The sequence below is a fragment of the Botryllus schlosseri genome, chromosome 14 (assembly GCF_051294905.1).
Source record: "Botryllus schlosseri isolate E-star chromosome 14, Bs_hap1, whole genome shotgun sequence".
NCBI classification, from domain to species: Eukaryota; Metazoa; Chordata; class Ascidiacea; order Stolidobranchia; family Styelidae; genus Botryllus; species Botryllus schlosseri.
The window spans coordinates 22,994,978-23,055,925 of record NC_137249.1 but is presented as its reverse complement, the minus strand read 5'-3'; the positions used below and the strand labels follow the sequence as shown (position 1 = coordinate 23,055,925).

Below are 60,948 nucleotides of genomic sequence, written 5' to 3'. Positions count from 1 at the left end.
TGACTTGACTAGTGACTTGACTTGAGTTTGACTCGAAATGACTCGAGTCCAATGTTCCCTCTAATTTTTCAAGAGTCTGCTCAAACACGCCAACTCACAGCGCAGGCCCTCGGACAACAGTGCGCAACCACCCTCCAATAGGGTGATAAAACTATCTACTGGGGGCTTCGCCGAGCAGACCCCCCTAGGGCTCTAGGCTTTTTTTTCGGTACTTATCATCTATATTGGGTGCCCAATTGGTAGTAGCGTCCCTAAACACGCGAAGCGCGAAAAAATTGTATAATTCATGATTGCATGTTGGCCAATATGATCGGGAATTGCCTATATATTGCTATCAATAATGCTCACATAATCAGATATACTGGTAGAGCTGATCCAGTGAGGTGTGTTGGAATAGATTGGCCCTCTAAATAATAATAAAACATCTTCGGGCGTACCCGTTAATATAATGACTTCGTTACATGATGCTATTTCCTGACCCCCTATCTGCTATGTCAAAAGATATTGAAATCGTCAAACTACTAAAGTAAAAGACGTACACGATTTCCAATTGGTATTTCTTAACTGAAAAATAATGTTCCCTCGATATGGCATTTGTCTTGTTGTGGGACTCGGATCGCCAGGACAGGAACATTCGGCACCAGCCATTTAGGCGCCTATGGACATGGACAACTACACAGACATTTGTATTAATTGTAGATATCGAAGTTTTTGGTCAGCACCGGGGCAGTCTTTTTCGCCCAAGGTTTTCTCGCTGCTGATCGTTCTGGCGCACTTCTTGGAGCCGCATGTTACATAGCCTTTAGCTTCATATGTCTTGGCGCGTCATGGTGCGGTAATGGCCGACGCCCAACTGCCCATTTCTATAAGTCATGCACAATTTTTGTTGGGAAATGGTACCGAATAATCAGATATCTGACAATAATAAATCGCGCGTAGCGCGAAGAAAAATTCCCGAAAAATTCCAAAAAAATACACCATGATTTATGATAATTCTCGAAATAATTTTGGACCCCATTCGAGCTCGGCCCCTCTAATTGGGTGGTTTGGGGTGCAAAAGTTACGGTCCTGAGTAAATCTTACGCAATGCTCATGCCACGCGGAGAATGCTATATTCGTTAGTTCCTCGCAAATTAACTTCGAGCTAGCCCATTGTTATTTATTACTTTGTTAAACCATGTTATTTCGCCATTCCAAGAAAATAATGCGCTATTGAAATGATATCAGTATCACTCACGCGTACGAGGCCACACTAAAAATATCTTCCGTGAGTCCCACCTGATTGTGAATTCTCATTTCCTCACGGAGCGCAATAGTTATCTTTGCGGGGCGCACTTGTACCTCGGTTCCAGACTTCAGTGATAACACTATTTGGCCCTGGCAATGTTCTATCTTTTCACGAATCTGCGCGCCTGCGTGGTCCCTCATCACTAATTTCTTGGGCGCAGCGTAGATTTTCTGTGCGCAGAGACCGTTTCAGCACTGCGCATTTGCGCACGTGCGCAGCTTAGAGGGAACATTGTCCGTAACGTATAGTTGCAACATGCTGCTGGGTGTTGTTTGTTCTCTCTTGTACGCTCCACATCTGTAACACCAATTTCATTTCAATGTGCTTTCTGATTTCAATATGGGTATATATGTATAGGCCCCACCATTAGAAATTGTGTTGAAAATGAACAGGGGCTACGAGAAATCTTATTGGAAGCACGGGGGATACCATCGCTAAAGTTAAGAAACAAGGCTATTACTATGGCTTAATAATGATTATGTTTAAGTTGTTATTGACATGTTCCAATAATAATCGAAGGAGAAATCTAATGCGGATTTAATTTGACTTTGGCAATGTCAGTAACAATAGCATACTTATCACGACTACATCAAAACCAGGATTAGGTTACACCGCTCAAATGCTCTGGTATCAGATCAATCTTCAGTAGATTTTAAAATATTCTACATAAAATTGTGGCACGTCAAAGGTCCACTAGCTGCAATATTATAACCCGACAGTTTGACAATGTCATGATGCATCCTCTCACATGATGTCTATAACTCATTATTTTAACAAATTATGCCCAGCACAAAGCAATTTTATTTAAATATTTGAAAAGGTGATTTTCCCGTGTCAAGCGTTAGTAGTACGATAGTAAATTACATTTTCATGATGTTTGTGGAATGCCTGTCCGCAAGCTTCCGTCAAATACGGCCTACTGGAAAATTATGCATTGAATATCCCTATTATTGATGCTGCGGCCCGCAGCGTCATCAAAAACTGTAAATTGGCCGGTGAGTACATTTGAGTTTGAGACCTCTGTTTTAAATAGTATATATTGTAATATTGTAGGGCCGCATTCTTCAAGGGCCGAGTTCCCTGGCAACCATAATATCAATATATTGATTGTACATTCATAATATAAAATCGGAACAAACCGAAAACTATTATTGCACTGATTGCTAAAATGCTAACATATATAACTTTTTACCGGGTCAGGTCGTTGAATCCACATCAATGATGAGAATCGGCATTGTACAAAACAATATTCAATCGGCAAAACAATGCACTGATAATCAAAATCACTCCATAGTTGGTATTGTTCACATCGACCTGGCGTGATCTGTCGTACTCCTCTCAATAGTTGAATCTTTCACACCGGGGTGTCCGAAAATAATATGTTCAAAATATACCTGGTAAACGTTTTGGCACTCCTTCGATATAAAGTGAAGTGTTCCCCATGAATAGCCTGTAAACCTTGAAAAGTAACAAGGAGTACTCGTTAAGATTGATAGCTGGAAGGATTGTACAAAATAGATGATTTATGCAATTGTGAGCAACATTCTATGGCATCTTATTCATTGAAAGGTTAGGAAATGATTTTGTAACCTTCATCATTGTATAGTGTGTACGTCTATGGTATTTTATGTAAAACCTTCATAACTTTTCGCTATTTGCATCACGCTTTATGACCTGAGCATTAGCATCAACTTGCATTTGTATGTACTGCTGCCTGAAATACCCAGGTTATTTCCTCAGCAAGTAAGTACTAATAAGTAGCCTACTAATCGCTATAGGATTTATTCCCCATTTACTATTGCATCAAGGCATCCACTGTGCATTTCGTCGTTGTTTTTCTATTTTCGTTTTTTTTTTACAAACCACCATAACTAGTAAGCATGAGTGTATGTATGTATCTATTCTATATACTTGATACTAATTTTTTAGTTTCCGTCTTGACATGAACATCGTAAGGACCATAAATCGCCGACACCCGTCTATACCGTTATAGAGCCAGTTACATGCTATTATTACTGTGTTTTTTGTTTTGTTATGAGTATTTTTTTCTTTGCATACTCATTCTGATTATTCCGGTTGACGAAGAAATAGATCTCTATTTCTCTCTCTCTCATCCCTCAGCATAGACTCCTATCGACACGTAAGCAATCAATCTCACATGCGATACTCAAGCGTTGATTGATTGCTTACGTGTTGATTGGAGTCGATGTGGAGAGATGTGCACATCTGGCCGGCAGATCTGATGGAAAGGTGGACAGTTAGGTCAACTTTTTGTTGTCGTGTTGCTGGTGTGCCCTCGCGGCAAGTTATGTTTTAATCTTAGTAATAAACTTCGCATAAGCTATCGCGGTCCATGATGGAAGCGAGTATGGTGGAGTGGTCGATATCACAACGTCGATCAAACAAGCGAAATTGGTAAAAGATTTGCTGAAACCTGGTAGTGAAAAGAGTGATGAATCGCGCATCGATGAAAACGACAACGACCGGGTATTGAAGTTGTCTTGGGGATACTGAAGCGTGCATATGGTCAGTAGGTCAGATAAGGACATCACCAAACGCGAAGAAGTTGAAATTGATCGAGATCTTATCGATAACACGGGCCCCTGTTAGCGATCATGGGTTGGATAGCACTGTGATGGGATTATTAGATGGAGCGCACTTGCGCCATCAAAGCTAATTATATTTCCAAATCAAACTCGTCCCGTTTAATGCTGGCAAATGGAGTACTTGACTGTCACGGTATTTTGAAAATGAGCAGTTGTATAGAAACTATATGGCAGATTCGACAAAATTACTTTAGGATGTTTTGTGCTGCTCACATTCCTCCTGAGTTTATAAGACCGTGTATTTTTGTTCTTCAGTTATTTTGTTATCATATTTTATACTAACCAACTGCTTCAAATGGCACTACAACAAAGTGGCACGGGGGAAGAAGTATACGATTACCGGCAGTTGGTGAAAGGCGCCAACATAAACTTCCGAAGGAGTGATGGTAATTAAATCGAACTCATCGTATAGCTGTACTCTTGGCAGTGCAGTAGTATCAATGAATTATTTGTACCTACAGGAAAAGTTCATAAAGCTGTCATCACGAAGCTAGATCCTCCCGGATATGTCACCGTGGAATGGTTTGAGAGGGGACAAACTACAAGAGAAGAGGTAAAATATTAGGTTACTTACGTGAAACCACACGCAAAATGTGTTTCCCTCTGGCCACGACCACCAGCCAGCGATACAAAACATGATGAAATTCGGTCGGTGTGTATCGGTGACTCGAGCTATTAAAGTTAGCGTTCAGGTTTATTGATTATTGAGACGTGGCCGCCTGGGGTGTGTCGTCGTCTTTGCTTCACACCCTAGACAGGTACCTTATTTATGTAATTTATCCCTTGCCTCAGAAATCGCAACCTCTCTCTCACTACCCTCAGACCTGTGTATGAAGTACAAAATGTTAGCAGGACCCATTCGGACTATACACTAATTGGTTATTCATTCAATCAAGGATCAATCTATGTAAATATTATAGTGTATTATTTAGTCTAGGTCAGTGGTTGTCAACCTTTTTGAGGTCGCGCGCGGGTAAAATTTGTATGCTATAGTCTATATATGATACGGACCGGCCAACCTTTGAAAATAAACATCGACATCAAACATGGTGACTAAGGCAAATGTATGCAACTCAAATGTAGTTTCGAAAACTTCATTTAATGTTCCCATTTGATATTATATATTTACGCGAGATTCTATAAAAGTTTTTCATACGCGAGATTCTATAAAAGTTTTTCATAAGCGAAACTCAAGAAGTCGTCTTGAAACCACTAGTTTGATTGTGACTGCTTGGTATCCTTTCAAAGAAATACGACTTTGCCGTTTGCTACTCTACTGCCAATGCCAATGGTCGCTTACTTGTACTGTCAGATGTTTCACAATGATGAGCTCAGGATTAGGCCTGAATGCTATTTAAATCCGTAGCTGCTACTGATGTAATATATGTTTATCATTTGATGTGATCAATATTAGAGTCATACTCGGGTCATTACGCATGACTCGACCAAGTCATATGATCCGAGACTAGGACGGCCAAAACCCACATTTCAAAAATGGGACCAGAAACTACTAAAGGTCAGGAACAGTAGTATATTATCAATGCAAACCATTTGATATCACCAAACAGAGTTATAACAGTGGTTTTAACAAGACTTCAATTGGAAACTGAGCAGTCAACACAATGACTTGGACTTGTACTCGAGTCATTATCCCATGACTCGGACTCGAACCTCTGGTCGATGACTTGGACTCGGACTCGAACCTCTAGTCGATGACTTGGACTCGGACTTGACTCGGTGACGAATTGAAAATGACTCGCCTTGACTCGAGTCAAAACTATAAAAGTGAGATTGACTTGTGACTCGGAGCCTTGTGACTTGGTTACAACCCTGATCAATATATATTTGATATTGTTGTAAAAGTTGGTCAGAAACAAAGTACTTCTACTTTTTGGCAGTAATCGAGTTGTTTCCTCTACTTCTGGTACTTACTCAAGTAGATCTGATTTCTTCTAGTTCTACTTCTACTTCGTAATATTTTGTGATCTACTTACTATCTTCTCGCTATATTTTCAGTTTGTCAAGTAGAATTAGTTTAAGAAAGATAGTCTGAGGAATTTCGGGGCTCTTTTCACGTAGTACCCACATTTAATATTCATAAGAGTCAAGTAAAAGCCCAGAAATTTTGTTGCGCTTCGCGCACAGTAGTTATGGCGTGAAGAATATGTTTTCACGAAAGTATCAGTGAATATAATTTAGGTACCAGATTGCTTGGTACCGCTCACACTGGATTATCGCTCATATCAATTATTTCATCACAGTAAATATGGCCCTCCATATCGGTTGAAACTACCGTTTCCCAATCTAGCAATTAATTATCCTTTCGTAATCTAGCAGCCCATGACGTGTCCTGCTAATCTGGAAAATACGGCTATTTGAACGTTACACCTGTTTTAACGAATCACCTTGGAAGCTTTATGGACAAAAGACATGAAATATATTATATATTTTCCGCTTTTTAAAAGTGGTATTTATATTTCACTTTCAATTCCGAGTACCGTATCATACTTTGAGTTCTAATTACTTTCAGTTCTTTTATCTGCACTAAATATAACTTTTACGATCCACAATATTTGCTATTAGCGTATACTAATCGCGTAAAGTGTTGAAACCAGAGTTGGATCAATTACATTATTTCAGTTCAATTACAATTACAATTACAATTACTTTCATGCATGTTTCAATTACATGACAATTATAATTACTCCATGCTAAAAATATCAAATTACCATTACAATTACAATTACTCCTTGCATGCTTCAATTACATTACAATTACAATTACAATTGCTGCTGTTGAACATGTAATTGAATAATCATAAATTCAACCGTGCTCCTTGACAACCGTAGCGTCGTATTTAACAACAATTCAAGTCTAGTTCAGATTGTGTAGTAATAAATGCGTTTATGTGCGTACATAGTAAGCTATGTAAGATGTCATTGTGACGTAATATAAGCGTGCTTTGTGCTCGGTAATTATGGCTCACGTAATTGGAAATGTAAAATGTTATTTACCTAATTTCCTATGGGTTAGGATTAAGGATAGGGTGCAGTATGTCGTTGAAAAAGTATTATAATTAGGGCAATTTTTTTTGACCTAAAAAACGGAAGATTTTGACCTAAAAAATCTAAATTTTGACCTTTTTTGACCTCACGTATGCAAATTAGGTGTTTTCCCATATGATGTTGAAATTGTACTACTTATCTTCATTTCTGGTTGGAACTGTCTGTCCTTACAAAGTAGATTGGCCTGAAAAAACGTTTTTGGCTCAAAAACTGACAGATTTTTACATGAAAAACTAGTATTTTAACGAAATCTTACACTATGAAGAATTCCAGTAGTTACATTACGTATTCTGGTGGAAATAATTAAAATTTGTTGTAGTACAACGAAAGATCCTTTCCTACATTCTCGAGTAGAAAGTGTCTGTCCTTACTACGTAGCTTGCCAAGAACGGAGAAAGAACGTTCAACAGCAGCGTTTGTTGGCTGACAACACTCAAGTTGTGTGCACTCTGCTGGTGACAAACCGTGTTGCTTCATTCTGACAATGTTGTCTGTATCACAATTTTTCAGCTTGCGCTTCTTGATATAAGAACCATGCAATGTCCAAGCAGTCTTGCTTCAGCTAGGATATTGCGGTACGTTGACCATAAAACCATGTCACTATTTGTTTCATTTGACCATTTATGATTCACAATGAGCAGACGATGGTCCGTTTACAACGGTAGGCGTATAAAGTAGGCTACAAGCTGTAAAATATCAAATGATAAGTCCACCGACAGCGCAAAATCTACGATACAAACGAAATGCAGAGGTCAAAAAATGTTTGACTTTGTAAACAATTTTGACAAACTTTTACCTAACGCTACAATTTTGACCTAATGTTGACTTTTTTTGACATGTCAAAAAAAATTGCCCTAATTATAATATATGCACGTGTTGGATTTGCGTATATAGTATATACTTAAAGAAATAATATCATTTTTATCGAGGGACGTAGGAATTAGGATGAGGAGTAAAAACAAAACCGTGCTTTGTCAGATAAGACGTTATATAATATCCAGTGGTCTGGTTAGTTAGCCAGACGAAGTAACGATGCAGCATCGTGATCTGAAATCGTATTGTAGATTGCCAACCCACGGATAGATGCGCAAGATGTGAGTCACGGATTAATGCACCGACAAACATACTGCAGAGCCGGCTAAAAGCAGCAAACTTTGTAGTCCTAGAGCTGGCGATCCATGCGTCCAAATTTGATGCATCTGGTCTCTATCGTAAGCTATTGAGGTACTAATTCCGAAAATACAAAATAAAATCTCGTCAGGGCAATGTAACTGCTCCAAAATAGCCGTTTAAGGCCGACTGTTCTGAAAAGTGAGAGCGGTGCAGCAGCATGACCCCGACAATTACCAATTACGCCCAGCGATTATTCAGAACAATGCCGATTCCCAGACTTTCACGACTAATTGGGATGGTACCATTGCCTGGAAATATACTTTTATTGCGGAATCAGTGCGACACTAGCTTTCGATTAGGACCATGCATATCAAATTTCGACGCTTGGATCGCCAGCTATGGGACTATCAATTCTGCTGCTTTTAGCCGGCTCATCAGTTCGCTTCTCGGCGTATTCAATCGTGAGTCACTTGTTGCGAATCCATCCGTTGGTTAGCAATCTAAAAATTGTATACAATGGCAGCCGAGGCCAGCATAGTGGTAAAAATAAAAAAAACTTCGCCCGCAAGGGCGCAGTCAAGGGCTTCCGCGAATGGATCCACCAAATTCCTTGTCGACATTTAAAGAGAATGCATTATAAGTCAATTATTTTATGTTGTGCTTGTCAGGTCTCAATAGCAATTTAATGTAATTGAAATTGTAATTGAGCAAAATTTTTGTCAAATTACAATTACAATTACACAAAATAAAAATGCTTCAATTACAATTACATTACAATTACATTGAAAAATGTAATAATTACATTCAATTACAATTACAAATTACAATTGATCCAACTCTGGTTGAAACCGTATCCGATACAACTTCTCCGTACTGCTCTTTGCCTAGACTTGAGGCCTTGTAATTAGGGCTGGGCAAAATCGAGTAACTGAGTGATTCGATTCTGAATCACGTAATATGCTTCGAGTCTAGTCGAGTAATCGAGTATCACTCATTATGACGTCATAGCGGAACGTGATATGTTAAAGTTCAAATATGTACCATTTATGCCACCACAGAGAATAAAATGCCTGTTATCCATCATAACAAAGGTACTTTGGTATTTTTTCGACCATACCGATTTTATTGGACTTGGTGACAATGTTGTGGGACGATCATGACTTCGAAAATGTGCTAGTTCCAGTAACGTTCGTAGCTTTGTACTCTATGTTTCGTATGCTACGATACGGCCAATCAAGGTTTCAAGGCTTCGATAGTGAAATTACTGTCGAAACTATTATTCTCGTTGAAAAATTAACTTCCAGTGCCGAGGAGCGTAAAATTTCAATACTCGAAAAAATCGTCTTTTACTACTCGACTCGAATCATTACAATTAATACTCGATTCAGATTCGAGTACTCGAATCATTGTGCCCAGCCCTACTTGTAATATAGGGTAGGGAGTCAGGCCATTATATTCTCTAAAACGGAGTCTTCCAGTAAACAAAGGGTTAGTATTGCATTTTCATATCAATACCATTATTTTCACCCCATGATGCGACAGAATGCTTTTTCTATCGTGTATTTAAAACTCCTGGAGCTGGAATGCATCCATACGAATCAAGCTCTCTACACCGTGCGCATAGCTCAATATGCAGCTTTTGTCGGTCCATGCGAACGAGTTGAAGACTGTTTTTGAAACTACTTACTTGAGTAGATTTAAAGTCGGTCCATTCAACTTCTACTTCAAGTAGTTATAGGTGGCTTATGGAGAGAAGTACTTCTACTCCCGTACTTGATTATATTTTTTCGTCGCTACATCTACTTCTACTTGAGCAGCTTTGTCGACTACTTTAACCACCTCTGGTTCTGACTAAATCCATATTAATTGCAGTAAATACAACATGGCATTCATTCGGTTTCTATAAATCTATGATACCCATATCTCACATTCATTGACAGTAGGGATGGTGTGAACGCGAGGTTCACGTTCGCGTTCTTTGTGTGAACCTCGTAAATTTAGAGGTTCGCGTTCACAACAGAACCTTGGTAGGCTCTGCACTGTGAACCTTTTGGTAAATTGTAATTTTCACTCCATTATAAGATTTTTGGCTCAAATTTATTGCATTTGAACTGCGGGCCACTCCATGCATGGTGCTGGCAGTGACAGCATAAAAAATCAACACTAAACGAGCATGCACCATGCACCTCGACATCCTTGAAATTTGTACTTGCTTTGTTGCAAAAATTTTCGCGGAATATCCAGCTTTCCGTTTGTGAATATTTAGTGACTCTCTGCTGTGAGCCTGACCCGCAATCGATATACGTAGTCAGCGAATGATGCTTATAGCCAACCAATCAATGACATTGATATTGTCTTCTGATGTAAAAAATCGAACGGTCGTACTGGGTCAATCTTGACTTCATATCTTTACTGTATCATAAAAACAACATCCGTGCGATTAAGGTGCGTGCTACTGCTGCATAACTTGTTGTTTGTGGTATCGGTAGCTAGTATAGAAACCCGTTGTACACTCTGCTCAATATCAATGTAGCAATACTCAGACTCCGAACACATTGTCCGGTCTGGCTAAGACCATTAAGGCGTAAGCTTGTGTTCCTTGGTAAGTCCTCGTCGAAATTGTTGGCAAAGCGACGGAATGTACTGATTTTATGCAATTATTATATCCTTCGATTACCGCGGTTGATACATTTAGCGACGTTAAAAACGCCGATATGTACTTCAGCATTGTGGCATTATGTGGGCCGAATCTACGCTAGGCTATCACTTCATTGAAAGAAAGGGTTGGAATTAGCAATATGGCGTCACGTGACGTCACGAGGTTCACGTTCGTGTTCACACAGAACCTTTCAAAAAGGTTCACGTTCACACGAACCTGAACCTTCCAGAGGTTCACACCATCCCTGACAGCGATATATTGTTGAAATGTCCGGTTACGGCCCAGTCAGGTCAATCCAATCGTATCCAGGCATCCCAGCGAGCCGTTCAGCATTCCATGTTTTCATGAACCGTCGGACAAACGGCGGAGTTGAATCCATAGCCTTGTGGTTCCTTTGCATTTCCATTGTCCAGGCACCTCGATAGTTCAGATTAAAACGAATTTTATTTCGATCTCGGTTTTTACGACATTTCCAACTTTACGTATACTTGAATAGGATGAAAACTTCATGCTAGGAAAAGTTTAAAACAATACTAGTTTTGATTGTAGTGAGATGTGACAACTGGCCTTCGCTATGTCACCAGTCACTGGAAAACCACTCAAATACACCCATATTTTAATGCGAATATATGCGGTTCTATCACTTATATTATTGTTATTGATATTATTGATATTATTGATGTTATTATATTATTGACATTATTGATATTATTGATATTATTGATATTATAGATATTACCAAATCCCGGATGATGACGAAAATACGTAACTCGAACTGATGTAGATCCTGCTCTAAGTCCCATACTTATGATTATAATGGCGTGGTGGCTAAAAACGGTTGGGCTCCATCTGTAGAATTTTATTGATCAGTGGTCCATCCTGATTTTTATGTTACTAGAGTGCTGAGATTATTTCCCCCAACCCTTAATTTTTCTCTTCAGAGGATCTGCTTGTTGCCGTGTTAAATATTAAGTCGAATTCATGGCATATTACACAGAATATAGAAACATTTTACGTCAGGCTGTTTCACGTTTTTCTATTTCGATATCCGAATTAGGCTGCTTTTGCTGGTTATATTTTTAACGTTTCTGACCCATCTCGGTTGTCCATTTCATGTGCCAAACCAGACCAGAGGGATTTAGACTACCGAGCATAATTATTCTTTATTTAACCCCCCACAAAATAATTCAAGTTGGCCAAGTTTTCGAAGTGCATTAAATGGAGGTTCATACCCTGTTGCTTCCATTATGTATCAACCATAGCCAGATAAGGTGCATGGATTGAATTATTAATGCGGCAAAAATGTTCATATCATTGAAATATTTCCACGGAATAATGAGACAATCGGTTGTTTGAATTCCGTATCATAACATATAGTACCTTTGGCTACATGAAGTTAAGTTCCGTAATTGTGTTCATATTCACTCTGGTGCAGGTCGAATTACAAATGGTGATGGAGTTGAACCGAGAATTTGCACCTCGTCAAGTTGATGCGTCTGAAAACAGAGCCAACCTAAAAGTAAGTGCAATTGTCCATATTCTACCACTGTTGTAGTCAGCACCAGTGTTGGGATCAAGTCACTACGGTCGAGTCACGAGTCATCTCGAGTCATTGCATATTTTGACTCGAGTCAAGTCAAGTCAATCGATTTTTGAAGGTGCTCGAGTCACGTCAAGTCAATCGATTTTCGAAGGTGACTCGAGTCAAGTCAAGTCACCCGTTTTTTTGGAGGTGACTCGAGTCAATTCGAGTCAAGTCAAGTCAAGTCACGAGTCAAGTAACAATTTAAGTCAAATTGAATTTCGACGTATGAGTGATGATTCAAAGTCATCATATTTTGCTAGGTATGTGAAAGACAGATTAATTGGCCATTTATCTTGAGAAAGTTAAATAAACATGCATAAAGACGTTGCATCGCTCACGCAGAGCTGCTATTAAAATACGTAAGCAGCTGCATGTACAGTTACATGGTACAGTCAGTTATTATCACCCAAAATATAGGACCGAATACGAAGCCCCGAGAAGTTGAAACAAATTGATTTGGTATAATAGCCTACAATACCCATCTACACATCCGTAAGAATATAAACGCAAGACTATATTTGTTAGATTTAAATCCTGCAGGAGGGTTGGCAAAACTGAGCACTGCGTAACGTAAGCATTGAGCCGTCTAAGAAACATGGACACATTGCTATTTAGTTTAATCTACTACTACTACGGCGACAGCATAAGCTGTGATCGCTTAGTTCAGTGGTTCCCAACCTGTGGTACGCGTACCACTAGTGGTACGCGAAGGTCTTCGAGGTGGTACGCGAGTAGATTCTGTCTTTTTCGATCGAAGGGAGTTATAAGTTCAGGTGAGGTTAATTTTGAGTTTTTTTGAAGCCGTCGTCTCTAGCTAATCCCCAGCTGCTAATTTTCCCTTATACGTGGGAATTAATTCGAGCAAGGATTTTCATCCCTAATGACTATCAAGTCGAAGAAACGAAACCGACTTGTTGCGCCCATACATGACTTTCGATGCGCTGTAAGCAAACGTATATGCCAAGCATCGACAGGCTAGTGGTAAATAAACAAATGGAGCCATCGCATTAAATAAATTGACTTTTGCTGTGTGTTGTTATTTCATTACGCTGTTCTTCCTGTGACTGGTGGTGAAAAAATACAATTCCATACATCCCATCAACCCTGGCTGATAATGCCTAGTTCTGGGGTGTCAAACTCAAATTGCATCGCGGGCCGGATCGAAGTCATGAAATCGCTCGCGGGCCGGACCAGTCAACGGAATCCAAAATTTGCCTCGTGCCATTGCTTCTCGCTGGAATGCTTTATTATCAACCATATATAGATAATACACGGATCGTAGGGGTTTCATTCTGGCTAGTCGCAACACCATTATTTGCGAGCAATGCGAAAATACGATGTTTGTCCGGTTGAATACAGTTAAGAACCGCTAAAACAATGGCATTACCGAAGATACAAGTAAACATATTTATGTGTTCCCTTTGCTTCAATCCAGGGGTGGCCAACCTGTAATCGTGAGAGGGAATTTGTGCGACCGTAGACACGCAATTCAATTAGTATGTTTTGGCGGCCGTCGACTTGCAATTCGAATTTACGAATTGACTCCCGATTTCTTGAACGATTTTAATTAATCTTGAAATCTTCTTCGCGCTGCGAACGATTCATTGCGATTACATTTTTCGATTTTAATATAGTAGCACCCTTTGCAATCAGAGCCCCACAATACAGATGCGAACATCAGTGGAAAATGATGCGACTCACATGAAATATCAGCTCGGAATCGTGTGCTCCTCACTCTACTAAAAATCCTGATGGGAGGTCAAGAAATAACAGCATGCTACAAAGTGACTAATACCAATTGGCCTACCCAAAGATGCATCATAATTTAAAACTTGCTTCAAATTTTCGAAAACACCCGTACATCAACTCTATACCAGTGAATCTGATCACGCGGGATGAGAAAGGATAAATGTTTGAGGTAATATGTAAAACTACTAATATCAATGACGAAATTCATTAGTGAGTCCGAATTTTTTCGCGCTGCGCGCGACTATGGGAACTTCCTTACTTAACATTACTAGTGACCACTCGCGATTTTGGTGCACATAGTAAGCCTATCATTAAATACAGTAGTCCGGAGTTCACCAGAAATGGACATAGACGCTTTAACCTGGGTATTTGGCGTCCAGCAACTCGTTCATTACGACTATGCCCTGGAATGCGGCCGTAGGCTATACGAGTAGTCGAAATGCGGCCGTGAATGGCAAAAAGTTTGACCATCCCTGCTTTAGTCATAATCTGGCGTTAGCCCTGCGTATGCGTTGTGATGAATACAAGATATTTAACTGTCAACGCGGACGTTGTAGTTTGTTTTATTACTGTGGATGTGATGTATACTATAATCTTTTCCCAATGTTCTCAGAATTGCTATGCGGGCCGGATAAAATCGTCTGGCGGGCCGGATCCCGCCCACGCGCCGTATATTTGACATCCCAGGTCTAGTTCAATAGACCTCGTATAGGTCAAATACGTGATTATGACGTCAGAAATGGTGGAAACGCGCGTAACTTTATAGGTGGTACGCGAACACTGCGTAAAACCTCAAAATGGTACGTGGGTGGAAAAAGGTTGGGAACCACTGGCTTAGTTTGTGGTCAATTTATTTGTGATCTAACAATGGAGGATCAGTGTAACTTACAATCAGTGAGTGACTGCTTTCACAAGTGACAAAGGCGTATCTTGAACAATCCGAACATACACAAGATACATTGATTTAATGGACACTGTTTACTTAATGACTTGAAATTGACTCGTAAATTTTGCTCCGAATCACGAGTCAATGCAGATTTCTGAAGCCCCGAGTCAAGTCAAGTCAAGTCATTTTTGCAAAGTGACTCGAGTCAAGTCAAGTCATACGAAAAAGTTGACTCGAGTCTGACTCGAGTCATCCCAACACTGGTCAGCACCTCCATGTATTCGGACAATGATATGATTCAATGCATTTCTCACCCATTAATGACTATTGGAGTATGAAGCAATCACTTATTCACTGTTCGCAACGTGTTTCGTCTACTAAGCCGACCAGCATACCAGCATATATTTTCTTTACTATACAGTACACAATGGTCTCGAACTTGGTGTGTGTAGACCTAGTGTGGAAATATACGAGGTGCTATAATATCCTACTCATATAGGCGCATGGCTCCGTAATTCATACTGGTCGCTAGGGATGGTGTGAACCTCTGAAAGGTTCAGGCTCGTGTGAACGCGAACCTTTTTGCAAGGTTCTGTGTGAACACGAATGTGAACCTCATGACGTCACGTGACGTCATATTGCTAATTCCAACCCTATCTTTCAATGAAGTGATAGCCTATATTAATGTACACGATACCTAGCGACGACTCGAGTCACACCATTCCACAATGCCGAAGTACATGTTGGCGTTTTAAGCGTCGCTAAATGTATCAACTGAGGGAATCAAAGGATATGATACTCCTATAAAATCAATACTCCTATAAAATCAATATCTTCAGTCGCTTTGCCAACAATTTCGATGAGGACTTATCAGAGAATATAAGCTCGTGCCTTAGCGGTCCAGGCCAGACCGGACAATGTATTCGGCGTCTGAGTATCGCTACATTGATATTAAGCTGAGTGTAAAACGGGTTTCTATGTTTGCTACCAATATTACCTCATTAACAACACCTCAATCGCAAGGATTTGGTTTTAATGATGCATTGAAGATATGAAGTCAAGATTGACCCCGTACGCCTGCTTGATTTTTTTGCATCAGAAAACGATATCAATCTAATCGATTGGTTGAATAAGCATCATTCGCTGACTTTGTATTTCGCTCGTGACGTTGTGTGATTGGGGGTTAAACTCACAGCAGAGAGTCACTTAATATTCATAAACGGAAAGCTGGATATTTCGAGCAAACTTTTGCAACATAGAAAGTAAAAAATTTGAGATTGTCAAGGTGCATGCTCGTTTAGTGTTGATATTTAATGCTGCCAGCGCCATGCATAGAGTGGCCCGCAGTTGAAATGCAATAATTTTCAACCAAATATGTTATAATGAAGTGAAAATTGTAATATATGAAAAAGATTCACAGTGCAGAACCTACCAAGGTTCTGTTGTGAACGCGAACCTCTAAATTTCCTAGGTTCACACACAGAACGCGAACGTGAACCTCACGTTCACACCATCCCTACTGGTCGCCCCGTGTCACCCACAGCAGCCACAAGTTCACGTGCGGGGATGCCCGTTTCATCTTGTAATGGTTTTAGTCTGTGGTGGTGTAAGAAATTCTGATTAATTCTAGGTTGAAATCTATTGTTCACTAGCTAAACATCATTTTTATCGTGCGAAATCCTTATGGTGTACCCTGCTTCTAGTGACTATTTTGGTGCTTCGGTAATGTGGTGGGAAATAGGCTACGTGTCTTAGAAACTAGGATTTATTTATCATCGGGACACTTGAATTGATTTTACCATTTTGTTTGATCAGTTTTGCCTTACCGTTGAATGCGAACCTAAACCTGCTAAATCCTTAAACTCGAAATGATAACATGCCTGCTGTGGGCATAAGGTCTGTCAACATATTTTTTATTCCGTGCCCGGTGCTTTTACCTGTACCCTAATTAGAGTTCGAAATGCAACGTTTGTTGCGATTCATAATAAATGCTCTCGTCAGTAAGACGTTTCGTAGGTGATGTGTTGTGAAATGAAATACGAATTTATACATTTTATACAAATTTGTATATTTATCAACACTTTCATATGATTTTTGATTTAAATCTCTGTGTATGTGAATGTGTGGTTTGCTCTTCATAAGGGGCTCACGAAAAGTCGTCGAGTTGAATAAATTATACTTCAACAAATGTAGTCCTGAAACTAATAATCAAGCCTAGTACCACCAGTCACATGTTCAGAAAATTTACCCTGCTGCATTTAGTTGCCTGGCCATCTGATGCAGGCCTACACGGAAATGTCATACAATTACTATAGGCTGGTCAATAGTAACTCGATCATGTCTGTAATTGGCACGGGGTTAGGCAGAAATTTATCCTATTAGAAAAAAACATTCGAAATTAGGGTTCGGCAACATCGCGTACTTGGGCCGGATGATTCGATTCTGAGTCGAGCATGAAGGCATTTGAAATATGCGCGAAGCTGCGGTCAACTGAACGCGCGATTTATCTTCAATTCGTAGTTATTGCTATGTGTATAGTCCTAATTTCATGTTTGATAATTCTCTCAGCAACACTCATAACCTTCTACGCCAGTAGTTCCCAAACTTTTTCGGTGTGAGGGCCAAATTTAGAATTTCAGTACAGTACACTGTTTACCACTACTTATCTGTTGCATTGGGTGTCCGTTGCGTGAATCAGCTTTTCCCGCCCAAAACGCGCGAAGCGCAAGAAATTTCTGTGGTTTCATGACTGAATCGTTCAATATGATCGAGAATTGCATGTATTGCTATCAATTTTCATCCTGTCTCTGTTAACGTAATGTGATTTACCGGTAGAGCTGAGTGAGGTGTGTTTGAAAAGATATATAGGGCCCCCTCAATAGTAATTAAACATATCCGGGGTTATACCCGTTCACAGTAACGTAACAGCACTTCATCAGGACCCCGGGCTACCATAGAGAAACGTAATCAGATTTAACGGTAGAGATGAGTGAGGTGTCTTTGATTGAAACTGCAGACCCCTTAAAATTAAACATCTTCGGCCGGGCGGACCCCTAGGTACGACTTCTTCACGTGATGCCCAAACCTACTAATATTGAAAGATCACACGATTTCAGATTGGCATTTCTTCACTGGCATATAATTTTCTTTCTACGGGATGGTATTTGTCTTGTTAATTTTCTTTCTACGGGATGGTATTTGTCTTGTGAGGTTCAGATTGCCAAGACAAGAACATTCGGCGCCAGTCATTTGGGCCCTTATATGGACAATTAAACCTATATGTAATTTGTTTATATAACGGAGTTGTTTGTATTTCGAAGTTTTTGGTCGGCATAAAAGCAGTCCTTTACGGCCAAGGCTTTGTCGCTGCCGATCGTTCTGACACACTTCTTGGATTCATATGTTACATGATCTAAAACTTTATATGTCTTGGTACGTTGTGTTGCGGTCATGGCCAACGCTGACACTGTATTTTCCGGGAGTTGAGCCTCTTTTTCTTCTTTGTGCAAGCGACCACGAAAAGGGAAAAATTTACCAATATTTCAGGATTTCCCTCCGGTTTGTGGGCCGCAAGAAAGACATCTGGGGGCTGCATGCGGCGCTCGGGGCCGCGCTTGGGAATCACTGTTCTATGCCATCGAACTATTTCTTCGGATTGCCAGCATTCTGGTTTCATTTTGTGATAAGACGGTAAGGGGTGCCTCTTAAAGGGGGATGTGTCTAAAAAGGTTTGAGAACCACTGATCTAGTCGCTTTTAGTAACTCGTCAATTCTTGAAACCCAAAGATCCGATTTTTTTCAATTCGAATAGGTAATCTATATTTTCGCACGTTTAGAATTCAGTGAACAGGCAAACGAAGGACCAGGCGGCGCCCGGCCCGAGCCAGGTGAAGGAAAAAAGTGGCATGTTTTACTCGGGAATCCAACCCACGAATAAACGTAAGATTGTTTCTGTCTTTCATGGATGGCTGAGATGAATTTTGAGTTGGCGGTGAGAGTTTGGCCATATGAAAGATCTGGATGAATATATGCTACAAATACCTTCTGAAAGTAGTACTACTTGAGACGTTGCCTGGATTATATTCATCACTACGACAACCTCCAGAAGTCCGAAAGGCATCTCTTGCTAGAGAATGCCTCTGGTCGAAGATGATGTTGAAACACCGATTAGTGCCGATATCAATCTAGCAATATGGCGTCCGGTACAATGTTCTAAACTAAACGCAATAAACTCGAAGGTATGGTGTCAAATGATGGGGTGAACCTCTGAAAGGTTCAGGTTCGTGTGAACGCGGACCTTTTTGAAAGGTTCTGTGCGAAAGCGAACGTGAACCTCATGACGTCACGTGACGTCATGTTGCCAATTCCAACCCTACATTTCCGTGAAGTGATAACCTGTTCAGGAGCGGGCAACTTCTCCAGCCGGCGGGCCGGATATAAGAAAATTAAGTACTTGGCGGGCCGGATTGCTGAATCGATACATTATTCGCTCATTTATCCACATACAAGGAAAAAATCGTACTTAACAAAGGTATTTTAACGACAGCAATGTCACTTCAAAGCCATTTCTCGCTGATAATGAGGAAGACAATATGGATTTGAGAATAGCATTACCATACAGTCACTACCACGTCTGCTTCTCTCTGATCAATTAACACGCGGTGCTATGTGCAATCCTTAAATTAAAATTTCAAGGCGTTCGGTAACCGCGGTACCCCAAATTTATCAAGATATCAATTCATTAGGGTTGAGTAGGTAAAGAGATAGCGTCGGTGCTCAACTGTGTGGACTGATTGATCTCGATATTGAATTTATGTGCCCCGCGTCCTCTACGAAATTTTAAAAGTGGTCTGCGACCCGTTTTGAGTTGGCGACCCCTGGCATGAGTGGTGTCTTGCAAAAGCCTAGAAGAGTGCCGTGCTACAAGTCGGCATATACTGAATCAAATAGAAAAAATATCAGCTTGGTGTAAATGACCATTGTAGTCGACAAACACCATGATTACCACAAACGACATTGGGGTCTCGCCTCGACGACGTTACGCATGAGCTCCACTCTCTCATGATGCGCAATTGCGCATACACGTATATAATAACATACAGACACTAAAATTTGACCTAGTAAGCAAGTAGTGGGAAATTTCGGCAGACTGGGGCCGCGGGCCACATTATCATATAAGACGAGAAACTGTCCGCGGGCCGGAAAAAATCCCTTCGCGGGCCGTATGTTGCCCGGCCCTGGCCTATATTAATGCACACGCAGCTGGAGTGCATATTGACGTTTTAAACGTCACCATATGTATCAACTGGGGCAATCAAATAATGTAATAATCCCATAAAATCAAAATCTTTCGTCGCTTTGCCAACAATTTCGACGAGGACTTACAAGGGAATATAAGCACGCCTTAACGGTCCAGGCCAGACCTAACAATGTATTCGGCATCCGAGTATTGCGGCATTGATTTCGAGCAGAGCGTAAAACCAGTTTTTATACTTGCCACCGACATTACCCCATTAACAAGTTATACAGCAGTAGCCAACAACACAATCGCACGGATCTTGTTTTATGATACAATAAACATATGAGGTCAAGATTGACCCCGTACACCTGCTAGATTTTTTTACAGCAGACAACGATATCAATTCCATAGATTGGTTGCATAAGCATAATTCTCTAACTGCATGTCGTGTATTTCGCTCTTGATGTTGTGTCATTGCGGGTCAAGCTCACAGCAGGGTCACTAAATATTCACAAACGGAAAGCTGCACTTTTGTAACAAAGCAAGTAAAATTTTTGAGATTGTCAAGGTGCATGCTGGTAAGCTGCCAGTGCCGTAAATAGAGTGGCCCGCTTTTGATATGCTATAAATTCCAACCAAAGGTGTTATTATGAAGGCAAAATTGTAATATATGAAAAAGGTTCACAGTGCAGTGAAAAAGGTTCACAGTGCAGAACCTAGCAAGATTCGTTTGTGAACGTGAACCTGTAAATTTCTGAGGTTCACACACAGAACGCGAACGTGAACCTCACGTTCACACCATCCCTACAACAAATAACGGGAGCGTTGATTGTTGTTCCTTTGCGGTTTATGGCTCGACTCGAAATCAGTAGTACTACCTTTTACGATAAAACATAAATTCTTGCTAGCAGGATCTAGAATATCGAACGTGCGAGAGGAAAACCAATGCAAGAAGATGAAGCGTGACTGCGATCGCAACACTAACATCGCTCCGTTGTGTGAGTTCGCGATTATGGTAAAGGAATTCAAGTACGTATTGGCACCTATTTTGGATTTAGAGGTCAACTTTAGTTTTGAGATCTGTTTACGTCGCTTTTATCAGTGCCAACGATTTGCTACAATAGCCCATACATCACAGTAACTCGCTATAAAATGTTACGCCTAAAGTGTACCAGTCCTTGAACTAATCAGCCTTTTGAAATTACTCACTGAAGCACTTTTCAGTCGCACACTTTTACTTCCACTGGAAGTAGTGTTCGACATATCTTTGAAAAGGTTGCTGTTACTAAATGTAATTGACATTTACAGCGTTACTTGTACAAGTCGAGACCAACTCTCAATTTGACCATCTCTGTTGGATTATCGCCATCGATAAAATGCGTCTTGTTTTTGACTAAATAGCAGAAATGTTACAAGTTTTGACTAAATAGCAGAAATCCGACAAGTTGGCTCTCTTTTTGGCAAGATATAACACCGTCTCGCTTAATCTTCCTGGTTATTTAGACAACTGGGCATATGATGTTCACAGGGAAAGCCAGGAAATGCATCCGCTGGTGCCGGGGGAGCCCGTGGTCGACCAGAGAATTTGTGTTTGCGTTCGTAAGTGACCTTTGAACCAGAAAGAAGCCGCTCGCAAAGAGATCGACATCATCACCATTCCGAGCAAAAATAATCTGCTGGTACTTCTTCTTTACTTTAAATTATGGAGAGCTTTGGTATCGTTACCTATGAATCGCTGCAGATATTTGAACGTTAACGGTCGCATTGACAATCCTTACAATATTAACTGATGAGGATTGTCTGGGGCTTCTCCAAATTCGATAGTTTGTGAGCCCTGTGTTACGTTTTTCCGATGGTGTTTTCAACTGCAGAAGCCGCAATTCAGCGGTTTCTGCTTAACCGGTGATTACAGTTTCGTCGGTTTCGTCTCATACTGAATTTGTACTTTTTCTTCAATGCCGATTCATAATGCTGCTATATTTTGTTGCCCGACATTCGAGCATGCGACAATGAAAAGCAACACTTGACCATTTCACAATTTAACGTGTGATTTAACAACCTCAAAACTCACCCTAACCCGTATTCTAACGCAGCTCTCGCGTCTCCGCTCTTAATTATAACATGTCGAGAAAAACATTTACCTTGTCAGGTTAGTGAACCTTAGACGAATGTAGATCTGACGAAGTATTTGGAGAGTCACAAGTTCCGTTTCGATTACTCGTTTGACGAAACCTTCTCCAATCAACTCGTGTACAGGTGATGGTTTCCGATTTGGAGTCCACTTTCAAAATGTATTCGCGTCTTCGCAGATTCACGGCAAGCCCACTCGTGCACTGCATATTCGGAGGTGGCATGGCCACGTGTTTTGCGTACGGTCAGACCGGTAGTGGAAAGTCGCATGTAAGCAGCACTAGTGTTGGTTGAGCCCAGCTTAGCTGTCTTTGAAAATGCTTGTAGTGTTGTTCTTACCAGCAATTCCATGAATTTAGCAGTTTGGATCGAGTCCCTTCCTTCGATTCACGAATCATCTCGATTCATTGCAGATTTTGACTCGAGTCAAGTCAGTCAATCGATTTTTGAATAGGACTCGACAAGTCACTCGATTTTTGGAGTTGAGTCGAGTCGAGTCAAGTCGAGTAGAGTCGAGTCAGTCAAGTCAAGTCAGGAGTCAAGTCACAATTCAACTCAAATTCAATCTTAGAAGTATGAGTTATGATTCAAAAGTCATAAGATTTTGCCAGCTGCGTGAAAGACGGATTAATTGGCCATTTAGCTTGAATTAAATAACGAATATAAAGTTGAATATACAAGCAAAAAGGCGATGTATCCAACACTTACACGTAGAACTGCTAATAAAATACGTGATTAAATAGTTATATGCTACAGTCTGTTATTATCAGCCCAAATAGAGGATCGAATACAAAGCTTTTAGAAGTTTGAACAAATTGATATGGTACACTACACTACACAACCCATTCTACACGTCCCTGAGAATATAAACACATAATCTCTACTTATTCGATTTGAATCATACAGGAGGGTTATTAAATGTGAACACTGCTCAATTTAAGCGCCGAGTCGAATAAGAAACAGAGACACCTTTCTATTAATCTACTACTACTACTACGACGACGACGACAACATAAGCCGTGATCATATCGTTTGCGGTCAATTTATATGTGATGTAACGATGGAGGACTATAGTGAAACGTACAATAAGTGAATGACACAAGATACAGTGAATTTGTCGACACCATTTACTGATTGGTGACTTGAAATAGACTCGTAAATTTTGCTCCGAGTCACGAGTCAATCTACATTTTTGCATTGCAAAGTGAATCGAGTCATGTCAAGTCACACGTAATGGTTGCCTCGAGTGTAACTCTAGTCAAGTCATGCCTCGAGTCATCCCAACACTCGAATTTGGGCCAGTAACTGGCTAGTAATGTGCGAGTTTCATTGTAAATGTAGCTGATTTTGAGTGTAAATGCTCCTACTGAAAACTGGAGCCCTGCCAAAATTTGCCGACCTCGAAATTTCGTCGGTTACAGTTTCAATCGCCGTAATAACGAAAGTATCTATCATTTAGTTGTATCAGCGGCATAATTGCAAAACTTTGGAATCGTTATGTTGACGTTGAATCAGTAGTGCTATCAATCTTTTGGTGCACAGCCAACAAACAGACCTATGATATGATATATTGATTTGAAGTTACACATGTATCTCGATCTTGACACGCAATTCGTCATATTTGAAATTTGTTCCCACGAGTTACCTAATCTGCTTCCTAATTGCTATTTAGACAATCGGTGGTGACATTATCTGTGGCAAAGTGCAAGATTTCAGTAGGGGATTATACGCTCTGGCAGGTAGGGTTATTTGACACGCGATCATCGCTTTTGACACGATTGAGTTTTGTTGCTTCGTGCTTACAGCTCAGGACGTCTTTCATCTTTTAAAATCTCCAACTTATCAACATCTGAATCTCACTGTGTATTGTGCCTTCTTCGAGATACATTCCGGAAAGGTAAAATTTTCACCGTGCCCTTCCAGCGTACCTCAAAGTATGCAATGTCAACTACACGAGCTTTGTGCTTATTTACGCCGAGGACATGTGTGTGTAGTAGGGTTGTTCAAAAATAACTTTACCCGGAGAAGCCAAGCTATTGCAGTTGAAAGTTTTGAATTTGCAAAAATAGCATAGAAGTCGAAAATCCCAGAATTTTGAAGGAAAATCTAAATAAATTCGCTTCTACGGGCTGGAATCGAGTCAAATCTGTTTTGCATCGTTTTGTTCACTGCTAAGCAATTTCATGGGGTTGACAGTAAAATTTGCAAAATTCAATTTTTTTAATGAATTCAGAAATTTCAATTGGCTCTCCGTCGTCATATGCGAGCCAAATTTGGTGAGCAGCGTTTTTTATGCAAACTATCAATTTGTCCAGTGAATTCTCGGGATCCGGAGAAAGTGGTATTTTTGAATAACGCCAGTGTGCAGTTTATCTAAACGTGGAACTCACTCGGGTAAAAGCAGTGTTTCGGCGTGAAAAAATACCGCCCCAGTTATGGCAATCGGGCGGTAAACAATAGCCCGAGGTTGATAAGCGGGCTCGCTTGACACGCTACCGAGACATTCTCATTATTTCCCAGTGCCGCCACCAGAATTGAAGGACTTGTGAACACAGAACTACTGTGCCGCTACCAATTCCTCTGTGCATTGTTTTGTCAAGTGACTTGTGCTTCTAAATAATTTGCCCCCATTTTCAACTCCGTACGCGACAATGTTTTATTGTTATTGATGAAATATGACTGGATGTCGGGACTAATAAATTTTTTTTCGTGTCGATAGATATGTCGGAGATTAGGATATGATTGAGGACAATGGTCAATTGCCAAAGTTGCGTTCATCGCTACGAGACTGAGAAGCTTGCTAATTATTTGTCAAAGAACTTCTTAGTCTCTAAGGAAAATAATGTCAAAAGGAACATTTGGTCCTGACCGTAGGTGTAGCTGGGATTAAAATTTAGGGTTGACAACTTTTCGGCAATGACGCGAGATTTCACCAACTACAAATTGGAAAATTGGAAAGGGCAAAGGCATCCTTGCCTTGCGCCCCTGGTCCTGACTTGCTCATTATAATGAAGAGCTCCATCCAGTTTTATGACTGACTAAGGTCCGAAAAGAATGCTATTATGTACATTACTCGGGTCATCTCTGAAGGCTGCGATCCCATTACAGTATCGAAAGACTCAAATCCCACTGAACTAGCTGGATATGACAGCCTATGAGGCAAATCGGAAACGAATTCTGAAATCGGGTTTTAATATCACCTATAGTGTGTGACCTGTCGTTCACTTATTTTTTCTTTTGTTATTTTCCTACCCAGTTGCTACTACATCTCGGATTGAAAGATTTCTTTTACCACAGGTATTCGATCTATTAAAGAAGAGAGCTTTGCTTCGAGTGTTGGAAGACAAAAACCAAAAATTTCATGTGGTCGGGCTTACGGAAAAGCATGTGACCGACATGGAAGGCACCCTGCAAATCATTTCTGACGCTTCTAACTGCAGGTAAAACAACATGTTGGTAATGGGATCTGCCTTGGCTTCGAAATCCCAGCAAACACAGTACAGACCAAAGATGTAGAAAAGCCGAGCCGATATAGTAGATATTAGATCTCGGCAGGTCGTAGAAAGGGGGGTTTTGTGTCGACTCAATTCAACGTCTTTTCCATGTCCTTCAATAATGTAAATATTATGCAGATGCTACAGCCTTTAAACATGGTGAGTAGAATGTAGATCCTACGTTAGAAGAAGAAGATCCTGATATAATAACCTGTTTTCTACCACTATGGGCTTAACCTGATCACGGCTGCGTACACACACCACATTATTTACTACATATTAATCACATTTGTGATAATTTAATTTCAAACGAATTGGCAATAATGCCGTTGTAAAAAATAAAACGAACAAACGAACGAATGTCTTTAGAAAGAAAGTGAAAACAGTCCTTATCATCAGGTTTCATCTTCTGATGAGCCAGTTAAATAACCAGCATGCGGCCTTTTTTTTCCAACACCCTGCAGAAATAAAATGAAAATGATGATTAATAGCTAAGACATTCGTACTGCGAAAATGGCAGAGGTAGCGACTAACGAATGACTCCTACATTTTTTTCGCCCATACTTACTATAATGGATTCGATTCTGAACTATTTCCACTCAAGTTTTCAAGTTTTATTATTATATTTTTTAATATTATATGACTAGAGAACTGACTTCAATCGTCACTTCTACTTGATTATCAAGATCAACGATGACTACTTCAGCACTCTTTGAAAACAGCCACTAACACAAAAAGAATTCTTGACTAAAATTTCTTCACATTCTGTCCAAAATGATCAATTCAACAATCCAAATGAATCAGTTATTTGGCAGCTAGTTGGAGAGATATATACTCAAGTCTAGAAAGTGGAATGATACTCTGCCTGGAAAGCTGAAGACCTAACAATATTGTGTACAGAGAACAAAACATTTGAGTGGCGGCACTGGTATAGACATTAATAAATTATTAGAATTGACAGCAAGATAACCAGCAAGACATTAAAATGAGAATTAGTGCAGTTTCTTAGGCTGTAGTGATACTCAGCCAGTAATTGACCTAGCAGAGAGCAAAACGTTGTAAATAAAGCGAGCAAAACCTCCGACAAATGATACGATAAAACATTAGAATCGACAGTCTTACTAGAAGCAGAATAACAATCATGAGGGGTTAGAGAACAGAAGCCCGGGAAGTGACCATCAGAAATTACTGCATACTGGCCGAACAAATCCATGACCACTAACAAATGGTCTTTCAATAGTCAATATTGATACCAAATGACACCACCCCTATTTCATAGCAACATTTAGCAAATACAGCGCTGGAGTAAACCTTATATAAGCCCTAACCAAACGCCCATTAGTTTTCCCACCTACTACTTCGCGGATGGAAATACGCATTAAAGCGAACGGACGCGACTTGTCACACTCTTGCTATTTCTGCTCCTTTTTTCTCTTCGTTCCTCTTCTCTGTCGCTTCCGCTTGAGGAGAGAAACAGTCGGCCGCGTTTACGGATCGTGAATTCCCGGTGGGTGATTCTTCCTCGAATGGTCAGCACCTTGAAAATTGAGAACAATGTTGTTGCAAAATGCATGACAATTTGAAAGTTACATCATTCTAATTATTCCAGTTATGGCCGTGAATCGTTACAAGTGCGGTAACCATAAGAATTATTACTATACTTCAACTACAAATACAATATATTGTATAAAATGATTACCAATTCTTTTACGTTGATCGAGTCCCAAATAGATGATATATGTCAAAGAATTTGCTAAATTTTTGTATAATTTGACAGATTCCGAAATCTTCTCAAAGTGCACCTTTCAAAAATTTGATATCAAGACTCCCAACATTTTACAATTCGAAGTTGGATGGCTTTACCAATACAAGCAAACAGTTTGTATCGCAATTGACAATTATGTAGAGAACGCTGCGAGACATATGAGTAGGCCTACCCTAAAACGTTTCTCTGACATGGACATTAGGGCTCTTAAAATATGACTTTTTTTCACAAATCGTTCTGGCTACTTGATAAAATTGTTAGGTTACCTAATTTAAGCCTAAACACAAAATTTGGTTCAATTCCAGCCAGTAACCGCTTTGCTACAGGAGAAGAAAGTTTCTATTTATTATATAAAAATAAATAGGTAATAAAAATTTGAGAATTTTCTGTTCACCCCATGAAAGTGTTAGGCTGTCTATAGAAACGATGCTCACCAAATTTGGTTCAATTCCAACCAGTGGAAGCGGAGATATTGCCGTCGCCGCAAAGCGGATACTGGCTGGATTTGAACCATATTTTGTTTGTAGGCTTAAATTAGGTAACCTAACAATTTTATCAAGTAGCCAGTACGATTTGAGAAAAAAAGTCATTTTTGAAGAGCCCTACTGTTCATGACCGTCCACGTTTAGAGTTGCATCTCAAAGATGCTAAAATAAGCCTAAATATAATCCAAGCAATACGATCGTCCACTTTGACTGACTGAATTTCTAAAAACACCTTGATAGCTTCCACATCTTACGTTTATATATACTGTCTGCTATCGGCACAACAAAGTAGGCCTATTTAAAAATACAAAAACAGATTCAACACACCACATCTCTTGCAAAGGCTTTTGCTTTCATTCAATTTTCCATCAAACTTCTTTAAATCCTCCTTTGTGGTGAGTTGCTTTGGAATTCTTCTAGGATCAATTCCGATATTGTTTTATCATATACAATCTATGGCGGAATAAAAGTTTCGGATAAGTTCTAAAACGAACACAATTTTCCACACTAAAGTCAATTGCCACACGAAATGCCAAATGCTACGGTCTCATTTTACAAGGTATGGCGAGGAAACGTAGTGGTACGTTCCATTATAGCTAAACACCAATGAATTGCGGTTTCGAGCGTGACACGTCGACTCCATAATTCCTACCGAAGTGTTGGCCGTTTATCTAGGCTCCTCCTCGCCATCTGATTCGCATAGCCATGTCTTAAAAAGCCTAGGAGTGGGCCGTGCTGTAAGTGGGCAGATGGTTGCCGATGCACCCGGCACTTGGTGAATTCGGCCGCACAAACTCGGCACTTGGTGAATTCGGCCCTCGGGAAATTTTGAAATGAAGTGTATTTACAGCTATTAATATGAATTATCAAACTAATAATAGTATTATCAAGTGATTCGTCAATCTTGTAAGGAGGTCAGGGCATCCGTAGATCGCGCAGTCACGGCGTGATTAGATCACGGATTGCGTAGCCACGGGAAATAACACAGCGCTCATATACCGACCACGCGCGGTCTGCTTGGAATCGATGGCGTGAGTCACGGGCCTGTGTCGTGTAAGTTTTGAGAAGATGGATCTTGGCGTTGTATGTGAGATCAAAACTGTGGAACATCAAGCGGCGCTTCTTCGTTTATCGATCACGACATGCCAGTGTTCCTCATCAACAAATGTTTCGCATGATCACGTCAAAATAAATTATTTTTTGCCTTTGGAGAGACGATTCCACTCTGGGATTAGGATGTCTCGATAACACGGTTGAAGGATCCCAAGATTACGAGATCTACCACGAGCCACGACACGTTTAAATTTCCTTTTTGATACTGTTCATTCATACTTAATGCATTTCTAATGCGAAGGTGTTCTAGTGCCAATTCCTCCAAGGGCCGAGTTCACCAAGTGAAGAGCGTCGCGTTATTTCCCGCAATTACGCAATCTGTGATCTAATCACGCCGTGACTGTGTGATCTACGCATGCCCTGATCGCCGTACAACATTGACAACCACTCAAAGTGCCAAGTTCACCGGCAAACATTCCAGTAACCAATCATGGTGACCGGTACCGCTACGAGATCTACCACGGCCGAATTCACCAAGTGCCGCGTTTGTGCGGCCGAATTCACTAAGTGCCGAGTTCACTGGTAATCGGGCAGATACGGAATAATAATAAGAAGAACTGGCCTGGTGTAAAATGACCAGTGTAGTCGAACCACCACCATGAACACCACAAACAAACAAATAAACATCTAACAAGGAAAAGAAATTACCTTTGCAGCCTTTGACAAACACAGTTACCATTGAAACCAGCAATTAAGGTCTTATTCGAAAGCAGAATAACAACTGTTTTAGTGGACATATCAAATCAAATGTTGGAAAGTTCATGTAAAATAGCCCAAAATATTATCTTACTGTGACCATATTCCATCAATATGGTCTGGCTAGCCAAATTCTCTGGGCCAACATTATCAAGCTGCGTTTGGTTTCAACGATTAATAATCTTGTCACTGGATTCGAGGTATAATTGCACTTAAATATCAAATTTTGCTCCATTAATCAACATCAAGTTGAAAATGTCCATTCTTGCACCAACTTTTATAAAATCATGAATCAGTGTTCTACAGGAATGTATCTATATGACTTATATACCTAGAAAATTCAAGCATAAATATTATGATATACCGTAGGTATAGGTACCGGTAATTCAGATGTTTGAAGCGAATTATAGTGGTCTAATTTCACTAAATTAGAGCGAAATGCCAGCAATATAATTGTAATCTAATTCGGAGAAACGGTTTAGCTCTAATTCTAACCTGGAAAAGCTGTAACTTTTCTATAGTTGTCTACACCTGTTTTGCAGAAAGTCAAACAGCTCTAGGCGTCATATACTACAGGCAATTCGAAATACCCCATAAGCTATATGCTACTGCATATATACCTTTAACCCGCTACCTCAGTCAGTCACAATTCCTATATATTTACGGCATTTACCATACAGAAAGAGCGAACTATGCCTGGCTGCGACCTGTTGCGCTTCAAATCTTTGTATGGCGCGATGACGTAAAATTTGAATCGCCGAAATATTCTAGAAGTCACGCATCGATAATCATATTCCTAAACGTACAACATATCACTTATTTAGTTATTCTCTGAATAAAACTATTAACCATACTCGTTGAACATGCGAGATTACCGAAAGAGCGAATATATATATAATGAAGATCATATATATCAGAGGAAAACAAAACTATTCGACCTTAGAGCAACAACACGAATATACAACACCGGTGACATCCTCACGCAATAAAACGAAGGGAGAACATTGTTTTCTAATGAATAGAACGAAGCTACCGCATGAGATCGAACAAAACCGGATAGAATTCATCGTTATTGAATGTACCGAAAAAGTCATCCTTTCTACGTATTTTAGTCGTACCCGCGAGAGATAGAAAATTTGCATTATTAGGTTAACTACCGGATATAACGAAGCCTAATGCATGAGATGGAACAACACCGAGTATGAATTTATTCTGATTGAATATAACCACAAGACCATCCTACTACGTATTTTAGACATTCCCTCGACACTTAGAAAATCAGAACCTAATCGAGATGATCCCGGATGATCCTTTTACGGTTTTGTGTTTGCTGGGATATGGTGCCGTTTCGACAGGCCAAGGCTTTGTGGACCCGTTGGAAAGCGTTTCGTACAAATCGCACACTGTGGCTAATATTCTAGTCCTTGTTTAATTACGATGAATACATAATTTATGTAATCTAGATTATAATTTCGCACCGACATGGTTAAAATTCATCCAGGGATCCAATCTCACCAAGCTTCGTTATTCATTGACTTGAATTTACTGTGACGCAATATCATCAAAATAAAATGGTTGTACAATGCACAACAGTAATTAATAAATCCTGTATTATATGTAACGAATATTGATTACATCCTTGCAGAGTTCACAGCGTATACGTAGTGCGAATAAGTATAAGTGCACCATAAACATGCAGTCTTAGAGGGTAACGCTCAACAGTGTTCTGATAGTATCGGTCGAATTAGTTGCAAAAGTGGCCCCTCATGGCTCGTTTGAAAGAAAACATCTCTGTCGATGTGAATAGTACGCACATATTCGCACCAAGTACGCACATATTCGCACTAGGTATAGGCGTACGTTGTAGACTCTATAACAGGGGCGGGCAAAATACGGCCCGCGAAGGGATTTTGTCCCGCCCGCGGACAGTTTTCATCTTAGATGATAGTCTGGCCCGCGGCCCCAGTCTTCCGTGATACCCCACTACTTGCTTGCAAAAGTAAAATTTTAGTGACTGTATGTAAATATACACATGTATGCTCAGCGAGCGAGGGTGGAGCTTACGCGTAAATTCGTCGAAGCGAGAAGACCTGTTGAATTATCGGCATTTACGATGTACTCAACCCTTATATGTCATTTGTGGTGATCATGGTGTTTGTCGACTACAATTGTCATTTACACCAGGCCGATATTTCCTATTTTTGATCCTGTAACCGTCGACTTGTAGCACGGCATACTTCTAGGCTTCTGTAAGACACCGCTTATGCCAGGGGTCGCCAACTCAAAACGGGTCGGGGCCACTTTCAAAATTTCGTGGAGGCTGCGGGATGCATGAATTCAATATCGAGATAAAATAGGCCACATAGTTGGACAACCACGCTGTCTCGTCACCTATACTAAACTCTAATGCTTATCGAACGCCTTGAAAACTTGATTAATAATTGCTCCGTGTGGTGATTGATCAGAGAGAAGCAGACATGGTGGTGCCTGTATGACAATGCTGTTCTCAAATCCACATTGTCCTCGTCATTAGTGGCGAGAAATAGCTTTGAAGTTACATTGCTGTCGTTAAAATACATTCACTGAATACGATTTAATCCTTGTATATGTAGATAAATGGGCGAATAATGTATCGATTCAGTAACCCGGCCTGCCAAGTTCTTAATTTTCCTGTATCCGACCGCCGACTGGAGAAGTTGCCCACCCCTGCTCTATAAGAAAGTAACTAAAACTTGTTTATTTTTACAATAAGGTTATATTATCTCATTAATTATTCACACGCTCGGTTGCCCTGCTCTCGTCTAGCTTCGTGGGGTAGTTGGTAGGCGTTGAAAGTCTGAATCCAACGATATATTACTTGTTGTTTTGCATCCCATTAAGGTCGTGTTTTACAGTTTTAAAAAGTGAAGCACAATTTTGCGGAACAACCCACCAGTGCCAGCCGTTTAAATCCACCGAACATTTACCACTTCATAAGCTAGCCATTAGTTGTACAATGTACGCACACGCACTACAGTTTGAGAACCGCTTCAGCAACTAAATATATTTTCGAGGATTGCACGCATTTGTAGTTCTGCGTTAGTCGCGAAGATGCGCCTGCAATTTCTAAAGTGACCACCTCCGATGGACTGCTAAAAACGAGCGACCCTTCGACTAAATACTTGACCGAGTACTTTTCACATCTTACATTTTTTTTCTTATAGTTGAAGTCATTTTGATATGTCTTGTTTTTGACCTTTGAAATTGCTGCTTGTACAATGTACACTGCTTGTACAATGTACATGTAATTAAGCGGCACGTGTGATTCAGTAACAGTGCGCCTGCCTCTTCTCATTGTAAAGCCTCGTCATTTAGAACGTCTGGTGTCACGTCGGCCAATCAGCATTTGTCGCGGTCACATGCCGTATTTCAAATCACTCTCCGTTCCAAGGGAAAAATGCACGGCAAATTTTCTCTCGTCGATTTAGCAGGTGAGTTGTGATTTTGTTACTGCGGGGGAAGGCAGTATACTTCAAACGGCGTTAGTGACTTTTGCGGGGCTTGTAAGAACTGCTGTCCAAATTGAAGTAAATCGATGCTGAGAACAACAGATGCGGCTTAGACTCTTCAGTAAAGTATTTGTGACGGCCAACGAGCGTGTCGATGCACAGAAATGCACATTACATCACGCAGACAATGTATTTCCTTCGTTTCCAATTCGATTCATCTTGTTACTGACGTTTGCTACTGATTGGAGTCCGTCAAAAAGATTTTAGTGGATAAATTATCAATATCAAGTTATCAGCGCATCCTATTGTCAATACGGAAAGTTCCCAGAGAGCATATTGACGCTAGGCTTCGTTTTCGTCCTGGTACAAACGGCAAAAATTGGTCTCGATCTCTTAGCTTCCACTAGATCATCGCTTCTGTGCTACATGATTTGCTGTTACTAATTTTGCTGTCGCATCCCGCCTTGAATTTGCAGGTAGTGAACGTGGAGCTGACACGATGAGCGATTCACGTCAAACAAGAATGAAAGGAGCCGATATTATCAAGAGCTTGCTGGCATTGAAAGTATGTCTGCTAGATGTTTTTACCATCATTTGTGTATAGTCAATATCGTTTCATACTCGGCAGTTGTCGGTAACGTAATACCTCTACTTTTTCAATACACTCGAGTGAATTTTGCTTGATTGCACCGGATTTTTTTTTTCGCTCGCGGCTCGTTAGCACTCGAGTAGAAGTAGTGATGGAATTTTCTTCTCGAGTAGAAACAGTGATTTCTAAGCAAGTATAAAAATATTCTAGATCCAGTTTCTCGCTAAAAACGGTAAGCACGAATAGAAGTACTACTTTTTGTAAGTTGGAAACTCAGAAGTACTTCCTTACTGACACCTCTGCTTCGGAGATAGATGGCGCCGATAGAATCCAGGGATTTCGGTTTGCTTTACCAGAGGCACGACCACCGATATCTCTTTTGGCAAATTTTTGTTCCTCGCCTTCTCAGGAGTGCATACGGGCGATAAGCACCAACCAAGAACATCTGCCGTTTCGTGCCAGCACACTGACACAAGTGCTGCGCGAATCATTTATCGGGGAGAACTCCCGCACCTGCTTGATAGCGACGGTATCGCCTGTCATGAGCAGCTGTCAGCATACCCTCAATACGTTGAGATATGCAAACAGGTGAGAGAGAATGGTTTTTGTTATGCTGATGTTTCGACGTTTCGATTTACTTTGCGTTGTTACTTGTTTATTTTGCTGATGCTATACAAGGAATTCGCACTCTGGCCGCTATTTCTTTTCGATTTTCGTTGTCGTGATCGTAAATATGTGCCGTATTGACGTTCCTATCGTACGATCATTTCGCTACAACGCAATTGTAATTTATTGGTTTTCCGACACTGTATGTGGATTTTCTACTCCCACCGTTATTTCGATTCTATTTTATTTGTGGTGATTGTAACTATGTGGTGTTTACACGTACGTATATCGTTTAAACATGATAGTGTCGAAGCATTCTTATCGTCAAGCCCGGACTTCGACACTGTGTTAGATTAAACGTCGCGGTCACCGTTGCTGTCGAATCCTAATCTGAACATCTGACGAAAATAACCCCGAAACACGTTAACCGAAACGCAACAACTCTCGCATACCGAAAGAATGTTAAAAAGGATGAGGGGGTCCAAATAGGGAATAACGAAAGGACGTTGGCCTAATGCCTACTCGTGCACGCGCCCTAAAACCGCACGCGTTGGCCTGCGATCCTCGCCGTAGCGATACGTGGCTTTCTACCCTACCGGGAGATTGCCGTCGGCAATCAGGCGCCTGTCAATGACAAGAACGAACGCAATAAGTTGTGGAAATATGGTAGCTTGCGGGATGACTCGAACATCTTGCTTCGGCAGAGACATCGGACGTGTTTACAAGTGACTTCGCAAACGTGGTGCGGATTGGAAACCTGTGACCCATAATAAGATTGCCGATAGTATCGATACAAAGCATGTGTTGGAGTGGTCTAGTGAATGGAAATATGATTGTTTGTCGAGAACATTTTAGAAAATAAATTGTATTCTCTGTGTGTATGTAAAGTCAATGTGGATATGCAAATAAGCCTACCTTGGTGCCTACATTCTCTTTCATTTGACGAGGAATTACCCATTCACGACAATGGCCATCTGCTGATATTCGCGATCGTGATGCTGAAAATTTCGCATTTGAAATGTGAAATTCGCAGTTCATGGTGTTTTACTCAACAGTATTCAGCTTTGTATTCAACACTGGGAGTCTGGAATACTTAATTTTTCTATTCGAAAATCACTGCTTGTGCTCGAGTACCAGAGATGACTGCTTTTGACCACTTCTGCTCTGCGGTCCGATTGATATGTCGCTTATACAGCAAAATCTGTAACTTTTTAAGTGTCGTGAATAGCAGTGGTTCTCAACCTGGGGGCATCCCTAAGTCTACTCCACTATAACAGAAGAGATGAAATAAGAACTGATAAAAATACTAGTACAGCAATAAGCTATTTATTCATCTTCAGCTTCCCCTCTACGAAACTAGCAATTGAGACATATCAGATCAAAAACAAGATCAACCATCTCATTAGTTGAATATGCAATACCTCATTAATGCACTGTCATGTTTTGATGTGTTACATTTATAATATTTTTATCATGCAAACTACCGGATACCGTAACTGTATAAACCAGTATCAGAACCTGAACATACCAAAGCCCCGTTGCAGTATATGAAGCAGTCTTGGGATCAAGTCACTACCTTCGAGACACGCTCACGAGTCATCTCGAGTCATTGCAGATTTTGACTCGAGTCAAGTCAGGTCAATCGATTTTCAAAGGTGACTCGAGTCAAGTCAAGTCACTCGTTTTTTGGAAGTGACTCGAGTCAAGTCAAGTCACTCGTTTTTTGGAAGTGACTCGAGTCAAGTCGAGTCAAGTCAAGTCAAGTCACGAATCAAGTCACAATTCAAGTCAAATTGAATTTTTGAAGTACGAGTGATGATTCAGAGTCATTACACTTTACTAGCTGTGTGAAAGACAGCATTTATCTTAATCAAATAACTAATATCTAGGTAAATATACATGCTAAAAGACGGTGTATCCCTAACGCACGCGTAGAACTGCTAATAAAGTACGCGAGTAACTGTACAGCTTCATACTACAGTCAGTTCTTAACATCCAAAATATAGGACCTAATACGAAGTTGAAACAAATTGATATGGTACAATAGCCTACACTACCCATCTACACATCCGTGAGAATATAAACGCACACAAGAGAATCGGTAAATGTGAGCACTGCGCAACGTAAGCATTGAGCCGTCTAAGAAACAGAGACACATTGCTATTTAATTTAATTTTCTACTTTGCGGTCAATTAATTCATTTGTGATCTAACAACGGAGGAACCTTGTAACGTACAATCAGTAAATGACTGGTTCTTCTCACAAGTGACACCGGCGTATCTCGAACCATCCGAACATACACAAGACACAGTGATTTATTCAACACCGCTTACTTAATAACTTGAAATTGACTCGTAAATTTTGCTCCGAGTCACGAGTCAATGCACATTTTTGAAGCTCCGAGTCAAGTCAAGTCAAGTCATTTTTCCAAAGTGACTCGAGTCAAGTCAAGTCAAGTCATAAGAAAAAGTTGACTTGAGTCTGACTCGAGTCATCCCAACACTGATATAAAGTAAACTCCCCTTTACGTGTGATTAAATCTGTGCTATTCTTTCCAGACTGAAGGACAAGATGCCGGGCTATCACGGGTCCGACACAATCGAAGCTATTTTTGCTGCTTCTGTTCAGGCACGTGAGATTCTGCAGCACGTCAGCGAACAGTGTCGTGGGACGGCGCTGCATTTTTCCAAAATATCCAATATGATATCGTGACTACGGCTTTGAACAATGATTCTCCTACAGATGTTGGACTAAAGTAGCAAAAACACGGAAAGAGGGAATCTTCTTTTGAGTACCATGAAAAAGGTCACTGTGTATCTAATCACTAGGGCTATAGGCACAAGGAGTACTCGAAGCTGAATCTAGTGTGAGACGTTTTTTTTTCGAGTACTAAAATGATACACACGCATATCCACTAAGAGTGAATTTATCAACTAGTATTACAGTTTCGATAGTATTTTCCACTGTGGAATACTGGAATCTCGAATGGTCATACCGCAGCGTATCAAACTTAAGGCAAAAAGCTAACAACGTTAGTGGGAATGACATATATGAAGTAGTGATGAACCCACGGCATTGTCACAGATTACAGTGAAATGGTATGGTCCAGTCCAGAGGTTCTCAACCGGGGGTCCGCGATGCACTTTCATGGGGTCCGCGAAACCTTTTTGTAAACTGATTGATCACCGGTCAATCGTAAATAAATTTGCGAAAGCATCATACAGTTTCGTTTCATAACTGCTAGAACTTCAGAACTCGCATCATTAATGGTAGTCGGAGATAAGATATCCTACAGTTCAAACTCATTTTATTTGCCAAATTGCCAATAGCCTATTGATAAAAACATATTGCTGTTGAGAAACGTTTCGTTGCCTTGTTGTTTGAAATGGAAATGCCTGATTTCCCCCCTGATCTCTCCCAATGAAGGGGTTGAAACCTCGGCACGAAATATATTTTCTACTGTGCTATACAAAAGCACTATTCCAGAATAACTTCGAGATATGAGATGCATGATAGAAATGACTAGGCTGGACGTCCTATGTTCATTTAAACTCTGTTTCTTAATTATGGTGCCCTGTAAGTTGCGATCACAGAAAATGTGTCTTTGCAAGCATCACGCAGTATTATTACATTCCTCAGCGTCAAGTTTTGTGGAAATATTTTCGGCACTCATGATCGTTGATATCAAATCGAAGACGAGGATTTTCAAGTAAATAAACAGCTGTAAAAATCGATTCCAACTGATATGTGTCCGCGAAGACTAAAAGATTGAGAACCACTGGTATGGTCGAAAGAATACCAAATAATCAGTTATGCGATTTAGTATTAGCATTATTATCTTAGTGGCCACGTAAAAGGTAGTACTTTCCACATTATCTGTACTATTTCAACGCCACATTAACTGATGTTACTATGGCTCTCAAATCGCTCGCAGTCCAAACATATATCGCTGTGCTCCGTTAACCATTTGAACCTTACGTTAATTCTGTGTCGACAGCAAAACGAGGTCTCGCGGGAAATGATTGATATAACAAAAGCCGTCACAACGCTACGAGACAAGCAAAACGAAATGGCTGATTGCCTGCGAAATTTCGTGAGCGTGGTAGGTTGACAGATAATAATTCATGTTTTCCAGGCGAAATCAGGGCCCCGCGAATGATAGCTGCCTTGTGACGTTCGGGGTTATGCGTTTCTTTTTTCTGTATTTTTTCTCGCTTCCCTATTTCTTTGCACCACATTATCACCGTCGATGTGGTAGCCATCAGGCCCTGTAGATAGATATGTGTCGGCGGTATTTGACAATACACAGATGCCGGCACCGGTTAACAATGTAGATCGTAGATGTGTCGGCAGGCAGTAATGAAGTGACTCCACTTTTTGTAGAACTCCTGCGAGTTGTACTACTGCAATAATGCTTGAATAATGATGCTTTAGACCACTTCCACATCATCTTGACAGTTCTCTTTGGCAAAACAGATCGTTTGGTTTTTACACTAAGGATTTTGAGAAATGAAATGTAGTCTTGGCATATGTGTGCAGTAACTGAATATATATGCAAAAATTGCACCTATTCGCATTGTTTTCATTCACTTTACTCCGATTCACTGCTAAAGGTATGCGACCCCGTTGACCGATTTCATTTTTTAAACTACAAGTATTTATCATGCCTTCATTTTATACTTCCACTCAAAGTAGTTTTGACGTGTCTTGGAAAGCGCTACTTCCACCTGTAACTAATTACCTGTGTAGTGTCCGGCCTCCGGATCAGTAGGTCGCAAGGAAGAAAATCGATAACGTCCTACTTACGCTGACTACTTTCACCGCCTCTGTCGATATCCCAGACAGATCCCGTTAGTCACTGCTGTACTGATGTTTTTGCGTAACGAATGTACGTTCAATATGTATCAGTGGTCGGGAACCTATGACTCTTTTGGGCATTAAGATGTGACTCTTCAACAAATTGTTAATTTTGTAATAAATTTATAAATATTGCAGCAACTCGTTAGTAAATTTTCACAACGACCAGAAAAAATTAGTCTATTGGTAGCATCAACATGTCTTGAGAGGTCAAGACAGTGGAGTATCCAGGGTTAGGGTCTCGTACACCCCTTTTAAAAATATTCTAATTTTTATGTTGCTGTCGCGCCGGTGACTAACATCACTCGCGAAGTCAATCATCCTGACATCGCGGGCCTCGAAATCGTAGGTTGCACGAGACCTTGTTTGATCAAAGAATAGCAGACATGGCGAGTCGCCATTGGCGACGCTTGTATGACAATGCAGTTTTCAAAAACACATTTTCTTTCTGATCAACGTCGAAAAATGAACTGCCTCGGAAGTGACATTCACAATTCAAATTGAAAACAACGCCATAGCTATGCATGTTATTGATTGGTAAGTAGCTTTTCTAGTATCGCTGTTAAAATGAAAGCGTGCAACGCAACGTTTTGCTAGCCGAATACAGAATACTAGAACCGGTCGGGTCCTGTAATAGGAAGCTCAACGTAGAATTGCAGGCTCTGAATGGGTGAGTTGGGAGCCTGCGACTTCGCCGCAGATCCTTTGACAATTTTTTTCTCTCTGCTTCGGTGGTTCTAGGTCGTATTACGATCACGGTGACGGGGACAATGGCTGCGCCGGCTTGCTTCATTTTGGAAGTTGAAATATTCAAAATCTAGTCATTCCATAAACATCGATAACGGTTCCTATGTATGTATGTATGTACTGCTTTTATATCATGTTTGTCTCCGCCTACGCATGCGAGTAGATAAAATATGGCGCATACTACGAAGTCCATGTATTGGTGCTACCAATACTACAAGAATGTTCAATTATGACGTATCAGGCAAGAATGTTCAATTATGACGTATCAGGTAATTGACATTTATGGCTCTTTACGAGTTGCATTTGAAAATATTGACTTGATATGGCTGTCCGGTCGAAGAAGGTCCCTGGGCGCTGGTATATATTACCCATTCATGAAAACGACGGCCTGGTGATAATGCAGTTCTTGCCAAACAGTAATTTGTATAAAGTAATTTGTTTCACAATGATCTTGGCAGGCGCAGACCAACGTCAACGAATTTGAGCGCCTTCTGGCACTGACCGAAGAAGTGGATTTCAACGACGAAGATTTTGTCGTAAGGATGGAGGACGCGATGGATCGATACGTCGAAACGGTGTCGACTTTACAAGGTAAAACTTGCTCCCGACCAAATCCCAACCCGCTGCCACGGACGCTGAAGTGACTCGTGTCAGTATATATAACTAACCGGACGGTTGGGTAACCGGATACTGTCAGCAATTTCCGGCTGCTTCTTAGCAGACTGGCCACCCATATTATTTCGGGCAGACTGGCCACCCATATTATTTCGGGAGGGTGTTCCACCGGCCAGACCGGATTATAATTTGTACCTTCGGGATCAGCGCGACAGTAGCTCTTGTTCAAAACCGGTATTAATAAAAGAAATCTAGTTCTGGCGTGCTTTGAAAATCGCTATTCCTACTTGTACTCGAATAGAGGTTGTAGGCGTTGCCTCTACGGCACTACAACGACGACTGCTTTGGAACGCCTCCGCAGTAGTATTTCATAGTACCCCCTTGCTGATCACATATAAACATGTGTCTAGACTTGTGTAACTAGAAAAGTAGACTCGTATAACTAGAAAAAAATTCAAAATTATATCATATTTTTACAATTTACGTTTAATACATTTTTTCAAATTAGATTATAATTAGAATTATAGCTCCAATTTTTTCAGCATTAGATTAGAACTGCTGAATTCGCCACAAGCATGAGAATAGCAAATGTATGCTCACCAGGCTTGGCTCGATTCGCACAATACAGTTCTCTGGAGCATTTTCAGGAAAACTAGATTAGAAATAAAATTAGAGGGCTGAAACATTTCGCAAATTAGACCAGAATCAGAATTAGAGCAAAGAAACATTTGGCAAATTATATTCACATTTGGTTTTGGACTAATTAGTCTTCATTAGAAAACCAGTCCCATTCCGGTCTAGATGCGTTCATTAATAAAGCACTCGTATTTACAACGTTATGGTGGATTTTACCTACTTGCACTGCTTACTCGAGTGGTTATGATTTCAGTTTACTACTTTCAGATTTTGAAACAAAACTAGCCCTAGATTACTTACTGATTTTGACTTCTGCGTGTAGGGGAAAAGAAATTTATGATGTTACCTGTATTAAGATTTGAGTTTGAATTTCTACTTGTGTTTGGGTAAAGTTTTATGACGTTAATTCAACTCCTGTTAGAGTACGAACTATCGCAACTGACCACAGTTGGTGCAATTTCGCATTGTGTTTCAGATAAATTCAAGGAGTACAAGGCGGCCCTTGCGGACGAAGAAGCCTGCTCGAAGAAAAAACTTTTTATGAGGCAGCAAGATGATAAATAGAAACCGCTCTGTTTCGGACAGCTCACGTGTCGTGCCATCGATGCCTTTCAGTATCTTTTCGGGGGTATTTCGACGCTCAACTTGGTATAGATTTGTCGCAGTACTTACCTTTACTCTCCTTTTGCAAGCGGGAATAGCAAATGTACAACGAGACTCTGGTACACAGTGATCGATATCTTTCGCGTCCGCGTAGCAAATGCAGGCTCTTTATTGCCGTGACCGCTTACAGTACGTTTTTTGCACTTCGCTGCTGATGTTGTCTCCTGTGACTTTTTTACGCTTAGGCCGGTTCTGACTTTACTTTCTTTGTGTCGCCTTGCTCATTTTGATACAATTTCTTCTGCAAACACATTCGTGGTGTCTGTGTATGCGATACGTGACTAACGACGCGGTGAGAGCGTGTGAGGCGTAATGGAAGACGTGTTCTGAAGATAAGACGAGGTTTGTGACCGGTTCCTGTGTGATGTTAGCTTGTATGTCAGCGATGCTAGAATTGGAATCGATGCTGCAGTTCTGTTGTACGCAAAAGCCGACTGGCTAAAGGCCGCTCTGAGTTCTCTTGCCAAATAAGTAGTAAGTAGCCTACTGGTTAGAAAGTTGTAAATTTACTTGGTTCAACTGGTACTACGGTGTAATATTACTAAAGCGGAATGAAGCCAATTGTCTATCTCACGTCGCCCAACAAAATATGCCTTGCATATGCAAGCTCTCAAAGCACGTGCTTCGAAGGCTGTCTTTGCCGCAAAGTTACCGTTCCGGGCATGACATATTTATAGTGTGGCAGTTTAGCCCAAATATTCAAAAGGATTGTGCATTTTGTGATACAAGCACCAAATTTGGCACACATGTATATTAACATGTTGTGAACATTTTCAGATATTGAGCCACTCAGAATTCTCTCTTTATGTCCGCCATATTGGATTTCAAAATGGCCGCCATTTGAAATCTACATTTGCGATTATCTCTGGGCCTAATGCTGCTATTAACTTTATTTTGGTATCTAAATGTATGTTTTTTGGGTCAAGGAATCCAATGGTAACAATTTGCAATGCGTATTTTTACCAATGTGCCGCCATATTGGATTTGAGCCCTTCACAGGATTCCCCGGAGGATGTCAGGAAAAATCAGTACCACCGTTGCTGCTTGCCCTAGTCAGCATGATCCTAGAGGGACCCAGCATCAAAGACCAGATGACAGACACTAACCCTGCAGCAATTACCGCAGCCCAGATGCTGAAGTTCAACAGCGTAAATCACAAGCGAACACGTGGCACCACATCATCCACTTGTGTGCGGCACAGTGTGGCACAGGAGACCCCACTTCCAACATACATCGGGATGATGTTGCATGCTTATACACGCAAGAAGGAATTGGTCGACAGACTGTCACGCCTTGGCCTAAGTATCTCTTATGATAGAGTGCTCCAGCTCTCAGCACAGATGGGTAACAATGTCTGTCAACAGTTTCACAAATAGCAAGTGGTCTGTCCTCCGAAAATGCGTAGTGAATTGTTCACAACTGCCGCTATAGACAACATAGATCACAACCCTAGTGCAACAACATCAAAAGACTCTTCCCATGGTACCGCAATCTCCCTCATACAACATCCTTCTTACACTGTTGCAGGAGTATATCGGAGTATCGTCGTTGATAGAGAAGCTGGGGATACACGGTCCAAGACTGTCGCCCCTTTGCCGCACTATTATACTGATGTACCCCCTGTCCCTTGCAGCATCCAGAAGTCGCCTGTCCCAGCTGCTGGAGTTTCGTCACTGACCAGAGGAGACTTCAAACAGCACACTGATGAAGAATACCCTTGGTTAGGCAATGCAAAACAAGTCCTGGAAGACAACACTGGTACGGTAGACAATGAAAACACATCTTGGGCTGCATTTCATGCCAGCCGACAGCCACCGGATGCTAAAGTCATCTGCCCCACGTCGCTGCTTCCACTCTTCCTGGAAAGTGCCCACAATGTGGCCATGATCCGGCATTCAATGGACATTGCGAAGAAAGCTGTAGAACACCTGAATCCTGGACAGACACCAGTGGTCACCTTGGATCAGCCACTGTTTGCTTTGGCTAAGCAGATACAGTGGGAGTGACCAGAGAGTTATGGTGAAGACCACATGCTGGTGATGTTTGGTGGTCTCCACTGGGGAACTGGCTGCAAGGGAGTGGTTGGGTGCAAGCTGAGATTGCGACAGCAGGGACAGCAGATTCATTTCTGCGAGCATCTCATGTGTTGCGCACAAGAAGAGCACATCAAAAAACTGCAACAGCACTGTACATCCTGCAACCATTACTGTTTGGGATAAACCAGGGATGCAGAGGACCTTTCCGCGTTTGAAGACTGGTGTCGCCAAAGACGAGACAACATCCCCCAGTTTCGCTGCTGGGCAACAGTGCTAGAAATAGAACTGCTGGTTCTAACTAGTGTATGTGCGTTCTCTCAGGCAGGGATCGTTGACGATGTACCTCGATGCCATGACAGAGCTAGTCACCTGGTTCCACGCACTAGATCATACCCAATATGCTAGGTGGATACCAGTGCACCTGAAGGACATGGCCGAACTCACTACCAAACACCCAGACGTAGCCAGGAAATTCAGTGAAGGCCATTTCACAATTCAGAAAACACGGAGGGTGTTCTCTTCAATCCCGATTGACCAGGCACTTGAGCAAAATAATGCCTGCATTAAAGGAGACGGTGGCGCAGTTAGGCTCACTAACAACTCTAGTGCCCTTTGTCGTTGGATGGTTGCGGGACCAGAAGTTGCTAGAGTGATAGAAGAATTCCAGGACGGGAACTAATACTGGAGACGGCAAACAGCAGACACACGTCATCACGATCAGACGCCAAGTGTACAGGCCCCATTCGAGGAGGAGAGTCAGGATCTAGTCGCACTGGACACAAAGGACATCGCAGATCCTGCTGCCGTGGAGACCGTGATGAATGCCAAGAGGATTGGCCAAGAGCAGTTCGAGGCTTTCACCAGAGAGTGTCTGTTGGACAGAACAAAGGCAGTGGACGACCCCATTCCTCGTAACAAGCTGAAGGTGTTCAACACCAGCAAATGCACGGACATTGACACGGCCAGGAGGAAACTCTCTGCAAAGAAGAACGATGTGCAGCTGATGATCCCAGCTTTAGAGGAACATGTCAAGAGGGCAGTGTATCAAGGTGGATATGTGTGGGGTCAGATATTGCTGCCAGCACCTGAGTTCCAGAGGTGGTCAGTAACGAAGTAGGCTACTTCTACTTTTTCGAAGTACTCAAGTAGTTATCCTCTACTCCTGGTACTTACTCAAGTAGATCTGATTTTCGCTACTTCTACTTCGCAATATTTTGTGGGGCTGTTTTCACGGAGTATCAACATTTAATTTTGATAAACATTGAGTAAAGCCAAGAATTTTTGTCGCTCTTCGCGCGCAGTGGATACGGAGTTGCCAGTGTTATTTCACGGAAGTACCGATGAATATAATTTAGGTCGCGGGTTGGCGTGGTTCGGTTCACACCACATTGTCCCCCCTTCGCCCATATGAAATAATTCATCACAGTATATGTGGATCATCAAAACGTTTGAAACTGATGTTTCGCAATTTAGCATTTACTTGTCATATCGTAATCTAGCATGCCCATGGCGCGTCCTAACCTGGCAAAGTGGACTCTGACATTTTTTTCTTAGTTTCAAAGCTGTTTTAGCATACCACCTTTGAAACTTCATGGACTAAGGGCATGAAAAACGTGTTCCACTATTAGAAGTAGAATTTATGTTTCATTTTCAATTCCCAGTATCATATACTTTGAATTGTAATTTAAATCAGTTCTTTTGTCTGGATAACATACATGTTGAACTATAAAAGCAAGTGTAGTAATGCCTTTAATTTCCGTAAATAAAGCTACACAATATCGCATTTTTAAGGTCGACCATATTTTCTATTAACGTTTACTAATCGTGCAAAGTGTATCGTGTACCGTGTAAGTGTACCGTATCCTATACAACTTCTCCGTATTGCTCTTCGACTAAACTACGGACCTTATAATATGGGGGATGGCGCCATACCATGCGATTTTCTAAAATGTGCTGTTCGAGAAAACAGAAGATAAGTATCGAATTTCCATATTAATCCTATCATTATCTTCCCATGATGTGAACGAATGCTTATGCTATCGAAAATTGGATTCCTGCTGGTATGCCTGCCTGCCTCACCTTTCGCATAGCTCAATTTGCACCATTTTACAATCCATGTGGACGATTTAGGATCGTTTTCACAACTACTTACTTACTTGAGTACTTTTAAAGTCAGTCAATTCTACTTCTACTTCAAGTAGTTTTAGGGTGCTTATGGAAGAAGTACTTCTACTTGTACTTGTGTAGATTTTTCCGTCGATACTTCTACTTCTACTTGTGTAGCTTTCTTGACTACTTTGACCACCTCTGCAGTGAGTTCCCTCCACCAACCAACTGGGGTTGGTCAATGACTGGAGGACAGTACACACCATACTGGACCAGGCTACCTGAGGCAGCTCACAGCTACATTAAGCTGATTTCTTGCAAGTGCCAGAAAGGGTATGTGAAGCACTGCAAATGCAAGAAGGCTGGCCTTCAGTGCACAGCCATCTGTGTGTGCGACGGGGACTGCACAAGGCGATGAGTCCACAACATACATGTAGGCTACTTGTGGCAGTGCTGAACTTGTTAACATGGCACTGTTTATGAACGCATATCCTCAGTATATACCTAGCCTCAGATACCTATTATACCGGACCATTGTAGAATGTCAGTATACACCTAGCCTCAGATTTTATACCATGTAGCACAGGGGTCGCCAACTCAAAATGGGTCGCGGGCCACTTTTCAAATTTCGCGGCGGCCGCGGGCCGCAAGTATCACTATCGATATAAACTACGCAACAACGTTAAAACTCAACGTCAGTACAACGCCGTGCTACCTAACATAGACAATGGGCATAGTGACCACAAAAGAAGTAATATTTTATTAAAGGAATACAACAAATACAGCAAAAATCATTATCATCAAGTTCATTTTATTTTGAGCTCTGAGCTGTGCACGATAGCTGGAAACGCTTTTCAGCGACCAAGTAATCGATATTGGGCTAGCGAGATACGTTACTAGCTGAAAGACCATCTCCACGTTAAGCTTGGCCTTGCGGGGGAGCCCTAAGCCAGTGGCTCTTAAACTTTTTTATACACGCTCCCTTCATGATACTGAGAAATCTCGCTGCCCCCTTACCGTCATATCACAAGATGCAATCAGAATACTAGCTATCTCAACGGATAGTTTGATGGCATGGAAGGTTATGATTGTTAATTGATGAATTCCGGACATACACAAAACTTCAATTTGATGTAAATCGCGCGAAGCGCGAAAACTTTTGTCGGTTTACCACCGCTCCGCGCCTCCTTCAGATGCTTTCACACCCCAAAAGAGGGGTGCGCCCCCCAGTTTGAGAACCACTGCCCTATGCCATTTTCCTAACGTTTCGGTCTTGGCAGTGTCGGGGCCATTGCACGTCAAGGCAATAGGCCCAGCTCATACATATCAGTTGGTTATTCTCCCTCGATGGAATGTTGTTTGACATCGCCAAAGCAGAAGCTAGTGACGAATAATGATATTGGCAGCGGAGAATAGCCGTATTTTGAAACAACAACAACAACAACAACAGTGTGTTGAAACTGTAGTCAATTTCAACATTTCGAAATGATTTTCTTAGCTTTCTTCCGAAATTTCAATTCAAGTCGCGGGCCGCAAAAAATGACCTCGCGGGCCGCATGCGGCCCGCGGGCCGCGTGTTGGAGACCCCTGATGTAGCATGTCAGAATTGTACCTGAGACATTTACAGATATAAGACTTTTACACCCATTTAACATGCTTGCATAAAATCATTCTTTTCAAAGTATCGTGTTCAATCAAATATTTCCTAGATAAGTTTTAATTACAATTATACAACAGACTATGAAAGATAACATTAAGTTGGAATTCGTACCATTGGATTGTGCATTGGATTAGGTTTGTGCATTGCATTTGATTTAGATTTGAATATTAGAATTTTAGATTTGTGCATTTGATTTAGATTTGTGCATTAGAACTGTGCATTGGTTTGAGCATTGGATTGTGAAATTGGTACCATTGGATTCCTTGACCCAAAAAACACACATTTTGACACCAAAATGAAATCAATAGTAGCATTTGACCCAGACATAATCGCAAATGTAGATTTCATATGGCTGCCATTTTGAAATCCAATATGGCGGACATAAAGAGAGAATTCCGAGTGGCTCAATATCTGAAAATGTTCGCAACATGTTAATATACATGTGTGCCAAATTTGGTGCTTGTATCACAAAATGCACAATAGGTTTGCTATGCTGCCCCACTATTATAGGAATGGTGCAACTGCGAAACCTTGAAATGTTCAGTGTGAGCGTAAACTTATGTCGTCACGCGACGTCGTATTGCTATTTCCAACCTATACATCTCCGTGAAGTCTTATAAATATACCTATAGCGACGACAACAGTTCTGAAGTATATACAGACCTTTTAAACGTCATCAAATTTGTCGACAGGAGCAATCGAATGCTATCGCATAAAATCAATGCATTCCGTGGCTTCAACGATTTCGATGAGGACCTGCTACATTGCTATCGAGGAGAGTGTAAAACGGGTTTCTATTATACTTTATTACTTGGTACCGATATTACCCCATAAACAAGTTTTACAGTAGCCCACACCCAAATCGCGCGGATTTGATTTTTATGATACAAAAAGCATATATCATGACGGCCAACACCAACGAAAATAATTTCGATTATATAATAATTAGAGGTTAATGCTGAAGCAACCAAGTATTCCGCCAGTGTCATATACCGTCATACTGTGTCAATGCCATACTCGGACTGAAGCAGTGACGTGCGGTTAGCGGAGGCAAGTGAGGCCTGCCTCACCTGTCGCCTGGAGAGTAAAGAAATTTGTGAAAACCTTAAACGATTATTTATTGATATTCACCGTCGATGTCCAGGAATATTTTTTCGTCAAACATCACCAATTTGCATATTTATTTTTCGAAAATACAGCGCGAAAGAAAAGGTGAGGAACAGGTATGAGCGGGTATTGTCTCACCTACGACAATGCAACAGCTCAGAATTCGCAATAACTGGTATCTATCAAATGCTATTGGCGCACCGATTCCGAAAATACGTATATTAACTATATTACAGCACTAGAGCCCACTCAAAATCGCCAAGGAATGTGAAATTTGACTTTATTACGGAAAATAGGCAGCCCGGAGAAACAACAGCCAGGTGAGGCAGAATCTACTCCCACGCAGTGAAACGTGATATCGATTTCGGAAACTGACGGACGAGTGACGGTGTAGCATAAATTTTATAGTAGCGATGGCCAATACGTTGCGGAGCAAATACATTCCCGTACTGATGTAGGGTAGGCTATTATCTGTTATATATTTTCCATCCATAGCTACGTTACATCGTGGTATGAGATAGCTATACTTACATATAGCCGGCGTTGTCGTTGTCTGTGGCCTTAATGGTGTTGTCGACTGCATTAGCCATTTAAACCAGGTCGACATTCTATGCTTGATTACATATCTGCCAACTCGTAGCAGTGCCCACTTTTAAAATTTTTGTAAGACACCGCTCACATAAAACAGATGACGAGGAGTAGGCCCTACAGCCTATAGATAGCATGCGTGTGGAGATTGCTAATGTGGTGAGAAACAGGTCTCCAACTCAATAAGCTAACCTTGTAGCTTTTTTGTATTTGCGAATCTTAACCCGAGGAAATCAGCATTCCCGATCAAAATCATGAATCTAACTCTGGTTCTCCACAGTCTGAATGATGTGTTCAACCAAGCTTGTTGTTAGTGAGTGACATATTTAGTTTTGCTAATACAGTGTCCAATATGTCCATTTCAATCTTGTAAAAAAAGGAGATTGGACGAGCAAAGGCCAATAGCGACTATAAAACCGAAATTAGAACCTTGAAGAAGATATTTTTTTTATATTTTACGTTCAAGCCTTATCGTTGAGCAATCTGTATTAAATAACTGAAAACCAGTCATGAACCTCGCCGCACGTCACTGGACTGAAGTGCATTTGATGTAGATTTAAGGTAGGCCTACACCCGCAGGCCGAATTGCAATTTAGTGTAGGTTAACGATTTCCTGTAGAAGTATACGGCGCCAAAAATGGGCCACGGCCAAAAGAAGGTTGAGAACCCCTGTTTTAGGCTATGTAACATGCGACTCCGAGAAAATTGCCAGAGAGATCGGTAGCGAGAAAATCTTGGCTGGAAAGGACTGTCCTTATGCTGACCACAAACTCCGATCTATGCTCAATTGTCCATATAGGCGCCGAAATGGCTGGCGCCGAATGTTTCTGTCCTGTCCATCTGAACCCCAAAAGACAAACGCCATCCCGCGGGGGAAAATAATTTGCCAGTAAAGAAATACCAGGTTGAAATCGTGCTCGTCTTTTATTTTAGGACGTTTGGGCGATTACGATATCTTTTGACATAGCAGACAGGCGGTCACGAACTAACATCATGTAGCGACCCGCCCAAATAGACTCAATTATTATTAACGGTCTCATATTCTCCAAGACAACATCTCACTCATCTCTATTGGTAAATCTGATTACGTAGGAACAGATAGGTTCAAAAACGGTATAGCAAAAAATATGCAATTCCCGATATTATTGACCGCGCGGTTAAATCAAGAATCATCGATTAAACTGCCCAGAAGTATAATCGCAAAGTTTGAATTATTTTTTATTTTAGCCACTATTCGTCTCAATATATTCCAAACATTTTGCGACGTCAAGAGAGACCGTTCACACTTCCATTTGCGTGCTTTGGGGCCGACTTTTTTGAAATTACTCCCACTCAGTCTGTCCCAAGAATGACATCATCTTGTACCATCTAAAATAATGCACTGAGCTGAAGCGATCTCTTCTTCGCTTTAATTATTAATATTTCATGCCAGTGATGTGATATGGTGATGTGGATATACGATGTTCTTTGCAATCCTCTATTAGTTTCTGACGATTACCCCTGATGAGTGTCAGCTGAAAATATTTGGGTTTTTTTCAAAATGAATATAGTATTTAATTGCATATTGAAGTCCTGTACCTCAAACGGTCTCTTTGAATTGATTAGCAGGAGTGGAAGATTTTTAATGAGTGTATGAAGTAGAATAAATCAGGGTTGTAATGACTCGAGTCATGACTCGACTCGAGTCAGACTCGAGTCACGATTTTTTTGTGACTCGACTTGACTCGAGTCATTTTCTTGAAATGGGAAAATGACTCGACTCGACTCGAGTCAATATTTGAATTGACTCGACTTGTACTCGAGTCATTACGCATGACTCGACTCAAGTCATTGACTCGGCTTATTTTATATGACTTGAAGGTGATGAAATTTGCGAATCACAATGGTTAGATCAACGCATGTGACGAATTCTGTCGACATCGCTATTTGTCACCACTGCTTTCGTTGCACTGATATCAGATATGCGCCTCCGTAAAAACAAAAGACAATGGTACATAGTAGCAAAGAGCAATGCATTGTACAAAATCATCCAGTGATGAAGAGGTAATAGATCCTCCGCCATCAAAGTACTCAAGACATTTCAATTATACAAGCAAACAATCGAAGCAAAGTCCAATTAGAGCCAATGAAATGACTCAGATGGTCAAGTAGCCTACTTGGAAGGGACTGATAAGCTCATGTGTAGACTTGAAGGCGATGATTCTTCGCATTTTTGGGCGACTAGAATGGATGAGTATCTAATGCTCTTCAGTGTGATTCAAAATTGCTTTTCAATTCCTGCATCTAATGCACCAGTGGAACATGTATCCAGTGGATTTGGATTATTCTAAGGCCATGCCGCCTCAACATATATGAAAATCTCCTTTCCACTTTAGTATTTTTCAAGTGTAACTCATTAGTTTGATATGCTGTCTGTGAAAACACACAATACCCTCCGACCATTTGACGTTTTGTTAGGTATGTGCATCGTGCACGTGAGTAATAATGAATGGCTAATGTTGTGTGACGTTTGTACAATAGGGCCGATCAAAAATAACTTCTTTTTTAATCTACTGGGTGGCTACTGATAAAATTGCTACGTTGCATAAAAAGAACACTGAATCTGGGTTAATTTTAAAAAGTGGAATCAATGATATGAGAGGAGAAAATTTTGGATTTGAGAATACATGGAGTATTTTTAGTTAGAAATGATTTCATATAATAGAATTACATACTAGCAGTAAGTCGACTATTTTTCATATCCAAAATATTCCAGTCTAATAACTCCGCTTCTTTTAGTTGGAATTGAGCCAAATTTGCTATGAGTCATATTTTTACACAATCTAACAATATCATGAGGTAGCCGGTAAAATTCGAAAGTCTCTATTTGTAATTAATCCAAAATATTTTCTCTTAGCATTGCTTTCTACTGGTTGGAATTAAGCCAAATTTAAGTTCTTTTAGATAATCTAAAAATTTTGAGAAGTAGCCTCCTTTTTGAGATTCTGTCCTCATTTTCGAGAATTCTTTGGTAAATGTAGGACAAATTCGACTAAGATAACAGTAAATCAGCACTAAAGTAACGCTCCGGCGATTATTTCGGGAGCTGAGCAGGAAAGTTGACCTTTTTCTGGTCAACCACCTGATATAATGTGAAAGCAAAACTGTACCTCTACATAAACGTCTATCTGTTGATTCTTTACCAGCTTGTATCTAGCTAGACGTGAATTCGTAGGTTCTCTATCAGATAGTATGTAGACGTGAATTCGTTAATTCTCTATAAGGTATTTGTGAGCGGTCGTCGATATGTGCTCGTAATAAAAACTGAATGCTTGCATTTGTGATATATCAGACTGACAAGACAGATATTTGATTTAAAGTTCTAAGATTAGTAAAGTTATCGTATTAGCGGCCTGTCTCGTCTATCTGTAGCATCGGTAAATGAGGCCAGGAACTGTCTGTTATCTGCCTAAATCAGGGGTGGGCAAACTACGGCCCGCGGGCCGCATGCGGCCCGCGAGAGTCTAACGAAACTTTTTTTAAATATTAATAAAATGCGTACTAAAAATCGTATTAATGCAGGGACTTCATCAACTTTTTCTTAGTATATTTCACCATGATAATTCTAAGACAGTGGTTCTCAAACTTGTTTGGCTCCTCCCTTGAGGGCGTGAAAACATCTGTTGGGGGTCGCGAAGCTGAGCTCAACCGAAAGAAATTTTCGCGCTCCGTGCTATTTACATACAATTCATAGTTATTGCTCTGTATTTAGTCTGAATTACATATTTGAAAATCTCATCCATCCACAGTTGATGCCATCAAACTACCAGCTGGGCTTGCTAGCATCCTGGTTGCATTTTGTGATATGACGATAAGGGTGCGCGAAATCTTTCACCATCATCAGGGGGGGGGAGCGTGTCTTCAAAAGTTTGAGAACCACTGATCTAAGATAAATAGGCTACTTAATATCACAGTGGGTTAGATGCAACGAGATTGACATAATTTGAATCACCAGTGGGATACTGACATAATTTGAATCACCAGTGGAATTTCAGATTGGCCACTCCATTCGGGCGTGTCTGAGGTAGATTCGTTGTCTGTATGCGTACAATAGGGGTATTTATATTTTATCTACACATAGTAGAAGCGTGTTCGAAGTTAATATGGTTATGATGCTGTCAGCAATGTCTGTCCTGGAACTGAATCCAAAGTGGAATTAGTAAATCTCTGAACAGATCGCTGCTCACAGATTTAGATTTCAATCCTGCTCTAAGAATCGGGCCAACCGACTTTCATCTCTATAGTTTTGACAAATTGGTTATTGAGGTCCGCCAGCTTATGCAATCTCGCCACTATATGTTTCTGACGTGTGAACGATATCATCAAAGCAATGTTTGTCTTGTTTTAAATAAGCACATCTATTATCTCCATGTCCTCACTATATAATCAAACATCAATATTGCGTTTTGGTTTATAATCCCAATTTTTAGTGCGGCCCGCGAATGGATTCAGATGCTGAATGAGGCCCGCGAGCTGAAAAGTTTGCCCACCCCTGGCCTAAATAAACATGTGCCAAGACTATGATAGGGACAAAATAAGCATGTTTGGCAAGCAAGGAATTCGATATCACCCAAGCAGGATTGAAAACATAAGTTGAACATGACTTCAATACTGTGACTTAGACTCGACTCGAGTCATAACACTATGACTCGGACTTGACCCTTAAAACGGTGACTTGGACTCGGACTCGACTCGGTGGTGAATTGAAAATGACTCGACTCGACTCGAGTCAAAACCACAAAAGTCAGATTGACTCGTGACTCGGAACCATGTGACTTGGTTACAACCCTGGAATAAATATCGTGAGTTCGTTGGTTCCGTTCATCAGGGGAAGTTTAATATACTGTAAAGCATTTCGATTGTATTCATAACTTGGGATTTAATCCTTACTGTCGTTCTACGCAGTGGCGGCTCGTGACAATATCGGGTGGTGGGGCAAGGGCTGCAAGCGATTTTTTACCAAGATGACGTCACAATGGCGTTTTCCAACGGAAACAAGTAACTTAATGATCGTACGGTGACATGAATTTACCGGCAACAGTGATTTTAACGTATGTGCCACGATAGGTCCGCTGGTGCGCTGTGACTTGAATTGTGGTAGACGGCGTATACGGAACAAAGATTCAACACGGTTCGTGTTCGCACTAGACCTGACTAATTATCAGCAGAAATGGAAATGACTGTAACTCGAGAGATAGCTTAAGCCTAATTGCAAAGGTCAGCGACTTCGGACAGATACGCAATTGTTATCTCATAGATTGGGCTTGTCATATTGAATCCAAAACATCATTCTGAAGAACTAATAATAGCAGCCTCGGAAATTCGGTCTCGGTACAGCATAGGAGATTTTGGGCTTGAAACTGGAGAGTGTAACACGACACATACGGCTTTATTACTATATATAGGTCGGCTGCGAAATCGCCTTTGGAAAATATATTACCGAATAAATACGTGGATGGAAGCCTTAAACTTAGTACACTGTTACATGTCATCACCGATAAGTGGCCTCGTGGCCCTTTTCGGTATGGTACACTGTCAAAATTAATGCGAACAGACCAACACCGAATTTTGCGTAAAATTTACTGAGGAATAGGCTGATCAAGTGATCAGCCGTAAGCCGTCATCGAAAACGAAATAGCTATTGCGCTTGACAGGGGGTTGTAAGCAAATGGCTTGAAGGCCACAATTTCACGGTGAAATTGACATTGGAGAATATATCAAAGTAAATATTCGAATGCAACCTGAGAATGATATCATCATCTCAGCTAACGTTACCACAGATACTCCGGCTTTTGGGTGAAATCGGCAATGCGTTGTAGGCTAAAGTGTCAGATCGGAGCACATCTCTACCATACTCGACCTTGATAACAAAATTACTGCCCTAATCATTGAGTGTCAACCTTGAGACTTGGCACAGCGTTCGATACTAAAATCAAGACATACCGTGCAAAAGCTTTATGACGGGTCTAGGTAAGGATAGCATCGTTAAAATCAATGGAGACCAATACCGGCTTTGCGTATAATCTGTTAGCGATAAATGACGAGTAAGCTCTCACTCGAATTAGGAAACGAAATTACCACTAACACAGTTCAGTGACAAACTTAAAACTTGGTAGAGCGTTCGATACTAACATTAAGACTTACCGTGCCCAATGTCATAACCGATCTCAGTATTGAAACTCGTCAAAATCAATGGATACCAATACCGGCTTTTGAGTAGAATCTGTTTGCGATACATGACGGATCAGCACAAACTCAACTTCGGAAACGGAATTACTACCCTAAACGTTAAGTAGAAACCCTGAAACTTGGGGCAGTGTTAAATACCACCATCACGACATGACATACCAAGTTTCAAGGGTTTTCATGGTGTGAAACACCATCAAAATCGACCTATACCAGCAAAGGTCGACGAAATGCATATGACGGTAACCAAGTTCGCAGCTATATATAGTTCAGATACGATTGTTACATCACACCTTAGAGGCACAGAGCTATTGTGCCCCGGTTGCTCGGTAATTTTATGAAGAGGAGAGGGTAAATTGCCGTTTCTTTATTGTGCGCGGCTTTGAGAGAATAGGCGGTGAAAGCTTGTTATGAGCGCTACCGCGGCATGCCCCGGCTAGGCATTCGCAAAGCGAAAACACACAAGAGAATTCGATTTTCGCAGAGACTTCGCTATATATGGGCAATGGGCATTTACAAGCGAAAGGATAAGAAGAATACGATTTTCACTGTGATTTCGGTATATATAAATAGATTGGTGTGCGTCAATAAATGGTAAAGAATTGTTATTGAACATAATTTTAGGTGGGGCAATGCCCCAGTTGCCCTATAGGACGAGCCGCCACCGGTTCTACACCTGCACGAAGTAGCACATGTATTTATGTTTTTCTCGTGTATGCAGGACACCCCGTGTATGCTGCATTTGCGATCTTTAACGAGTACAATTCCGTACAGCGGTACATACTGCGTAATTATCTTATCTGCGAAAGGAAAATATGTGCAATGCAAAAAAGCAAAGACGATAGGAATAGGACGTTATATAGGCTATATCTTTGTTCTTGATGTATTTGCGTACATACACACAGTAACGTAGGAACATATCAGAGCGGGACATTGACAGGAGCCGGAGTCGATATCCGGCTGGATTTTCTCATTTTTGGCCGGAGCCGGATCAGAACTTTTTCTGATACGACCGGAGTCGGATCGGGGCCGGATCAATGCTTTTGACTAAGAATAGAGCAGCCTGGCCCTTCCATTGTCGAATCAATAGGTAAAGTCAAACGTTCATTGAAATTAACCATATGATAAGTCCAAGTTGACCTAATTACTTCGGATAAGGGTTAGGCTTGATCGTTGAGTTTTCAAGTTCCCGTTTACATTGTTTCGATCAACATTCAATTCAATTCAATTCAAGTTATTGCTAATAATTTCAGCATTTCAATGCAACACAAGACTATATGCGATACAGTGAAATATAGGAAGGTGTCGAAACGACTTGGAGTAGTCTTCGATATCAGTCCCCCACCTGGCTTAGCCGCTTGAACGATATAAAAAAAGGAGGTATGCACACCGAATGAAAATTAAAGGAAAATAATGTAAAAGGACAGGACAATGCATCAGGCCCGTCAGAAGCGGATGAAAAATTTTTGTGTTCATTGTCTTTAAATGAATGACCAAGACAAGACGTGGGTCTCTTGACACTCCACGTGGAAGTTGGATTCACTATAGTTATTATATAATGATCGCTTCCCAGTAGTTTATCCGTCACAGAGATAGATATCTTGTGACTGACGTCTTTTGATCATATGGTAAGATCTAATAGAGACATGGAACCAGGGTTCGGCCTCGATAGTTTCAATCGCGTAGACACCGTCGCATTGTTGACAAGTTCCTTATCATCTATGATATGATATAGATGTCGCCCGTTCCGGTTTGAAGAAGAGGCGTTCCATAGCGTGAGGTGCGCGTTGAAATCGCCAACGATGATACTTTTCGCGATACGTCCCGAGAAACAGCGTTGCATGACTGGTCGTGATACAACTCGATTCGGAGTAATGCAGATGTTCATAATGGAAATGTCGCCTACTTGGATAGCTAACGCTTCTACTGAATCAATGTCTCCGATGTTTATCTCACTGAAATTTATCCCACATTTTATAGAGAAACAAATTCCGCTACCGTGAATATTTCGGTCTTTCCTCAATAAATTGTAATTAGTAATCTTCTGCGTGTATTTGGATACATTATGAGTCTCTTGTAACGAAATGATATGTGGTTTCGGGTTCGTAGTTCCGATGAAATGCTTAAACTCGTTGATTTTACGCCGAAAAAAACCAGAAAAAAGATCCGACGGAAGAAAGCACTCACAAGGTATAGAAAGAACTAGAAATGACCGATGCTTCAAATAATATCAACTCCGAAAAGAACTGTGGCGTCGGACACTGTAAGCGTGTCTGTTTCGTTACAACGCATTGTGTCTTATCGCATTGTTCCTTGTTTGTCTTGTTCAGATAATAAAAAAAATATCCTTACAACCAAATATTTATAATTATTATCGATTATTATCGAAGATGATTAGTTCTCCGCACTCTTCTGTAATTCATTCAAATTATTTACGACCAGATGCATATAGTAAGCCTGGCCTAGAAGTTGCATCGATTCTAGGGATGGTGTGAACCTCTGAAAGGTTCAGGTTCGTGTGAACGCGAACCTTTTTGAATGGTTCTGTGTGAACACGATCGTGAACCTCATGACGTCATATTGCTAATTCCAACCCTATCTTTCAATCAAGTGATAGCCTATATCAGTGTCTCCCAAACTTTTTTGAGCTACCGCCCCCCTGGACAACGAATAAAGTGCCACCGCCCCCCGACACCCCCTCACCACGCCCAATTATAAAACGAATGTTGTTCTGCATTTAATACAGCTAATAATGAGACGGATGAAGCTGGTCTATCATTATCATCATTCTCGTCATATCGGGTTTGAGTTTTGATAGGAACAATCTAATTATAAAATCTCCAGTCTTCACCTCATGTTGGCCTACTGGCAAGTCGGTTTCTGATGCGAGTCAGAAACTTGGTCACGGCGCTGAGAACACGTTCTTTAAAATCTGAGGGGGGAAGGGCAACGACGAAAAAGTGAACCCAAATCCAGTGAGAGTGTTTATTTTATATTCAATTGTGTATCCAGAGCGATTGTTAGATATATTGAACTTTTGGTTGAACTCGAAAATGTTCTGCACTACAATTACGGTTACCATATTTTGGGAATTTGAAAAAAAGGACGCTTTTTCAAAATTCTCAGACTGCCTATACCGGAGTATAATCCGGAAAAATGTAAATTTTTCCCGAGTTTGTGGCTAGTTTACTAAAAAAGAGGTCATTTTTCTTGCTCAGGTCCCGAAAAACCCGCCAGACCGTTACTCCAGCGCTGATTTCCTATATTTCAGTCCAATTTCCATTATTTTGAAAAAATAGGACAAATTGTCAAAGAATAGGACATTTATAGGCGTCCTCCCAAGACACTTTAAAAAAAGTCAAAAAAGAGGACAAATCCTCCTAGAACAGGACCCATGCTAACCCCAACTACAAAGTAATCAGCTGCTCAAGCATTTCGTACCTGGAAACTTCAAAGAATGGATTGATTATCCGGGGAGGAATTCCTTATTGGAATATATCCTAGAACTAAATCACCATCCTCGCGTAATTTATGTGAGCCGATTGATTCATGTTTCTCCATCAAAATCAGGTATTCGAGCTGGTCCGGTAGCTCAAAGCTAGCTTGAGAATTGGAACAGTTGACATGTCCCAAACTTCGGGTGAATTATCACTGACTTGTCACCGAATGCGGACAGTGCCATGATCACCTTTATCAGGCTTCGTCATTACTTAGAATGGATATATTCTGCCCTGAAATTTTGAGAAATACGACCGTCAAGTAGGAGCGATGTCGTTTCTCGCAACCAGAACGACGTGTCGAAGGCCACGGTAACAGCGTTGTGGAAAATCCACCATCGTTTGAAACAGATAATAAAATCACGCAAGACAGTTTCTCTTAAAAAGCCATCACATCTTGCAGTGAGCAATAACCGCTCAAATATAGGCTACTTCGCAGTTCTCACAGCAGTGCAACCATAGTGTCCTATATGGTGTCGACACAAGCAAATCGCACGGTTCAATGAAATTGTATCACGTCACAGTTTCCATTTGGCTACAGGCAATTTTACGGTGATTTTTGACCGGCTTGCCGAGCATTAAATTTGATGAATCGGGTATCAATCGAAAGCTGACTCTGCACTGATTACGAAAATATAAATTTTATTCCGCTCGCGGCCCTGGAACCCCCACAATCAGCCCTCAATTATCCATTGTCGAGTAGATTGGCACTGTGACGCAACAATGCTGTCTGGCGAAACGAGAGACTAGCTCAAGAGCAAGGATGCGGCCGAGCGGCGAGAGTGGGATCAGCTGACGTCGCGGCAATAGCGATGTGCAAACGCGCCACAGAGAAACGCTGAACTGTTGATACTTTTTCTATGCGTTTCGGTACAAGCGAGCACACACCAGCCTTTCCTTGACTTGTAAGAGTGGAACTGGGTCCACAGAATGTATTAGGGCCCTACCAATTTTCGCGCAATATCCTTCAGCTGATAAAGATATGTAGGCTACGTCTAAGTAGTCTACATTGGATATGTCAGATTATTATGATATCGATTGCCTTAGCCCGCTTGTTGCGTAGGGCTCCAGAGACACGTCGCGCTGTTGATGGCGGGTGTCGATACTTTCTATAGTCGCTTTTATGGTTAAGTGTGAGCAAGGAGCATTGAGCATGAGCATACATTACAAGCTTTTATTTGATCCGTATGGGTAGGACTTGGTCCGCGAATGCAGCAGGTAAAATGTTGATTGTTGAATAAAGTTTAACAGCAGGAGTGTCGAATTAAACTGGTATCGCTGTCCGGATTCAATCCGTTACTAGAAAGCTTGCGTGCCATACCTGCCAAATGATTCCAAAATGTTACCACAAAATTCATACGTTTGTTTTTCACTGGAATATATCTGATATCACTATAAACGTTGACGTTGGAATTTGGTTTAGCATTTTTCAATCACCAAATAGTTTTTTTGAATGCCGGGGACCTTTTGCGTCAAAAGTAATACAGTGGTATCACAGATATTTGAATTATATTCATTCTGTAGCCTGTATATATATTCCTTATGTAACTTACGTTAAACGGATTTGCAGTATTTTTTTCGCATCTGTGAATAACTGAATGTCCATTGTCCATTCGGCCCAACAGAGTTTGCACTTTTTCGCCTTCTCGGAATTT

At 40.9% G+C, this 60,948-nt stretch overlaps 1 protein-coding gene, 1 long non-coding RNA gene and 1 pseudogene across 3 annotated transcripts; 2 read left to right on the top strand and 1 right to left on the bottom strand.

Annotated features, from left to right (window-relative positions):
- Positions 1–4,183: 4,183 nt before the first annotated feature.
- Positions 4,184–37,268, top strand: LOC145456052 (kinesin-like protein KIF2A; annotated as a pseudogene).
- On the top strand, positions 4,353–42,011 carry LOC145456249 (uncharacterized). The gene is made up of 5 exons (XM_080334327.1): positions 4,353–4,468; positions 12,191–12,250; positions 38,554–38,658; positions 40,619–40,751; positions 41,887–42,011. The coding sequence occupies exons 3-5, from the start codon at positions 38,575–38,577 to the stop codon at positions 41,973–41,975; spliced, it is 306 nt and encodes a 101-aa protein (XP_080190453.1). The 5' UTR covers positions 4,353–4,468; positions 12,191–12,250; positions 38,554–38,574; the 3' UTR covers positions 41,976–42,011.
- Positions 26,098–29,966, bottom strand: LOC145456250 (uncharacterized). 2 transcript variants are annotated; one of them, XR_013920544.1, is made up of 4 exons: positions 29,826–29,966; positions 28,392–28,517; positions 27,148–27,351; positions 26,098–26,255 (listed from the first exon to the last, which is right to left on the bottom strand). It is a non-coding gene; the product is annotated as an uncharacterized LOC145456250 (long non-coding RNA). The 2 variants fall into 2 exon arrangements; XR_013920543.1 differs by having other exon boundaries at positions 26,098–26,272; positions 27,166–27,351; positions 29,826–29,965.
- Positions 42,012–60,948: the final 18,937 nt, after the last annotated feature.

Excerpts from the sequence above, each read along its gene's own strand:
- LOC145456249 (XM_080334327.1), top strand. The coding sequence starts at position 38,575 with ATGATTGATATAACAAAAGCCGTCACAACGCTACGAGACAAGCAAAAC. Across the intron at positions 38,659-40,618 it reads TGCGAAATTTCGTGAGCGTG|GCGCAGACCAACGTCAACGA; the intron begins GTAGGTTGACAG and ends TGATCTTGGCAG. Across the intron at positions 40,752-41,886 it reads AACGGTGTCGACTTTACAAG|ATAAATTCAAGGAGTACAAG; the intron begins GTAAAACTTGCT and ends ATTGTGTTTCAG.